This window comes from Eretmochelys imbricata, chromosome 1, assembly GCF_965152235.1.
Source record: "Eretmochelys imbricata isolate rEreImb1 chromosome 1, rEreImb1.hap1, whole genome shotgun sequence".
Classification (NCBI taxonomy): domain Eukaryota; kingdom Metazoa; phylum Chordata; order Testudines; family Cheloniidae; genus Eretmochelys; species Eretmochelys imbricata.
This window is the reverse complement of record NC_135572.1, coordinates 251,813,059-251,884,967: the sequence shown is the minus strand read 5'-3', so window position 1 is coordinate 251,884,967 and position 71,909 is coordinate 251,813,059. Positions and strand designations below refer to the sequence as shown.

The following is a 71,909-nucleotide window of genomic DNA, read 5'->3' as shown; positions in this document are numbered from 1 at the left end:
CTAGACATTGAGGCTGGGGTTTTCAAAGGAGTCTATGGGCATTAGGTGCCCAACTCCCCATAAAACCCTGCCCTAAATTTTCTCATACAAGCACAGTGGTCAACATGTCAGTTTTTCTTGAAATGCAAAATCTGACAAGTCTCTGGATGCTTCAACCAAATTCTATGAGCTATGACGGACTTTTACTTCATAATGTACAAGGACTCTGAACTAGAAGTCTAAAGACTTCCTCCCTTTGATGTGTCTGGTTGGGTGATGCATTGCACTCTCAAACTGTGCATTAAGTAGCTTATCCCAGCCTCCAACAACTTGTGGTGTCTAGTGAGCTCTCTTTATCGTAAGCACAAAGTGATGTGAGTTTATACGCTCTCTTCCCACCCTCCCGCCCCCTCAAAAAAACGCGAAGTACCAATTGGAAGGGAGTGTATCTCCATTTAGCTTCACGGGCAGGATACTGCCTTAGTCATGAATAGAAGTGACTCCTTAGTAGACATGCAGTTATTGGTTCATGTCCATTTCAAATGTACACAATTTGATCTTTGGGAAAGTCTGCTCTGGATGCACACTTTGTGGCTTGAGCTCATTTCTCCTATTCCATGGTTGACACTACTTATGTATTGGTATGTCCCTTATCCACGCCAGGGAATGCAATTTACTGAATGTTTTGCATTCGTGGTTCAGGTATTTGACAAGTCGGAGAGGAAAGATGGTTTTGTGGTGAAGACACTGAACTGGGACTCAGATGATCTAGGTTCAGCTCCTGAATCTGTTAGACTTTGTGTGTACCTGTGGGCACTTAGGCCCAGGTCCTTAGGTTCCTAAATCCCACTGAAATCAATAGGATTTAGGGACTTTAATACCTTTTAAGGATCTGGACCTTAATGTCTCTCTTCCCCATCATAAAAGTCTTCCTTTTCCCCACCCTGTGTGTGTCTTATCTATTTAGATGGTAAGCTCCTCAAACTGAGAGCTCTCTTACTGTGCATTTGTACAGACCCCTAGCACAATGGGGCCCCAGTCTTGGTTGGGCTTCTAGGTGCCACAGTGATACAAATAACCTCTAGGAAGCCTAGTACGTGGTTAATTTAGGTAAGTTGCTCAGTGCTCTGGTGACTAGCATTATGGACATGGCTATAAACAACACACACCTGGCTGCTGCTTTTGACATCATCTGAGCAGTGGGTGAGCATTACATCACATGGGCAACAAGACTGGGAGTAGAGAGAAAAAGAAGCCACCACTGGAGGCGGTTTAGGTAGCCCCCTGCTCCTCGGTTTTCTGGTTGCTGGCCAGGACTCTTCTAGGAGAGCAGGGGCTTTTCAAAGTCCAAGCATGAGACTATTGCTGCTGGGAGGGAGCCCCCATCATGGGGGTGTGGAGACAGGCTGATAAGACCTGATGTGCCTGGAGCACTTCCCCTGCTGGGGTAGAGATGATAGGGAGGGAGGCAGGCAAGCCCTCCCCACTGCCTTCCTCCCTGGCTGGTTGCCAAGGATGATGTAGGCACCTCCCTTGCTGCATGCGCCCATTTTAATTTGATCCTCCCTTCCCTTTGCCCCAAAACCTCTGCCCAGCTATAAAGCAAAATCTGTCATCAGTGTGCCAGGCATAGACTGTTGGTTGTGTGCTCCATGCAAAGCATAATCTCTCTACTAGTGGAGTATCTTCTGTAATACTCAGAACACCCACAAGATAAATGAGATTTTTTTCCTTGCAAGAAACTAAGACATTCCATTTAAAACACACTGCAGCAGCATCCCAAATTCTGATCATCCCACGATGACAGTGAGTGCTGGTCTAGCAGAAGTGCTGTGGTCTCAGTAGCAAGTCCCAGGGGCCCCACAGGACAGTCACATTTGGGATGTCCCCTGCCACTGTACCCACTGAGGAATGTTCTTACCTGGATGAACCTTGCCAGCTGTGCAAGATATGCAGCCTTTGAACTATCATTCTGCGTTGAAATACATGTGTTTATGTTCTTCTAAATCAGACCATATAACATAAAACTAGCAGCTTGGTGTTAGAGTTGTGATTATGGGTTTGCCTGAGATCCAGACATGCTGCAGATGGGCTGTGGTTCCTTACTGTATAAATAGCACCAAGTTGGCAGAGGGCAGGTGTGGTTTATAGGACAATTTCCCCCTCTAAGTAAAATGATTTTTAAATGGATTTCAAAGCTGCCTTTGGTGAACTGAAACAACCAAGGGATTCTCTTTGCAAATACAGTGGTTGCACTTAAACTATTTCTCTTCAGGTTTCAAGTTTTTAAAGGTGTGAGAGATGTTTTGTATGTGATGGGAGCATGGTCAAATTGGTAGAAACTCTCAGACTGCTAGAATCTGTTTTAGTACATCCACTCGATGCACATTTATAGAAGAGAATTTCAGCATATGTGCGAATTAGTGTTAAATGCTGTCAGTGAGTGACTTTGGGGTGAAAGGTGTGATAACAGCACCATGCTCAATTTATTTTTAATTGGGTGCAAAATTGCAGATGTGAGAGACGGATTTGCAATAGGTGAACCTTGGATGGTCTCTCCCATGATGTAAAGCCAGGACGAAGGTGAAGGCACATTTTGGATCCCAGAGGAGGGGTAGAATCCAGCACCTGTCCTACAAGCTGCAGGCATAGCCTAACCCACCCTGGGGGTGAAATCTTGGTGCCATTGAAGTCAGTGGGAGTTTTGCCCATTGATTTAAATGGGGCCAAGATTACACCCTAGAAATGTAAAAAGAGCTATATGCACACACAGAGCCATGTATAAATTAGCATGTTTGTACTTCTCTTATCCAACCTGACTGGGAATCTCTCTTGTTGCATAGCTATGATATGATTATTGTTGCAGTCTGCAATGTGTGACATTGATTAAGCCAATCCTACTCTTAGGGCACAAGAGTTTGCAAAGCTTATAGCCCGTTTCAGGATGTACTTCCTGAGCACTATTCTGCATCCTCCTTTTCTGTTCTCTCCTCCCACTCAATGGGATATTACTGTGTGGTATTAGTTGACAGGTTAGATTCATGGCACGTAACCTATAAAAGGCCTGAGATTCATTTTCCTTCGTTCCACCTGGAGAAAGAACTCGAGACTCACTTACTTAACTGCTTTTAAAGACCGCTTGGTAGCCACTTAATAGGGTGGTTGGAACTTACAAAATAGCGGTTAAAAGTGGAGTCTTCTAGATTCAAAGCATGGATTCTCAATCTGGGGGTCATAACCATCCTGTCCTTCCAGTATGGTTAAATGAGAGGGATCTCCTGGCTCGATGAGAAGGGGATCCCAGAAGGGTCCCGGTAGGGAGAATATTGAGACTCCCCTGTTGTAGAGGGTGGGGATTCAAACCCATCAGGGAAGGGGCTAGGAGTTAGTTTGGGTATGCTCTTCAACCCACCCCCCCCCCCCCCCAGTTGACTATGAGCTGCAGGAAGAGCCCTTAGTGTTGCTCGTTAGGCCCCACGTGCTACAAGTTTCATTTGCATTTGGGACTTTGATCAAAAGAAGCTTTCATTTTACATTAAAGACTAAATCAGGTTGTGGTGGTGGAACTAGCTATTGCATTTACCCAACGCGTTATTAACCTGGTATCGTAAACTGAGAGACTCCTGGCTATAAAAATGAGGAGTTGTCAAGGTTCCTCCCCCACTCTGAACTCTAGGGTACAGATGTGGGGACCTGCATGAAAAACCTCCTAAGCTTATCTTTACCAGCTTAGGTCAAAACTTCCCCAAGGTACAAAGTATTCCACCCGTGGTCCTTGGAATGGCCGCTACCACCACCAAACTAATACTGGTTACTGGGGAAGAGCTGTTTGGACGCGTCTTTCCCCCCAAAATACTTCCCAAAACCCTGCACCCCACTTCCTGGACAAGGTTTGGTAAAAAGCCTCACCAATTTGCCTAGGTGACTACAGACCCAGACCCTTGGATCTTAAGAACAATGAACAATCCTCCCAACACTTGCACCCCCCCTTTCCTGGGAAATGTTGGATAAAAAGCCTCACCAATTTGCATAGGTGATCACAGACCCAAACCCTTGGATCTGAGAACAATGAAAAAGCATTCAGTTTTTTACAAGAAAACTTTTAATAGAAAATAGAAGTAAATAGAAATAAAGAAATCCCCCCTGTAAAATCAGGATGGTAGATATCTTACAGGGTAATTAGATTAAAAAACATAGAGAACCCCTCTAGGCAAAACCTTAAGTTACAAAAAAGATACACAGACAGAAATAGTTATTCTATTCAGCACAATTCTTTTCTCAGCCATTTAAAGAAATCATAATCTAACACATACCTAGCTAGATTACTTACTAAAAGTTCTAAGACTCCATTCCTGGTCTATCCCTGACCAAGCACAGCATACAGACAGACACAGACCCTTTGTTTCTCTCCCTCCTCCCAGCTTTTGAAAGTATCTTGTCCCCTCATTGGTCATTTTGGTCAGGTGCCAGCGAGGTTACCTTTAGCTTCTTAACCCTTTACAGGTGAGAGGAGCTTTCCCCTGGCCAGGAGGGATTTCAAAGGGGTTTACCCTTCCCTTTATATTTATGACAGGAGTCATATGGGGCACTTTCACATTCTTCAATCTTACCCTCTTTGCTGACACAGTTCCGTGTTCTGATGACAGCTAATGCCTCTGTGCATTAGCAGGAAGGGTGTTGATGGATCATCTATTGTGGTCTTCTAATGGTAATAAAATAAAAAAATACTCTTGACCCCCTTTAGTTGCATCCCTAGTACTTGTCCACATTCCACCACAGAGCAAGGACCTATGTTAAGACTGGTTTCAGAGTAGCAGCCGTGTTAGTCTGTGTCCGCAAAAAGAAAAGGAGTACTTGTGGCACCTTAGAGACTAACCAATTTATTTGAGCATAAGCTTTCGTGCATCCAATGAAGTGAGCTGTAGCTCACGAAAGCTTATGCTCAAATAAATTGGTTAGTCTCTAAGGTGCCCCAGGTACTCCTTTTCTTTTTATGTTAAGACTGTAGCTGGAACACTAGATGTAAAGCTGGTTTCAGAGTAACAGCCGTGTTAGTCTGTATACGCAAAAAGAAAAGGAGTACTTGTGGCACCTTAGAGACTAACCAATTTATTTGAGCATGAGCTTTCGTGAGCTATAGCTCACTTCATCGGATGCATACCGTGGAAACTGCAGCAGACTTTATATATACACAGAGAATATGAAACAATACCTCCTCCCACCCCACTGTCCTGCTGGTAATAGCTTATCTAAAGTGATCAACAGGTTAGGCCATTTCCAGCACAAATCCAGGTTTTCTCACCCTCCACCCCCCCCCCACAAATTCACTCTCCTGCTGGTGATAGCCCATCCAAAGTGACAACTCTTTACACAATGTGCATGATAATCAAGTTAGGCCATTTCCTGCACAAATCCAGGTTCTCTCACTCCCTCACCCCCCTCCAAAAACCCACCCCCATACACACAGAAACTCACTCTCCTGCTGGTAATAGCTCATCCAAACTGACCACTCTCCAAGTTTAAATCCAAGTTAAACCAGAACATCTGGGGGGGGGGGGGGTAGGAAAAAACAAGGGGAAATAGGCTACCTTGCATAATGACTTAGCCACTCCCAGTCTCTATTTAAGCCTAAATTAATAGTATCCAATTTGCAAATGAATTCCAATTCAGCAGTTTCTCGCTGGAGTCTGGATTTGAAGTTTTTTTGTTTTAAGATAGCGACCTTCATGTCTGTGATTGCGTGACCAGAGAGATTGAAGTGTTCTCCGACTGGTTTATGAATGTTATAATTCTTGACATCTGATTTGTGTCCATTTATTCTTTTACGTAGAGACTGTCCAGTTTGACCAATGTACATGGCAGAGGGGCATTGCTGGCACATGATGGCATATATCACATTGGTGGATGTGCAGGTGAACGAGCCTCTGATAGTGTGGCTGATGTTATTAGGCCCTGTGATGGTGTCCCCTGAATAGATATGTGGGCACAATTGGCAACGGGCTTTGTTGCAAGGATAAGTTCCTGGGTTAGTGGTTCTGTTGTGTGGTATGTGGTTGTTGGTGAGTATTTGCTTCAGGTTGCGGGGCTGTCTGTAGGCAAGGACTGGCCTGTCTCCCAAGATTTGTGAGAGTGTTGGGTCATCCTTAAGGATAGGTTGTAGATCCCTAATAATGCGTTGGAGGGGTTTTAGTTGGGGGCTGAAGGTGACGGCTAGTGGCGTTCTGTTATTTTCTTTGTTAGGCCTGTCCTGTAGTAGGTAACTTCTGGGAACTCTTCTGGCTCTATCAATCTGTTTCTTTACTTCTGCAGGTGGGTATTGTAGTTGTAAGAAAGCTTGACAGAGATCTTGTAGGTGTTTGTCTCTGTCTGAGGGGTTGGAGCAAATGCGGTTGTATCGCAGAGTTTGGCTGTAGACGATGGATCGTGTGGTGTGGTCAGGGTGAAAGCTGGAGGCATGTAGGTAGGAATAGCGGTCAGTAGGTTTCCGGTATAGGGTGGTGTTTATGTGACCATTGTTTATTAGCACTGTAGTGTCCAGGAAGTGGATCTCTTGTGTGGACTGGACCAGGCTGAGGTTGGTGGTGGGATGGAAATTGTTGAAATCATGGTGGAATTCCTCAAGGGCTTCTTTTCCATGGGTCCAGATGATGAAGATGTCATCAGTATAGCGCAAGTAGAGTAGGGGCTTTAGGGGACGAGAGCTGAGGAAGCGTTGTTCTAAATCAGCCATAAAAATGTTGGCATACTGTGGGGCCATGCGGGTACCCATAGCAGTGCCGCTGATTGAAGGTATACATTGTCCCCAAATGTGAAATAGTTATGGGTAAGGACAAAGTCACAAAGTTCAGCCACCAGGTTAGCCGTGACATTATCGGGGATAGTGTTCTTGACGGCTTGTAGTCCATCTTTGTGTGGAATGTTGGTGTAGAGGGCTTCTACATCCATAGTGGCCAGGATGGTGTTATCAGGAAGATCACCGATGGATTGAAGTTTCCTCAGGAAGTCAGTGGTGTCTCGAAGATAGCTGGGAGTGCTGGTAGCGTAGGGCCTGAGGAGGGAGTCTCCATAGCCAGACAATCCTGCTGTCAGGGTGCCAATGCCTGAGATGATGGGGCGCCCAGGATTTCCAGGTTTATGTATCTTGGGTAGTAGATAGAATATCCCAGGTCGGGGTTCCAGGGGTGTGTCTGTGCGGATTTGATCTTGTGCTTTTTCAGGAAGTTTCTTGAGCAAATGCTGTAGTTGCTTTTGGTAACTCTCAGTGGGATCATAGGGTAATGGCTTGTAGAAACTCGTGTTGGAGAGCTGCCGAGCAGCTTCTTGTTCATATTCCGACCTATTCATGATGACAACAGCACCTCCTTTGTCAGCCTTTTTGATTATGATGTCAGAGTTGTTTCTGAGGCTGTGGATGGCATTGCGTTCCGCATGGCTGAGGTTATGGGGCAAGTGATGCTGCTTTTCCACAATTTCAGCCCGTGCACGTCGGCGGAAGCACTCTATGTAGAAGTCCAGTCTGCTGTTTCGACCTTCAGGAGGAGTCCACCTAGAATCCTTCTTTCTGTAGTGTTGGTAGGGAGACCTCTGTGGATTAGTATGTTGTTCAGAGGTATTTTGGAAATATTCCTTGAGTCGGAGACGTTGAAAATAGGATTCTAGGTCACCACAGAACTGTATCATGTTCGTGGGGGTGGAGGGGCAGAAGGAGAGGCCCCGAGATAGAACAGCTGCTTCTGCTGGGCTGAGAGTATAGTTGGATAGGTTAACAATATTGCTAGGTGGGTTGAGGGAACCATTGCAGTGGCCCCTTGTAGCATGTAGTAGTTTAGAAAGTTTAGTGTCCTTTTTCTTTTGTAGAGAAGCAAAGTGTGCGTTGTAAATGGCTTGTCTAGTTTTAGTAAAATCCAGCCACGAGGAAGTTTGTGTGGAAGGTTGTTTTTTATGAGAGTATCCATTTTTGAGAGCTCATTCTTAATCTTTCCCTGTTTGCTGTACAGGATGTTGATCAGGTGATTCCGCAGTTTCTTTGAGAGCGTGTGGCACAAGCTGTCAGCATAGTCTGTGTGGTATGTAGATTGTAATGGATTTTTTACCTTCAGTCCTTTTGGTACAATGTCCATCTGTTTGCATTTGGAAAGGAAGATGATGTCTGTCTGTATCTGTGCAAGTTTTTTCATGCAGTTGACTTGGCTGCCAGGTGGAATCTGTTCTGAGAGCCTCTTATAATATCTCACCATCTCTTGTATCAGAGTCACTGACCCTTGATGAAAAGGAGTTTTTGTTCATCCTCATAAGACAGGGCATTCAGACTGATTTGCATCTTCCTACTAAGAATGGGGCTTAAGAAGGTGGAATAGAGGAAAGCTGATGACACTCATGCCTAGGGTAGTGGAATGGTCGGACCTCTGAGCAGATATGTCCATTGAAACTGTGTTGTCAGAGGATGCTTTTTGCATACAAGGAACAATAGCACCCTGTTTAGCAGTCCTAGAAGAGTGTAGGCAAAGTACTTACTGCTCAGATTGATAGACACTAGCACCCCACCCACTAATATCCCCTCCTAAAAAGGGGGAGAGAGAGAAATCTCTCCTTAGGCTCTAGTTACTTCACCTGGTGAGAGATCAGGCATTCCACATGGATGGCTTGGTCAGAATCAATTCTTCCACATAATTTTTATTTTCCTGGGTTTCCCCCCTAACAAATAGTTAGCTTTCACAAATAAAGTGTTTTCCTAGAGGGGGTTGTAATATTTTCTCAGGGTTTTAGTTCCTTTAACAAATAGAAGCCTGATGAGGAAGTTCGTTGATAATGGTAGCTGGTCTGTTTGGGACTAGGCGCTCCCTGATGCCTCACTTGCCCTGTTTAATAAACAGGAATATTTCAATAAGCTATTGAGGTGTAAAGGTAAGCAGGTCAAAGCAGTGTTGTGAAACAGAATTTCACATTACAAAGGGGAGGAGGTATGTGAAGTATAGTGCAAGCAGGTGCTTCCTTCATGAAAGCGTTAACAAGCTGTGACAGAACAAAGGTGCATCTAATTAAAAATGCATACCACGGCACAAAGACAGAGGTCAAGGGTAAACAAACGGCAGAGACCACGTTTGTTTGTACTAAGTATGGAGGCAATCAACCTACAATGCCAGGGTGTTCAGCCCCAGGGATGTGGTACAAAAACAATCATTTTGCAAAAGTATGTTGCTCTCAGTAGCAATTGTAAAGAAATGCAGAGGTAAAAATGTATGCATGACCATAAAGCTTTGATTATGTCAAAACTGAAGTTCAGCCATCATATACAGAGATTAGACATTGCCCAATGTTAACATTGGAATCTAAGCATGTTTCAGATAGCAGGCACAAAACAAACCCATGTGGCAAAGCCAGCAAGTGGAGCCACTTCCTTTCTCCATACTCTGATAGAGATTTTCCCTAAGTGCTGTAATATAATTCTGTTTGCAGTGTTATTGTAGCTGTGGTCCCAGGATCATATTAGACAGTCCAGGTGGGTGAGGTAATATCTTTTACTGGCCCAATTTCTGTTGGTGAAAGAGAGAAGTTCTTGAGCTACACAGACCAGAAGAAAAAGCACTGTGTTTCAGCCTTCACAAGGTTGCATGAAAACTGATTACGGCCCATCTTAAAAGTTAAGCACACTGCCCATTTCTTCTCAGAGTCTCTCTCCCTGTGAGTGCTCCCCATACCGTATGTGCAGCCCAATGCGCTCTCAGCCGGAAATTGTAAATAGCAGTGTCTAGAGATCTGCACCTGCTCAGCGCCTCATGCTCCTAGGCATGGGCATATAAGGAGGCATGACCCTACCAGCACTCTGGTTCCTTCTCAACTGCCTGTTGCTCGAGCTGGAGCAACGATGCTGTCCCTGCTTCTGAGCTGCTTTCCTGCCGTCTCAGTCTCAACCTCTCAGGCTGCACCAGTGACTTCCAAAGTGGGTTCCAGAGCTGAGGTCCTCAGAAAGAAAGCTCCCCAACCCTGCATGCAGTTCTGGTTACCTCATCTCAAAAAAAAAATAAAATTAGCATTGGAATAAGTTCAGAGAAGGGCAACACAAATGATTAGGAGGACGAAAGAAAGATGAGAAAGATTTAAAATATTGGGAGCATTCTGCTAAGAAAAGAAAGTGAACAGGGATGTGTTATTTAACCCGTCACATAAAACAAGAACTGGAGCCACCCAATGAAATTCATAGGCAGCAGGTTGAAAACATACATAACGAAGTACTTCATCACACAGAGCACAATCAACCTGTGGAACTCATTGCCAGGGGATTTTGTGAAGGCCAAAGTATAACTGGAATTAGATAAGTATAAACAAGAATTAGATAAGTTCATGGAGAATAGGTCAAATCAGTGGCTATTAGCCAAGATGGTCAGGGCTACAACCCCATGCTCTGCATGTCCCTAAACCTGTGACTGCTAGAACTGCCTGGGACTGAGTAATGGGATGGATCACTCAGTAATTCCCCTGTTCTGTTCATTGCTTCTGAAACATGTGGCACTGGCCACTGTCAGAAGACAGGACACTGGGCTAGATAGACCACTGGACTTACCCAGTATGGCTGTTCTTATGAGATCTCACATCCCACAATGGGTACAACTAAGGCTCTGGCTGACACCAGAACCAAGACTTCCATAGCGCCTATGAAGACTGCTCAATCAGAGAAGTCTTCAACTAAGGGCAAGTCTAGACTATGGTGCTACATCGGCGCAGCTGCACCGCAGTAGCTTGTCTGGTGAAGATGCACTATGTGGCCGGGAGAGCGCTCTCCCGCCAGCATAATTACTCCACCTCTGCAAGAGGTGGAAGCTGTGTCGGTGGGAGATGCTCTCCCGTCGACATAGTGCTGGTGTGTACAGTGCACAGGTCACTGTAACTTGTGTTGCTCGGAGGGGGGGAATCTTTTTCACACTTCTGAGTAACATAAGTTGCATCGATTTTAAGCCTTAGTGTAGAGCAGCCCTAAGTAGCACCAAGAAGCACCTTCCTCAGTACCATCTGCCACCTCTAGGCACTGAGACGCATCTAGGACAAGGGACTCCAGAAGGGCACTTGTATACACATCCTCTCAGAGCTGCAGAGGCCATTCAGACTGATCCCTGGCTCCCTCCCTGGTACCACTCTCCTTCGCACATAAATCCTCTAAGCACAGAGATGTCATCTTGTCAGCCTTTTTGGTGCCACATGCATCTCCAGCCCTGCAACCATCCCCATTCTGGGCCTTGGTACCACCTTAGGCGTCTACCACTCACTATCATAGCACTCCAGATTCTTTCCTCCAAAGATCTCCTTATCTCAGAGAAACTGGGGTCTCTTCTCCTAAGGGGAATTGTGAGAATTTATTCCCTGGTCCAGATCACTAGTTGGTGACTGAACCCTTAGTCAAAAGAATAGGACTTGGTCTGCCACTTCTGGTACCACATTGATACTGATGCCCCAAACTCCTGGGCAGCTTGGGGAAAGAGGCATCCCCAGACTCTGTCTCAGCACTGTACCATCCCACACCTCTAGGGACGTACCTTGAGGAGGATTTTTGCAGAGTCCAGCAGATGTCCCAGGACGATTCCTGGGCACAAATACCCTGGGGACTGTGACAGAGTGCTGGGAACCAGCAGTTAAGCCAGCCCTCTGATTCCTTAAACACCTGTTAGTTCCTCCAGGGTGGACCTGATGGGGCCAGATTATTGGATTAGAATGATCTGGGGGAAGATTAATGAGCATATTGGCCCATTATCACAGGATGTATAAGAAAGCATGGAGAGGCAGCCTAGCAGGGCCAGAACCAGGAAGGCTCTCTGAGTAGAGATCACTTCCCTATCCTCTTCTTGGCACAGAGTTCTCACCCTACTCACTTAAGGACTCGAGGGCAACACTACAGTTGCTGGAAATATGTGTCCCAGCAAATTTCAAATAACACGTGCTCTCAATGGTTTCAGTACCACCTGCAATAGATCTACACTAGAACTACGATGCTCCCTAGAAGAAGATCCAGATCCCAGGAAAGGGGCCCAATCTCCTCCACAACCTCTCAACCTGCTCCCTCTCTAAGTGAACACTTTGACAACCTGGTTGAGGGCCTCAAACAACCTCTTCCTCCAGATGTTCTGCTGCACAATTGCAACACGTACCCTCCATTGGGAGACCACCTATCCCACTTGCTATCTGCCTGGGAGCTTATCACCACAGAGAAGTGGATCACCTGAGAGGTGTTCACTATGGGGATACTCCATTCATTTCTGTTCTATTTCCCCCCAACCTCACCATCCCTCTTCAGGGATTCTTCTCATGAAGATCTCTTAAAGCAGAAAGTCCAATTTCTCCTGCTCTTGGGGTCAATTGAGCTGGTTCCCCCAAATTTGTTGGAAGAGGGATGTTTCCACATATTTCCTGGTACCCAAAGTACATGGACAGTGGAGGACTATATTAGATCTCAGGAACCTGAACACCTACGTTCTATTGCAGTACTTCAGGATGGTGATGTTAGCTACCATAATCCCATCCCTAGCTCTATGGGACTGGTTTGTTGCCCTAGACCTCCAAGATTTCATGTGGTTATTCATCCCTCTCATAAGTATTTTCTACTTTTTGTCACAGGCTTAGAACATTACTAGTACCATGTCCTCCCATTTGGGCTATCCATGGCCCCTAGCATCTTTATGAAAGTCCTCTCAGCAGTAGAGGCTCACCTGCATTGGGCGGCATCACAGTCTTTCCATATCTGGATGATTGGCTGCTCAGGGGCTTCTCCACTCAAGAGGCCCAGTCAGCAACAACCGAGGCCCAAGACTGATTTCAGTCTTTGGACCTTTGGTCAAATTGAGGGAATGGCTATCCTGATAACATCCTCATGGCTGAGACAAATGTGAGACTCAGATCTGTTTCATCTCTCTGTGGCAATACCTCTCTGCCTTCCTGAAGGGGCTCTCCTGTCACCCTGAACCACCCCCACCTCTTTTCTCTGAGCCTGAAGTCATGGTTCCTCGTTGTCACTGAGTCCCTGGGTGATGCTCTGGAACTGCTTTCCATGAAGCCAGTCAGGACTCTGGGCGGTCGCCTTTCTGTGAGCAGCCTGTCTTCAGGACACAAAGCTCACACAGCTTCCACTTCCCTGGGTCTGACCTCGGAGCATTCAGCATCCTCTGCCCCTCCGTGCGCTTCCCACAGCGAGTCCGCTCAGGCGGGGCTCCTGGGGAAGCCAGAGGGTCCTGCACCCCAACTTCGCAGTCAGACGTGACTCTCAGCCAGCCAGTAAAACAGAGGTTTATTAAACGACAGGAACATGGTCTAAAACAGAGCTTGTAGGTGCAGAGAACGGAACCCCTCAGCTGGGTCCATTTTGGGGAGCAGTGAGCCAGACAACCACGTCTGCCCTTCACTCCATGTCCCAGCCAGCCCCAAACTGAAAAACTCCCTCCAACCCCTCCTCCCCTGGGCTTTGTTCCTTTCCTGGGTCAGGAGGTCACCTGATTCCTTTGTTCTCCAACCCTTTAGCTCTCACCTTGCAAGGGGGGAGGGCCCAGGCCATCAGTTGCCAGGAAACAGAGTGTTGGCCATTCTGTGTCCAGACCCCTGCACACACCTGCCCTCTAGGGCTCTGCAATGATCATACACCCTTACCCCACCACCTAGATATTTAAGGACTGCCTAGGGGAAACTGAGGCACCCCCACCCTATTCAGAGGAAACATTAAGAACAGTCCCACTTCGTCACACCACCCTCACCTCTTTTCTCTGAGCCTGAAGTCATGGTTCCTCAATGGTTCATGGCCATAGAGGTGAAATGCTTGGCTAACGTTCAGTCAGTCCTTTCATGTAGCAGGAAACCTGCTACTTGTCAGACTTACCTGCAAAATTGGAATTGCTTCCATTCCTGGCCTTCTCACCTCTCTTTGCAAGCCTCAAAAGCTCCATGCTCCATGATCCTAGATTACCTGTTGCATCTAAAGGCACAAGGTCTGTCAATGAGCTCAGTTAGAGTACACCTGACTGCCATTACAGCCTTCCACTTGCCTACCAAAGGAGCTTCAGTCTTTGCTCATCGAACCATAGCCAGAATCCTTAACGGTTTATACAATGTAGTCTTTCTTGTCTGGAACCCCACACCTCCATGGCACCTCAGTCTGGTCCTCAGTGCCTTGAGGATACACGTGCACCAGGGTCTCCCTCTCACCACAGGAAGGACAGTTGTTGGGGGACTCCGGGAACTACACTAACAACACACCCATTCCCACAGCTCCATATATGTAGCATGGTCGCATCTACATAGACAGTCAAGTCAAGCATGTTAGTCTATGGTTTAATCATCGAATGGCTGAGAGAAGGGCATTGGCAAGTCCATAAGGTAGCCAGTGGGTACAGCCTGAGTTTGTAGCCTATGTCTTCTAACTGACTACAGCTGAAAAGAAGGGAATCATGATGGCCCCACTAATAGTCATTAGCAGCACATGATCACTCCACATCTGAAGTGATTGTGTTTTAACCAAAGATGGCATGGACAGTAAAAACCAGGGGCCTGGGCTTTTGGATCTGTCACGAGATAGGCATTAGCTATGTTCAAAGCTTGTTCTTGCCACCTAGAACGCCACCTGGAGATGATATTAAGGTTCCTTAGGGGACCTGTCCAAACAGGATGCCTTGAGCAGATTCAGTGGATTAAACACATCTTTCAACAGGGGTGGATGTGACATATCTTGCACCTGTAGGAGCATATTCTGCAAGAATGTGATGCAGAGACCCATTGGTGGTTCACTACTCTACGTCAGCAACACTTGTCAGGCCTGACACACTCACTACCCCTAACACACTCTTGTCATGACATATACCCAAAAAGTGACATGTAATATGTCATTGGAAAACTAATAACTCACTGCTCATTAATATTCTTACGCGGTGTATGTACAGGGTGTGCACAAAGCATTTATAAATATGCACTGAAATTACATTCTTAAAATGTGTGCCAGGCAGGACATAAGGAACTGCACCCTAGACACAGGAATGTGGTTCCATCTGCTTGAATGTGCCTCCAAGGTAAATTGAGAGACATTGGGGTTCACTGTTTGTCACCTGCTAGGCAAGGTTCGGTCTGGAAGAGTCCCAAAGGGTTTTCTGGCAAAGCAGACAGGCTATTGCGTCAGAGAGTTGTCACACAGCTTAGCAGTAGCAAAGCTCTCGGTTGCTGATGCTGAGGCAGGTAACACAGCAACTCACAATTCTGGGAACCCCAGCGGACTGTCACACTGGCAGATAGTTTTGGGGAAATTCAAGTCTGGGAGCATGTCACTGCAAAATGTAACTGGGCAGCAGAAGTCAGGGTGTGGCCTGCCTGCTTGAGTGCAGGCTGTCAGTGTCAGGGCTGTGAGCAATTGCAGTATAGCATTTAAGGCACCCAGAGTTGCAGGGCAGGTGATAATACACCCCTTACTGGCCTGGGTTGAACCCAAAGGATCACAAAGGTGATTTGTCATCTGATGTCATAAGGGGCAATGTTGGATAGGACCAGCAGCCAGGCCAGATTGGTCAGTCTCATTATACCCATGGTTTCATTTAGCTGAGTACTAGTCCTGTGTGAGAAAGCTGTAACCACGCTGAGGAGCAATACTCTGGTTCAGAATAGCACAAGACAAGCCCACAGTTTCTTAGTATCTGAGCATTGGCTCCCCAGGTAGAACCAGCTAGTTTGCTGATCAGGTAGTTTCTTATCTTTATTTTCAGCAAGGTCTTGGTAAGGTGTTCTTGAAAGTCAAGGTATGGTCCAGTATCAGAGGGGTAGCCGTGTTCGTCTGGATTTGTAAAAGTGGCAAAGAGTCCTGTGGCACCTTATAGCTAACAGATGTACTGGAGCATAAGCTTTCGTGGGTGAATACCCACTTCGTCAGATGCATGTCGTGGAAATTTCCAGAGGCAGGTATAAATATGCAAGCAAGAATCAGGCTAGGGATAATGAGGTTAGTTCAATCAAGGGAGGGTGAGGCCCTCTTATAGCAGCTGAGGTATGAACACCAAGGGAGGAGAAACTGCTTTTGTAGTTGGCTAGCCATTCACAGTCTTTGTTTAATCCTGAGCTGATGGTGTCAAATTTGCAAATGAACTGAAGCTCAGCAGTTTCTCTTTGAAGTCTGGTCCTGAAGTATTTTTGCTGCAGGATGGCTACCTTTAAATCTGCTAATGTGTGTTCAGGGAGGTTGACGTGTTCTCCTACAGGTTTATGTATATTGCCATTCCTAATATCTGATTTGTGTCCATTTATCCTTTTACGTAGGGACTCTCCAGTTTGGTCGATGTACATAGCAGAGAGGCATTGCTGGCACATGATGGCATATACTACATTGGTGGACGTGCAGGTGAATGAACCGGTGATGGTGTGGCTGATCTGGTTAGGTCCTGTGATGGTGTCGCTGGTGTAGGTATGTGGGCAGAGTTGGCATCGAGGTTTGTTGCATGGATTGGTTCCTGAGTTCTTGCTTGCATATTTATACCTGCCTCTGGAAATTTCCACTACATGCATCTGACGAAGTGGGTATTCACCCACGAAAGCTTCTGCTCCAATACGTCTGTTAAGGTATGGTCCAGTGTACACCTAGATGCAAGGCTTTGGGTCATGGTCCAGCCTGTGTTTAGTTAGGAAAATAGCAGTACAGTTAGATGAGGTAGAGACAGAAGCAGCTTGAAACTGGGTTTAAGTCCCTATCTTGTGAAATAGTGGGTTACCTCTTTCATGTCAGAATTCAGGACTTCGAAATCCTGGTCCTATACTGCTGGACAGATGTCATCCATGAAGATAAGACAGCTGGCAGTGGTGAAGAGGTTAAAAAGTGTAAACACTAGAGCTGAGCCCTGAGGTAAATGGTTGTTTTGGGACCTCTAGGAGCTGGATTTTTGTCCAAATGAAACTTGGAACCAGCGGCCTCTCAGCAACAGTTCCACAGCCATGACAACCCACTTTGGTAGGACCAGTGAGCCTGTACAATAGGTCTGTAGGCCAGGTCATGTCATAGGCAGCAGTAAGATGTAAGAATTCTGCACCTGTCTTTTTCTAGGTCTGGAAGTTATTCTCAATGTGAGTGGTGAGTGCTAGCATTTGATCACAGGTACTGTGGTCTGGTCTGAAACCTGATTGATCTATACTCAGGCTGTCATCAATGGTGAGTGCAATTCTTTGCAGGATAAGCCTTTCAAATAATTTGTACATGCAGCTTAGCAAAGAGATGGGGCAGTAACTTGTTGTAAGTTGAAGGTCTTTCTCAGGTTTTGGCAAGTCTTTTACTTCTTCTCTGTTTCAGATCTTAGGTATTTTACTCTCCTGGATGACTCCAGACAGAAAGATAGCTAGTTTTTCTCAGGTTCTTCAGGAATTCAGGAGAGATGTTACTGAGCCTGCAGGCTTTACCTATTTTCAATGTGTTGATCATTCTATTTCATCCCTGGAAAAAGGCTGGAAGTCTTCTTCCATTTCAGATTTGCACTGTTTGTTTGCAAAACACCATGCGGGAGCTGCCAACTTACGTGCCTGGCAGGAAGTGAAACCAAAGTCAAATAAAGGCTGGCCCACCAGAAACCTGCAACCTCCACAAATGGTAAACAGTCATGGCAGTTAGTATAAGGGTGGGACATTAGAGTATGGCAGTGAATGGTATGGAGGCCAAGTGTGTACAGCTGTTCTTGAGGGGTGGCTCAGAGGCAGACTGGCTGGATCTCACAAAGGTGGCTCAGATGCTGTTTTGGAGGTAGCTCTGTGCGTGTGTGTGTGGTGGGGTTACTGATGGGCCCATCATCAGGAGACACAGACAGCTGTGGAGAGCCTACTCTCAGGGAAGTGTCAGAGGTAGAGGAAAGGGTGGCCTTCACCTCCTGGAGCACACAGTTGTTTGTGCCAAAGGATTGTCTTGCAGCAATTCAGGTGCCAGGATCAAGGGAGACTGGCCTATGTTTAAGGCACAACACTTGGATGTAGAGTTTCTGAAGAAAATATGGGAGAGTTCAGGGTAAAGGGGAATGGAAGTATTAGCTATTTTTCTAAGTGCCCCGGACATTAAAAAAGTGACAGCCCTCTTCAGGAACGGAGGATGGCTGAGGAACCATAGAATTATTCTAGCAAAGGGGTAAAGAACTATAGTCAGCTGGGAATCTGGATGGGGAAATACATTTTCCTGGTCAAACTGAGAAGAAGCATGATGCACAATAGCCTGGGACATTTGCCCGGTACAGTGGATCTGGCAGGAGACAGAGCTATCTCAGCTATGTGGGTCAGCATTGGGACTGCTGTAGGAACTGCCAGAGGGTACAGCAGCTCTGTGCCCCAGGAGGGCTCTACTTCGGTAAATCTAGTATTTGTAGGAAGTGCTGCCTTCACAGGCCTGTCAGCCTCAGTGTAGCTACAACACAGCTGAAGGGTGGCCTGTGGCAATGCCTGCTAATATGCCTCCACACAGACATGAAGAGATCACAGATCATTACATTCCTTATCTGCTGTTGTGGTCAGATGTCCAACACAGGTGCCAATTGCTGCAGTGGCTTCTGTGATGGGGAAACTTTCCACTAGGGACTGGACTGAGACCAATTGTCATAGGGTAGTTGGTCCTTTCTGGGGAGCTGATCTGCTGCCTACCAGCTAATGGCTTAGTCCTCATAACACCCAGTAAGGAGCTCAGCTGAGTAAAACACTGAGTAGGATGGCTTTGTAAGAGACCCTGGGACACAGGAAGTAACCCAGTTTGTGTGTGACTCTCAGGCAGACGGTCTACAGAGAGTTAGGCTAGAAAGGAGAAGGGAACAGAGATTCTCCTTGACTCCCAGGCAGATGGCCTGAGGAGTATAATCTGGTAGGTAGTAGATGGGCTCCTGCGGAAAATCCCAGGTTAGGGGAAAGGAGACAACAGTTATGTTGAACTTGCAATAAACAGCTCTATTTTGAAGAACTAAAACTGAAGTGTTGAAGAAAAGAGAACTGCAATCCTGTGGCTGGAGAGTGTTTTTTGGTGTCTGGGCTGGTGAGTCAGCACACTGGATTACATCAGCTATGCCACATTATTTACTGAACAGCAAACAGACCATGGGCAAAATGATCAAAAACACCAAAATGACTTAGGAGACAAGTTCTATTGTCAAAAGTGACTTCAGGCCTGATGATTTTCGAAGGTATTTAGGCACCTAATGATGTTGACAGTCACCTTGGCAGTTTTCAAAAGCAACTAAGCATCATAGGCCCTAACAAAGGGAGCTAAAGGCACTGCAATAGCTAACTTCCAGGTGCCTTGAAAATCATTGAGATCCACATAGCCTGAGTTAGGGGCTTTGGCACCCTATACCACAAATGCGGAGCAATAGGCGCCTGAGAACTAGAGCCACAAAAGCCAGCATACTAGGCAGGGAGCCGCCTAAACTTGCCAATGGGAGATGCTGACAAGAGGGGTGTGTCCCTGTCCCTCTCATGGAGTTCAGCACTGAAGTCTACCCTGCAGGGAGGCACCTAACCCTGCTTGCAGTCCAGCCAGAAACGCCTTTCCTGGAGACAGGCATGGAACTGTTTAGGTGCCTGCCTGCCTCCACACATCACCTGGGTGAGGAGGAGGAGGAGGGCTCTCCGATAACCTTTAGCCCAGTGGTTAGAGCATTCACCCAGGCTGTGGGAGATGCTGGTCCAATTCCTCCCTCTGCCTGCTGAGGAGAAGGCGTCTCCAAGCCCTTGCTGCCCTAGCCCCTGAACTACAGGGTATTCTGATGTGGGTCTCCCTCAATCTCTCCTGTTGTAGTAATCAATTAATTAAATAATTGAATATGAATTGGGCCAGACAGAATGAGAATCACTCTATAGTCCAGTCGTTAGAACACTCACTTGAGAGGTGGGAGATGTCTGTTCAAATCCCTTCTCATTGGGCAGAGTGGGGAATTGAGTGCAGATCTATCTCCCCCACTGAGCTAAAAGGGTATAAGGAGGACTTCCTCCCCCATTCGTGTGGAGCGGGGCATTCTCTGAGCACGCCTACTGGACTGGGCCCTGCAGGCAAGGTAGGTGTGGGGATGGCTATCTTCCCCCGGTTTGGGGATTGCACGGGGGTTAGGCATGAGATAGGTATCTGGCCACTTGGAGTGAAGCAGCACTGTACGTGTGCAGAGGCAGAAGCTTGGGTGCCTAAGGCAGTGGGTCTCAATCATGGGTATGCATACCCTTGGGGGTATGCAGAGATCTTCCAGGGGGTACATCAACTCATCTAGATGTTTGCCTAGTTTTACAACAGGCTACGTAAAAAGCACTAGTGAAGTCAGTACAAACTAAAATTTCATACAGACAATGATTTGTTTGTACTGCTCTACATACTATACACTGAAATGTCAGTACAGTATTTATATTCCAATTGATTTATAATTCTATGGTAAGAATGAGAAGGCAAGCCATTTTTCAGTCATGGCATGCTGTGACACTTGTGTATTTTTATGTCTGATTTTGTAAGCAAGTAGTTTTTAAGTGAGGTGAAACTTAGGGGTAGGCAAGACCAGTCAGACTCCTGAAAGGGGTACAGTGGTCTGGAAGGGTTGAGAGCCACTAGCCTAAGGGACTTGCACAGCAAAAATTGAGGTGCCTACAGGGTTAGGCGACAGCCAAGTGGCAGTAGTGGAATCTCAGTGGTGCCTAAAACTGAGGTTTAGGCACCTACATCCTTTTGTGGGTCTGGCCCCTAGTCCCTAAAGGATTTTGTTTTCAGTGCGGCATGACAGTGTGCGCAGACAAATTATCACAGAGTAAAGTGCACTTTGGGAGCCTATTAACCACAGCATATGAAAGAGGCTTTAAGGGGCTGCTGCCTTAAAGAACAGCACATATAAAATCCTTCCTGCTTCCTGTGAACGGTTACATATATTTCAATCTGCAGCAGGATGCATTTTATAAGAGTTTAAAGCTGGCCCACATTTACATGTGCGTGATATGTGTGAGCCTGGAATTTATGCAGACCCTTATCTCTGCATGAGCATCTGGCGTGGTGTGTGTGTGGATGTCAGGCAAGCACAGAAGTGTGTGCGTGTATTCGTGAAAATGTAAAACTTTCATGTTTTAAAACAACTTGAAATTTTAGAAATATAGGATCTGCCACATTGGATCAGACCCATGGTCAGTCTAGCCCAGTATACTGTCTCTAACAGTGGCCCGTACCAGCTGCTTCAGAGGAAGGTGTAGAAAACCTGCAAAGGACAGGTGAGAGATAGTCTGCTCCTCATGATGGTTAGAGAGTGGCTTAAGCCCTGAAGCAGGAGGTTTTTATCCCTTCCCGACATTTTATTAGCATTAACTATTATAGCTGGGTATTTTTATCATCCACATAGATATCCAATTCCTCTTTGAATTATGCTAAGTTCTTGGTCTCAACAACCCACATAGTGGACAGAGCTAGTTCAAGCAAATCTGGTGCTTTCTGTGAAGCCATTCAGTTTGCCCTCCTAACCCATTGTGACAATGGAACTTGAGCAGCAAACATGACACCAGCCCTTCAAGCTGGAAGTTGGAGAGCCGTCTGAACCAGCCCTAAGTATTGGTCTCCTGTCCTGGGAGGTCATTCAGTCTCACTCAGCTATTGCAGGGAATTGTTTTGACAGTGCACCTAAAATAGTTCTTCAATAACCACACTGTCAGCCGCATGTAAAAACTAAGTTTGAGAAATCTGTCTTTAAATGACCAGCTCGCTATTATGTAAATAGCAATTATTTTGGCTTCTTGTTGTTAAAAGAATTTAGTGGTCATAAAAAGGACTGGCTTGATCAATCTGGAGACTACTGTGCTCGACCTTCTACATGCCAACAATAAAATATTTGAGATTTTATTTCCTTGCAGTTGGGATACAAAAGTCTAAGTCATGTTAGGTGAAGAGCCCTTCACATAAATTCCTAGATTATCCATTAGATTATCCATTATCCCTGCATGGTTTTGTTTGGTTTGCCCACCTATTAGGTATGATCTTAATTTCACATAAGTTAAGCACATGGGTAAATGTTTGCAGAATCTGTGAGCTCTTTGACAGACATGATTCATCAGTTACCTCTTCAATGCATGTTCTCTCATAGGGCTTCATCTGAGGTCGAGTCTAATTTTTAAAATAACACTAGTTACATACAGCATGGGTAGCCTCCTGTGATGGTGTCAGGAACACAAGTACTGTATCTCCTCGGGGGTGGTGATAGCAGCGGCTGTTGTTCAGTAGCTAGTTGAAGGCATGTTATTTATTAGCAAGCTAGCCAAAAGTCAGAACCGAAAACTCAAACCACTGTCCGAGGAATTGGCTAGGAGTGCAATGTCCTCAGCAAATATCCCAGGGAAGATTGGGATGTTTTAAGAATCAGATTTTTCTTCAGTTTAACTTTAAATTTGATATTTGGACTTTTGTGAATAGGAATTGTTTTCCTTTGGAGGGGTAGGGAGGCCAGAGCTGCTGATTATACAATAGCCAAAATAATACAGAGGTTGAATGTTTGAATCCTCCCTAAGTAACTCCATTAATTTTTAAAGTACTTTCTTTTACATAAAGGCTTTAATTACTTTATTGTGTTTTGGGGTTTAATTACTTTTTAGCATTAGGTTTTTAAGTTTTGCAGTCATGTTTTGAGTTGAAGGGTTTGATTTGTATGATGAGGCTAACAGGACACAATCAAAGCTGTGAGGCTTAAAATTAGACAGCTGGGCTTTGCTTTGTAGGTGACTTGACCGTCCCACCATCTGATCAGCTTTGCTTGTTCTAGCCTTGGGAAAAGGCAAGTTGTTTGAAATGCAGAAGCATTTTGCTCTTGAGGATTTTGTGCATTTCATTCCCCTGCTGGCTTCTAGGGGACCTGAGCAAGACAAGCAGTGCCCTGAGTAGCACTGACAGGTACTGGAGGTAGCCAAGTCTGGGTGGTTGGTCAAAAGAAAAGTCATCATGGGGTCTTCTAGAGTCGGAGAGAGGAAAAGTAGGGAAATGCCAAAGAATCCCTCTCCCTCAAAACTAACTCACTAAAAAAATAATATAAAAATGGAGTAGGCATAGTGGAAAGATATAGTAACATGTATGTTACGCAAATACACCTTATTGCTCTGGCTTTATTGCTGATTGGTCACCCAGTTGAGAAGTTATTTTTAGCATGTTGCAATATGCATGGTAAAGGCTGGTAGATTTTCCAGCCCTTCTTCCCCTCAACCTGGTAGAAATTTAAATGTTTTGAAGATAAACTTGATGTTAGTCAAACTCGAGTGTCCCTTTTAAGTTCTAAAATTATTGTGTTGAATTAGTTTTGGAATTAAATGATTAGAATAAAAGGGCAGGGACATGGAATATTGGTCGTTTAGAAAATTCTTGCTTATTGATAAATAACCCCTTAGAAGCTTAAAACTGAAATCTCCTTACTAAAAATGGTCCCTTTCCTTGTGCACAAGCTGTTTTGTTATTTTAGGGTTGCATTTGTTTTTATGGGGGAAATGGCATCATAGAATTATCAGGACTTTGCAAATGGATGTAGAAAAACACACAGGGCATTGGACTGATGTAAAGAAAGCAAACACAAATAAGAAATATGTTAGGTCCTCCCAGTGTCCCTTTGGAGGTCTAATCCTGCTCTCATTTAAATCAGTTGAAGTTTTGCCATTGTCATCAACAGGAGCAGGGGTAAGCCCCAATTCAACAAAACACTTAAGTATATACTTAAAGTATGTGCTTACCTTATTTGCTGAATTGAGGCCTCAATTATAATTATATTTAAAATGTCACTGGCAGGTTAAAATATATTTGTTAAAAATCCTCATTTCCTTACTAGTGTTGTTAATAATACTAGATCATTAAAAGCCAAAGAATTTTAAAAATCCAAATTATTTTTCAGATATTTGAAGTTTGTGTATTTCATCTTGGACAACAAAAGCAGGCTAGTCACTTTCACTTTTGGATCTAGTTGCTCTTATTTTTTGGTTTCTGTGCACTGTAATTAACCCAATTCTGCCATGTTTGGGTTGAAAATATTGGAGGAGAGTATTTAAATCCAATCTAAAAATGGTTTTGAGTGAAATAAAAAATCATAAAGTCCACGTTAGGTTTTGTAATTTTAGTTTGAACAAAACCCAACTTTGGGGACTAAAATATATGCATATATTTTTTGTAATATTCATTATGTGTCAGGATGCCTATAGCTTGGTATAAATTTTTTCCCCATTATTTAAAAAAATAAAGTAAATAAATAAAATGTTCAGTATTAGGGTTTGATTCAAGGGTAAGATTTTAAGGGAGTAGTTTATAGTTGTATTTCTAATTTTATGTAATCATGATGCAAAGTGGTATATGACTGTCACACTCTGTATGGCATGTAGAGCTTTCTGACGTAATAGCTATTTTTAAAATGAAATTGATTTCAACATAACTCTGCAGATATAGTAATATGGGGCAGCTGCTCCTGAGCTGTGCTAACAATGTGAATGAGGAAGACTGCAAAAAAAGTGAGTTTTAAGTGTCTCATTTGAAAGGTAAAATTGTTTTAGCTATTTTATTTTTTAAAAAAATACATTAAAATGAATCGCACATGCAAAAGTCTTTCCTCCTCCTTCTGCCAAAGGGCATAAGCTTTCACTAATGAATTTGTGTGTTTTATCACTGGTGTCAAAGGTGCAGAATCAGTCAGAAATGAGTGAGAGACTCGAGGGAGAAAACCTGGGTTACATTTTGCAAAAGGCAAAATGAGGAATAATCATCAATGTTGCTTTTTTTTAAAAAAAAAAAATTCTGATGTGCATGTTTTGCCATTAAATCTTTAAAAAAGGAAAAAACAGAACACCAAAGGTACTGGAACTAGGGGTGCTAAGGATGCTGTGCTGCTATACCACCTGGATTGAAGTGGTTTCCATCATATACAGGGTTAACAGTTTGGTTCAATATCTCTCAGCACCTCCACTATACAAATTGTTCCAGCACCTCTGCATAGTACACACTATTTAAATGTAATATTAATACATTTGCCCTGAGAAATTATGATAAAAGTCATGCTCTAGCTATAGAAAAATGACAAAGGTCACAAATACATAAACGAAAAAGAGGAAGTAATTTAAAACTAAATATCTATTATTTTAGCAAAAAGGAGCTTTAAGCCATATAATAATTATTTACTAATAGTTTAAACCCATTAAAAACTCCACACTCCTGTGCTATGACTAGGGCTCTTCGGCACAATGATGCAAGTAATAATAATAACAACTGGACATATGTAGAGCCACATTTGTAGTAAAAGGAATGGAGTCCTTTTGTCAAATCTGGCTCAGTCATGGCTCACCTGTCTGACAAAGACAATAGCTTTTTATGGAAGCCAAACCTCTAAATTCACCAGAATGTTTATCACAGAAGTTGGGGCCAGAACAAACATACTGCCACACCTGACTAACCTCCAACTTTTGGACTGAGATTTTGGCATGTGGGGAATTTCTCAAAACTGTCTCCAAAATCTTGGACTTTTGGTAGTGGTGCTCAGGTTACAGGTGCAGTGCGAAGGAGGTATCCAGATCCAAATATGAAATAGATGAACGCAGAGCTTCCTAAAGTGTGGATCTGAGAAAACCAAGTGATTACAGAGTATTTACTTAACTTTCCTATGATTACTTTCTAATGTAAGCAATTGCTTGTAACAATCTCTATTAACATGCAGTCCATTTTGCACAAAAGTTTGGGAATCCTGGGCCAGAGGTGTGAGAAGGCAGCTGAGTTCCTGTTTAGCCAGGCCCAAAGGGGGCAGACCTCATTACTGTCCTTTGAAAGAAAAAAAGGGGGAGGGGAGAGGTATTATTTTAGACAGTTCAAAAAGTTCTGACACTGTCAGTTCTTTTTCAAATGAAAGTGAGTAAACTCAAAGTAGCCAGCCACGGCGTAGCAGTGGTGGCTGGTTCCTCAAGGGGAAAACCTCAGGCTTTTCCGTTTCCCGTTGTAGGCAGGTATCCACAGAGCCTCAGCAATCCCAAGTATTTCACTTGAAAGATAAGCAAAATCCTCCCGCACAGGCAGCCGTGAGATTCCTTTACCACACACACAAACGCCACAAACACAGAACCCCGCGCTGAAGTGAGTCGTGAGCGAGCGTGACATTTGGCAGAAGGTCTCCTAAGTAACTTGCACAGGAAAGATTTGCAGCACCTGGCCCCCCCCACGCCCCGGGCACAGCGCTGCCGCAGCAGCACCACTCATTCTTGTGATTCCATTTGCTACAATCTCCTCCTACTCCATTGCGAGGGGGCGGGGAGTGGGTTGTTTGCGTGAAGTCATCGCCACCGTCACAATGGGCCGCACCACCTCCGCCTCCCAGGCTTCCCGCGCGGGCCTTTCTCCCTTAAAAGGACAATGGGGCGCGCATGCAAAAGAACTCGATTGAGTAGAATTGAGCCGTGGGAACGACGCTTGCGCAGAGAGAGGGGGAGGAAAGCCAGCTATGCAAATGAGACTTGACTCTAGGAGCAGTTGCAAGCAGACCCGGGGAGCTGCACAACGAGGTTGCGGACTCCGCAGAGGAGGGGGGAGCTCATCGCACACAACACACCCCGCTATTGATTTGTTGGGGGCTGCAGTTCAGAGGTAAGTGATTTAATTTTTTTCTCTGTGATTTTTTTTTTCTCTGAATCGAAAAGTGAGAAACCTCTTTGGTTTCAGGTTTTTTTTTTTTTTTTTTTTTTTTTTTGCTTTTGCCAATCAGCCGTTCTATTCAGTAAAACAAGTTATTTTGGAGGCTGTCTTTTGCTGCGGGGAAAACACTTTCCTGTCCAAAACAGTTTTGACACCCACTGCCCTGTGTGCGGCATCGATTTTTCTTTCTTTTTTTAAAAAAAAATACCTTGAGAAGTATAATTTTAAAAACTAACAGTGTAGTAGTGAACATGCCGATTGCATTGTTCCAGATCCAGCTTCGCACGGGGACTTCCCTTAAAGTGAAATCAAAATGTTCCCTTCCAAAGAGGGACGGCGAGTTTATTCCTGAAGATATCACTGGAAAAGTGATCCCAAGCAGTGCTGTTGGTTAGAGAAACTGTGTACCCAGTTCAGGGTGTTACCGGGAAATATCAGTTTAAGGGACATTCTTCGAGGAGCCGTAGTAAGGGGGAGTGTATCAAACCGTCGCTTCGTGAATGTTTTGAGTGGCTCAAGAACCCTTTCTTAGTGCTCTTTGTAATGAGGTGGAAGCTGGAAGATGCAATGTTCTTTCCAGTTTGTAGGTTCAAGTTAAGTAATTTTGAAAGAAGAACATGGCCTTGTTTGGTTTATTGGGGGGATTGGGGCTGAGATTAGCTTGGCCTGGTGTTGGTGCTGCTTCCCAGGTCCGTTGCGGCCCTTTACCGTATGCACGCGGTTTGGTATTATTTGCTCAGCTTGGGCGAGGGATACGGATGTGATAATGAGCAAAAGAAGGAACCCGGACGGCTAAATCGCTCGGGATTCCAGAGCCCGTTTGGGCTTTGGAATGGTTACGAGAGAAACGTTCTATTTTCGAACGTTCTCCGGAACCTTGTGTATTTATGTTACTAATTATACACCTGTAGCTCTGTTTTTGAGCGCACAGAAGTTGTTGCGTCGTGAGTGGCAGGGGGCAATCATTGCAGTGTCAATGTACGTTTTCTCTCTCTTTTTTTTTTTGGGGGGGGGGAGAGGAATGGGGGAATTGTTCTCTTGTTTAGGCTAGTTTTCAGAAGGGATGTCGGATTTAGCACTCAAGTGACCTGAAATGGACCGAAATTGTGTGTGTGTAATCTGACATGACACGTGCTACTAGGTGCGCAAGTTGCAGGCTTGCTTTAGTTTTTAACCTTTTCTATTGTAAATACCTTGTTATCAATCAGAGTGGAGTCCTGTTAGCGTCAGGACAGTGTGACTTTATGGTGATGGCGTCTTGCCACTTTCAAAGCAGAGTGCGAGTGAAAGTAACTGCTTTTCTTGTCTCCTCTTTGTAGTTAAACTGTTTCCATGTCGAACGCAACGAAGTTTAACTTGTAGTTAAAGTCTCCGTTTCGTGGGGGCTTGTTTTTTCTGGTCGATCAGGAGTCTTACTCTTTAGCATGATCTTAAATATCTTAATGCATTCCGCAAAACAGTCGACATATCCTTGGTGCTGCACGTAGGCAAAACCAGGCTGAAGGGAAAACAAAGGGCTTGCATGCGCTGCAGGCAGTGCCTGCAATCCAGTCTGCTCGCCGAAACACGGACTGTTATTAAACCACGGGGAGAGGACGGCTGGCGGGCGAGTTAGGGGGCAATTGATGCGAGAGATTCGTGTCTTGGGGAAGTTTTGAGCTTGACTTTTTGCGTCTGGAAGACTTTTGGGGGAGTTAAAGTTTCTGTGCACGCACGCTCCTGTAGGTTACCACGCTGTGTGCAGGGAGGCGGCGGCGTGTTTGTGTCTCTAAAAGCATGCGGGAGAGGAAGCGCCTTTCACTTTTCGGCGTAAAAACTGCAGATTATTCAAAGCCTGCAATTGCCGCTGCGCCGGTACCGAGCGCTGCTTACTGCTGGGGCTTGGTGCGGACTCTTTAAAGGGCTCTTTGCACCGGTTCCTCTGCCGTGTGTGCGTCTGTTTATGGGAGGTCTGTGGGTTTCCCTTTGAAGTCGAACTGTTGCCATGTTTGAATTACGTCAGGGTGAAGCCATGAGGAACCAGCTCCAGCCTCCCCGCAGCAGGAGCAGCAAGCGGCGGCCGCTCAGCGTAGGATGAGGTGGGTGAAGGGCCCCGCTGGACACCACGCGCGCTGTGCCTGGGAGGGAGGGTGCACCATTCAGGAAGTGCTGCCGAGCGAGATGGTGGCGCGGGGGGGGGGGGGGCGTTTTCGCCCCTTTTGTTCGGGCAGAAAACGCTGTGGAGTAACTTTCACTCGGGGGGCTTGGCCGGCGGCTGCAATTTTCCCCGCTGCCGTCACGCGCCTTTTCCCTGCCAGGGGCGCAGCCGCTAATGCACCTTTACCACGCAGCCTGCGCCGTGGGAGACCGCGGCAAAGTAGCGTGAGAGAGGGAAGTGCGTGACTGCACGCTACGTGTCACTTTTCCATGCGTGTGAGTGTGAGTGTGTGTGTGTGGTCGGCTTCGGAAAAGCAGTGCCGGCGACTGTGACCCGATTTCTCTCCACCTAGATTATAGCCAGCACTCGGGAGCTGGCTCGTGGAAATGTTCCCTTTCCCCAAACCGCTTTGCCGGAGCAATCCTTCCCCCCGCTCCCTGCCTCCAAACGCTGCCAGTCCTGGGGGAGGGAAGACTTTTTTTTTTTTTTTTTTAAACGAGTGTATCGACCGACCCAAATTTGCAGATAAAGAGTTAAAAGGTTGGGGCTGCCTGTTTAAATGTCCTGCAAACGTTGCTGGGGTCTGATTCCAGTTTCCATGCTTGCCTGCTAGGGACTCGTCTGTGTTTCTAATGGCTCCTGTGTTAAATTTTGCCCCAGCCCTGAACAATTATGAACGGTGCCTTTCCCTTATTAAATGGCAAGCCTGGGCATTTTCGCTGAGTCCTCGTGACAGTGACTGTGTTTTGCAATGTGCTCTCAGGAACAGACGTCTGTCTTCCCTTAGCACGCTTCATTTTCTCCTTTTTAAAATCCTCTCGTTTACCTCTGAAAAGGACTTGGTCCTATGCCAGTGTGTGCCTGTGACCCTCATGCTTGTTGTCTACCTGATCATCATGGCCTCTTTGAAAAGTAGGTCGTCCTTGCTGAGGTGACTGGGGGTGGCTGGTCTTTGTTCCAGCAAGCTGTGCTTTTAGTGAGCCGCTGTACACTGGTGCTGAATGTCCCGCTGATAATTTTTTTCCCCCTCCCTCTTCACCTTAACTCTAGTTCCTCCCTGGTTGGGGCATGGCTGAAAGACAAAACTTTGTTTGGCTGTTCCTTTTGGTATTGGCACTGAGCAGGCTGCAGGTTAAACATCTGCAGTGAAATCCTGGCCTCACTGATATCCATGGGAGGTCTGTCATTGACTTCAGTGGGACTAGGATTGCAGTCCTGGGGAAAAATTTTGGTGTTCGGGTTTTTGTTTGGTCTAATTTTGACGGCAAAGTCATCTTCAAATTATGTGATTCAGTACTCTGCGTTAACTGGCAGTGTTGGTCCAATAACTACATAGTTTTCCATTTTGCCACCAGTGTGTTCTACGATCAGATTTGGAGTGTCTCTTTACTGCAAGGGTTTTTTTAGGCAGAAAAATAATCATAGAACTCCTCCTTTTTTGTGATACCCCACTCTATATTATCATGCCCATTACCAATATCTCTTCAGGGGGTTGCCAATTTAGTTGTGGGTTAAAAGCTGAAACAGAACTTCAAGTTAAACTGATTTGTTTAATACAAAAAAATTATGAAAAAGTGTGTTAATAATTTGGACAGGCAGTAGCATTTCCAGACAAACATATTTATGCCAAATGACATAAGTGTCTGTCTCTCTTTTTTTCTTAGTATGTTCATCCCAAGTTGTATTTCTGAAGGGATTTCTCTTATGGCTCTTCTTGTTTACTTCTTTGCTGTATTATTTAGTTCAGCACAGTACAGTGGTAGTAAGCAGTGATTAAATCCTGAATTCCTTCTGTATCCAAAGCTTCCCCTGACTGTCTCACTCTCTGTGGGGGAGTGTTTTGTTGTCATTGCCCCTACACATATTTCCACCCCAACACCTAGATTTTCCTCTATAGATTGGCAGTCCTCTGGGTCCAAATTACATGATATTTGTTAGGAATACAAATGAAGAAAACTCCGTAGTTTCACTTATTTAACATAGTTTGGCAAGCAGTTGGTCCATAACATGATCTAATTGCTTTGAGGATTTTAAACAGCGTAAACCAGGTGACGTATGAAGTGTTGGAAGATGGTTGTATATGCTTTATAGCATTTCATAAGCGAGTTTATTACATATGCAATATGAGTGGCCTGATCTCAGACTTGTATGTTTTTTTTCCATTTATAGAATGTGTCTTTCAAATAGTTTCTAGGTGCATTTACAGTAAATAACTGGGGAGTGGGGGGAAAAGAACCATTAAATGTTACAAGGCCAGACTTTCAAAATTGCTCAAGTGTTTAGCATCCACAGCAGGGGCCAAAGAGTATACTAAAAATGATACAGTCAGAAATGTTTTTTCTTTTCCTTTAATTGAATGCTGGTGAACGGTTATAGGATGACACCCATGGAGCTCACTGTTTATCCAGACAACAGCACTGCTACTGCTTGGGCTGTGCTTGGTACATATAGCACTCCCTTCGAAAGGTGAGAGGCTGTTTGTAGAGCATGTGCAGCGGTATTGTGGCTTGTGCATAGCTAGACCTACTGTACAAGGTCTTACGGGGGTTTTTTAAGTAGTTGGAACAGATTTCGTGAGATCCAGAGTCCAGTGGCTGCATGAGGTTTCTGACTGGCTTCAGTAATGTTGACAGGATTTGGGGCCTGATCCAAAGCCCATCCGAGTAAATGGGAGTCTTTTTTTCTCCCTCTGACTTCTGTGAGCACTGGTTTAAGTCCTTGGCTCATAGATAAGGCCCTATTGTCCTCTCATTAAAGCCGATGGCAAAACTGCTGTTGAAGTTAGTTGTGCAGGATCAGGCCTTAGGTGACAAGTGGTGGAATTTGAAAAGCACATAAAGACATTAGACCCCTAGCACCCACTGACAGTCTGTGGCACTTGTGCTTTGAAGTCCCTCTGTCACGTCTGAAAATCCCCCCCCACCCCCACCTCGGGCATGTTAGTTGGCAGATGACTGTCACTTGAGAGCCTAACGTTTGTGGGGTTTTACAGATAAGTCTGTTATTTACTAGACAACTGTGTGTGAAAATGTAACTAAAATTCACGTGAATTAAAACAAACTAACGGATAACAAAACCACCTTTAAAACCGTGACAGTCTGGAGCCTTTTATGGTACATGCTGATGCTGAGCAGTTCTCCCTCTGTCACCAAACTGTTAGCAGGCAGACAAGGGGTGGGTTCCCATGTGCTATGTAATCATTCATTTTTATCAGCACTTTGTGACTTAACACATTGTTACGCTGGATGAGATTAATAGTTACTAATATTGCCAGTTTCCTTTAAGTCTGAAGCAACGGTTGTTAGCGAGGCTTTTCACTGTTGGAAAGCAGGTGCCAGAAGAAGCAATAAGTATGTGGTTTGAAAATTGAGGGGATAACCGGAATGGAGGGGCGGAACTCCATTTCACAACTCTCAAGATGGGCTCTCCGATTACCAGATAATATGATAGTGTTGGATCTATCAGCTCAAAGTCCAAAGGGGTGTGTGTGTGTGGGGGGGGGGGGGGGAATTAGATTGCTCAACTAAAAAGGCGTTTGTTTCATAAGTAAAGCCCTTTAATTTTTTTAACACAATTAAAAAAAATCTTCACTGAGCTGCAGTCTCCTCTCAAGTGTACTACTCCTGCTGAAATAGCCACCAGATATGTAACAATCACAAGTGCTCATGACACTGATTTGTCAAATCTTAAGTAAAAGACTGCACCCATTGCTGCTGAGCCATTGGTTCGTTACTGACTCAGATGAGCGTCACTAACTCCACTCATGCTGTGCCTCATGGTTTTTCTTGGAGATCTCCAATGCAAGGGTTGACTGGAGGTTGACCCTGGTTAGGTTATAGGAGGTGATTAAAATCATGGCTCAAGTTGGAAGGCTGCAGATGGAAAACCCCACACACACACACATACACACACCACCACATTTTTTCCCTCTGAAATCCCTGTTTTTGTGCTTTGCACAGCCCTTGTCAGCTCTCCTGAGGCAGCAACTTCTTACAAAAGCACCAAAGTGACTTAGGCACTAAGTTGCATTTTCAGAATGGCCTAAATAATTTAAGTGCCTCTGTCCCACTGAAAATCAATGAGATGGAGACATCTAGGTAACTTTTGAAAATATTACCCATAATAGCTTTGACACAGCCAGTACACTACAGGTGACTCAACCACAGTAAAGAAATGTCAACCATTCTAATTTCATGACAGGGCCATGGGTTTTCCATTTGCATTTGGTATATGTTAAAGTTTCATTGAGTTCAGTGAAAGATCACAAGCACAGCATTGTTGCAGAGGACTAGCTGCACTGGAGTTAGCATACATGTTCTTGGAGGTAAAAACTTTCCAGGTGATCCAGTTTTAACCGTTCTAACTTTCCCTGGGCTTCATTGATCATAAAGTACAGCGTTCACAGGGTGAAGTTTCATTATAAAGTGCCGATACAGTACTGACTGCAGAGTACACTCGAAATGTTCTTCATCTTTTCATCAACACATGTAGTGGGTTTTTTTGTTTTTGTGTTTTCGGAGGTGTGGGGGGTAGGTGGGCAGATATTAAAAGAATTTATATTTTTATATAGAGTTTCAAGGTTACACACGTCAGATCCTAGTCTCCTCATTTTGTACTGGAACACTTTTACACTGGTATCTCTCCTTATGTGAAGATTAAAATAGCATTTTTTGTTGACACTAGTTTTCTTGTTTATTTCCTTGGAGCCTTTCCACTTCAGACACATTAAAATACAACTGGTTAAGGCCCAGTTCTAATTTTACAACTCTGTAGTGAAAGTCTCCTTTTGGACGACGCACCTTTTTGGGGTGCGTGATTTCTTTATCAAGATTCAAAGGCAGATCCTCAGCTGGTGGAAATTGACATAACGCCATGGATTTTAGTGGGACTATACCAGTTTATTCCAGCCAAGGGAGAGGCCTGAAGCATTTACTAGGTAGACTAGCACCTCGGCTCGTGGCATCATAGGCTGTTTTGGAAGAAGCCATTGTTAACATGTGCAGGTGTGCATTCCAGAGCTTATGATCTTTCCTTTATTTCAGTGTCTTTTAAGAAAATACTCTTGGATATTTCTCCGCTTTATCCATGTGCGGTAGAAATCAGCACTGTGAGATTTTGCTGACAGGAGCAGTCTGCATCAATATGTATGGGCCAGATCCTCCGCTGGTGTGTACCAGCGTGATTCCATGGACTTCAGGGCAACTGTGCTGCTTTACACCAGCCAAGAATCTAGACCATTGTTGTGGGTCAGAGGAAGAAATCCGGCTAACAGCATGGTTCCTTCTTCCTCCTCCTCTGCCCTTCCAAGTGAAGAATTTGGGCTGCGCAAAGGGTGAACGAGTGTAGGGCTGGAACAGGGAAGCAGGAATGGAGCAGGTGCCGAGTGTTTAGAATGCCATCCCTCTGCCTTTCAGATAAGCTGCTTTCTTTGTGAAACAGCCAAGGAATGTTTCTCTGCAAGTGTCACAAATTTCAGGTGTTTCTTTTTGTTTGGGTATAAAAATGGAATTATATACGTTTTTGAGTTCATTCGTTTCTATTTTGGAGGTGTCTTTCCCTTCAGCCTCAGTGGTCAGGAAGAATGCGGAAGAAATATGGAAAGGCAAAAGGAAATAGCTACCCTTTCCCTTAGAAAGCAACCAACCGAACAACAATAAATCCCTGAAAGTTAGCTTCTCCTTCCCTTGGGAAGATTAGAGTTCAGGATTCAGGGTTTATTTCCAAGTTGAGGATTTCATGCACATCTGACACAGCAAGCGTTTCTCCGTGTTCCTGCTTCTCTTGCAGATGTTCATGTCAGCATCAACTTTTACAGAGGGAACTCTGATCCCCAATTCTTGTCCTGAGCCATCCATAAAAGAGGCAATAACTTTGTGTGTGGTGTAGGCTAGCTTTGTGCCCAGCCATGCATAGATGTGCAAGAAGTCTTTGCTTCCCACTTTCCCCTATCTCATGGGCTGACCCCAGATCTGTTAGGCAGAAGGGGCTCTGCTTCCTGAAAGTGTTTCTGATGATGCTAGCCTTCTGCAAAGGGGTGGGGTGTTGGCCCTGTGCTGCTGCCCCCCTTTCCCCACCCCCCCACTCAGCTGGCAGAATTGCAGAGGAGAGGGCACCCTGCATCCTTTCAGATTGTGGCTGAGTTGCTGCTGAGCAAGAATTCAAGTAGATGAAGTAGGGGGAGTGCAGCTCCATCTTCTTTGCTAAAAGCAAAGGGGGAAACTCCCGCAGGTCCCCCTCCTGTGTGGCTAGTACAGTGAGCCCTCCCACACCTGCTTCGGTCTACTTCAACCACTGCTCCTGGAGTACAAGTGTGTTTTTCCCCCAGAGATCCAGGAGGAATCCTGCCTTGCCTCTGCCAGAATTTCTTGCTGCATAGCATCCCCTTCCAACTCCCACATGGCTGGTAGGTTAAAAGACGCAATCTGATGATATATAAGTGGATTTAATAGAGCAGGCCAAATCCTCAGCTGGTGAAAACTGATGTAGCTTCTTTAACTTCAGGGGAGTTATACCCGTTTACAGTCATTCAGAATGGATACATTTCAGTCTGCATGTTCAAGGCCAGATCCTCAGCCAGTGTAGATGCCATGCCGATTTGCACTAGCTGAAGATCTAACCCAAGGTTTCTCATTTGGGATCCTAAGATACAAAACTTTACAAGATAAATCTCTTTTAAGGTCCTAGTTATGCAGTCTTTAAGCATGCCTCACTCCCATAGAAACTAGGTGTCAGCAATGACTGGGCACATAATTTATGGCTTAGAATGGAAATGAAGACATTGCTTTAAGTATAGCAATGCTGGTCAGTGCCCTTAGACTCCAATGTGATCTGTATTAGCTTTAAATTCATCAGCTGACAGTATGTTTAGTGTATAGTGTTCAGATGGCAACTGTGTGGATTAAATGTGACTCTGCCCTGACGCCTTCCATTTATAACACTGCATTTGGACACAGTTGTCAAAGAGAAATCTGTTTTACTTGTGGTTTCTCTAGTAACTTTTTCTCAATCCAAGAATGACGTATGGTGATACTGTTGCTGTCCATTCATCAGCTGGGAAACAGATGGCACTAGTTTTCCTTCTATTGAAATTTGGTGCTGAAAGGCTGTGCCTGTGAGAATGGAAGCAACAATCCCACAACAGAATATTTACTATAAATATCTGACGCCAATCCTTGTTCAAGTGTTAATTGTAAAATGGTGATTCTTGTCCCACTACAGTATAAATACTTGGTATTAGCGAAGACATTCCCCATTTGCTAGAGACTCAAGCTTACAAATGTTCCCCAAGTGAACAATCGAGACAAATTTCCAAGACCAGTTCCATGCCTCTCCTGTAAAGATAAAGGTGTTTGCTACATGGGTTATTAGGTTCACCAGTGGGACAGAAGTACCAGCAGCTAGTGCCAGACTTTGTAAAGTAAAGCACCATGCTGGAGGCTAAATGTTGAGTTGCCATAAACGAAACCTAAAATAACTGTTACAAACTCCCAGATGAAGATAATCGCTGACCATCTCAAAAGGCTTGTTAAATACTGTACTGTCAAGAGACTGTCCCTTTTTGAAGGGGCACATTGAATGGTAACAAAATATATATTCTGCATGTCTGCTTATATAACTCCTTAGTGCCTGGAGTCGTGTGTGTGTGTGTGTGTTTGTTTGTTCCCCCCCACCCCACGCCCATTAAAAAAAATGCATCTTGTTAATCAAGGGAGACTAACTGGACCATACTTGGCCATGTATAATGCCCATTGTCTCTACATTGTCATAATGGGAAGACAGACTAAATCTTTATTTGTGTTTTGTCTTGCTGCCCTTCTTATCTTCACAACTCACATTTCATGGAACCAAATTTTCCTCTTTTGCCAGAAATTACCCAGTACTTCAACTGGCTAAATGCCACTGGAGACTTATTTGTGCAAGAGCTGAGCAGTAGTTTTTGAGTTTATCCAACCCTTGACAAGCCATTCAGGTCACTGGCCAGAACACTCGCCCAGTTTTCGTCAGGTCTTCATCCTGCAGAGGGCCCTCTTGCAGTGAACCTGGGTGGCTCAGACATGGTGGGGCAGGATTTTGGGAGCCTTTGCTGGAGATGTGCACATCTGTGAATGGCAGAGCCCAGCTCATGGGAGCTCCTGTGTCAGGTTAGCACACCAGAATTTGAGAGAAAGGCTGGTGGATCAGTGGCTTCTATTCTTCCTTCACAGAAGTGAGTGAATGGCTCAAAGCCAAATGCAGCCCTGAGGCTAGAGTGATGGCTATGCAATGGGCTTGGTTGGGTGGAGAGAGCAGTGGAGACTACTTTTGTTGTAACCCTGGAGGAATTCCTCAGCGTGCCTGCTTGGGCTGTGAGCAGGAAGCAAGATTTGGGCCTTAGGCAATTTCAGGCTGTCTTCCTGCAGAGTCAAGAAGGCAACGCTTTGTAAGTCGCATTTGAGGACTTTCCTCCTGGAGCGTAGTGGCTTGAAACCTCATCTTTGTTGAAAATGAATGCTTGGATTCTATAGGATCGAATGGTGAAGTCCCTGAGACCTGGCAGGGAGTTTCCCCTTGCCACTGATGAATGGGCAAGTGGTTTTGTCAAACCCAGCTCTTTGGAGCCTAGATTCTGTATTTCTATGTGTTTGTACAGCATCTAGCACAGAGGAAACCTGAGTCTGATTGGTGGCGTTGGGTGCTACTGCAGCAGAAGTAATTAATCTGGTTTAATGAACTACACCAAAATATAAGCCATTTTGTTTAGTTTTAAGCTGTTAAAAAAACAGTTACTGTTTAGGTGGTTTGTGTGAGAGTGTTTTGTTTTATACAAGACTCCAAATCCTGGACTTCTCCATTGGGGTCTAGAAGTGCTGTTGGTTAGCTTAAACCCTACTGCGATGTCTTCCTCCAGATCCTTTAAAGAGAGGCATAAGAGCTGATGTGGGGCTGGAACTACTTACAGTGGGGTGAAAGCCCTCTATACACAGATCAATAACACCAGGCCTAGGCTGTCAGTTTGCAGCTCTTTCGCAGCAGCTGCTAATTCGCCTGATTTTCCTCCAAATAATCTTCTGGTTTATGATGGAGTCTCTGACAGTGTAATCACCTGGTATCTTGGTTTGATGATGATGCAAAAGAAAAAAAAAAATTTCTCAGACATTATCTTGTTTGTCACTTTTTTTTTTTTTCCTGGTTCTATAAATTGACTCTGTTGCAGCTGAGAGATCCTGCCTGTAGAACCTTCCTGCTACTAAGTAGCTATTCCTTTTCCGTGTATTTTGGCTGCTTGTTGTCCTTGATGATAAGCAGCAGAGGGCAAACCATGCTCTCTAAACAGGGTTGTATAAGGCACAGTTACAACACTGTTTAAAAGAGAACTCCTTTTTGGAATGGTACCTCTGTGTTTATGACAGACTAATTACAATTTTTGGATGGCCTGTAAAAATGTTTGTTTTGCATTAAGGCCCTGAGCCAGCTAATCGCTTAAGCATGTGTGTAACTTTGAGCACTGGAATGGAGCTACTCAAATGTTTAAAATCATCATGCATGTTGCTAGATCAGGGCCTATGTACAGTTCCACTCTGGAAAGTAACTGGGGCGGAGGGCAACAATGTCTTGGGGCTCCCCTTTTATTGTTTTGAGGGACTCCAAAAATTGAGCTTAGACATAAAAAGTTGTTTTCTAACCGGAAGCCAACAAATACCTCCAACTGCACATTACCTGCATCCATAATGTACTTCAGTTTTACTGGTTGTGGTATGCAAGCTAGAGAGCCACAGCTTAGTTTGAAGAGCTGGGCAGTTAGGAAAAACTTGTAAATTGAATGCATTTGCTGTGGAGTCACTGAGCATCAGTAAACAGGAAACCCCCACCGTGTCCTTTCTAGAGTGGCTCTTAAGAGTTGAAGAATTTTTTTATGTGACCTTGTTACATGTCTGGGTTTGCTGAATACCCTCTGCTTTGGGGTGCAAGAGACATCTATTTGTGCTTGACAAAGGTAAGCATATTCTGAACACCTGTCCTCCTAAGAGGCACTGCAAAATAGTGACACTGCATACCTGAGCAATTCCCCCTGGACGTTGCCTGTTCTGGACTGTGATGTAACATCCGTTTTCAAAGTTGCACATGAAGCCGCTCCTCCCTTTAAATTATCCTTGAGCTGTATCTTGAAGTGATAACACTGACAGTTTCCGCTTGTTCTACAGGCTCCAGCAGAGAAGAAAAGATGTTTGGTTTCCATAAACCAAAGATGTACCGGAGTATAGAGGGTTGCTGTATCTGCAGAGCAAAGTCTTCCAGCTCTCGTTTCACTGACAGTAAACGATATGAAAAAGACTTCCAGAATTGCTTTGGGTAAGATCCCCTCTATTCAAAATTGGCTTTACATTTTAGTTGGTCAGGATTTCAGTCTCTAAGCGTGAAAAGTTATCAGCCTCACCCAAAGCGAGGTACTGAAGGCTCTGACCAGAATCAGGCCTAGTGTAGTCTTCAGCTTCCTTATACTTCTACCATGAGGGGCAGGTAAAATTGGGCCAGATCCTCAGTTGATGGTGCTGTGCTGATTTACACCAACTTCAGTCGACCTCAGCTGAGGACCTGGCCTATGCCATCTGGTTCTCCACTTTAAAGTGCTATCAAATCAGAGTGGAAACACTTTGCACTCGCTTTTCACAGGTGTAAATTGCTGCACAAGGTGTAAAAGAATGCAGAGGTCAGGCCCATGGAGTTTTTCTGAGTTGTAAAACCTTAGATAGCTAAATAAATACTTTTATTTCTTCCCTAGTAAATATCTTTAAAAGTCCAAACAGGTTTTGTGAGTAGCTGTCATTGTTCTGGATAATCCTATCAATCTGTGGGAATGTTGCCTCTCTCAGTGGGGAGGGGAGGGGTCTACTATCTTAATGGTAGTTTTCCAGCCCAGTGCTGTGTAAAGTAAGCCTGAAGAATTTGCTTTCCTATTAAAAAGCCATTGGAAATTAGGAAGTTTCAAAACCCTGGTGAGGGACATTGTATTACTTAAAAATAATTAATTGAACAGTAGGTTTAACAACTCTCTTTAGCATTTTGGAACTACCTTACAAGAACCGTGAAACTTTCTATCTTACTTTGCCTCCCCAAATTGTCAAAGAAGCAAGTTCCTGCTTGACAGCTCCTAATTATTTCTTTTATTATATTTAACACTTTTTTTTTTAGTGATTTACTTTGTAATTAGCCATAGCAATTAGAATCTCTCTCTCTTGTTGCACTAACTCGTCATGAGTATTTATTTGTCATATTTCTCCAGCTTCCCCTTCTCCACCCAGTTTGCTTAGCTATCATGAGATTTTTAGGCCACAATCCTGGGAAGACTTATGCCTGTGATTAATTTTACACACGATTAGTCTCATTGGCAACACTGGCACTACTCACATGTTAACAATTATTCACTTGAGTGATTCTCTGTAGGACCAGGCCTCTCTTTGCTTTTCTTATATTTCTCTTTGTCTAGAAATGATTTTTCCCATGAGTCTTTATAGTGACTTCTACTGACTGCTGTCGTGTGTGTTTTTTTTTTTTTATGTAAAGCTGCTGCATATCGGCATGCATGATTGCTTGCTGCTGTCTTTGGCTAAAGGGAGGCTGTGCCACCGTCCACTGCATTTTTATTTAAACTGGAGTTTTGAAGCTTGCAGTACGCTCTATGCTTTTATTTTTATGCTTTACTCAGTATGTTTGGCAAGGTAGAACCTGCAGTCTTGCACTGGGCCATCAAAGAACGGCTTATCTAACCCAGACACGTCATTCACTTCTGTAGTATTTCAAAGTCCTTTATTAACTATCAGATTATGGAAATTTTTTTTTTTTTCAATCTCCTTCTTTAAATCTTTTTGGAATGATTCAACTGTAGGGGAAACATTTTTTTTAATAAGCTTATTGAAAGCAAACAAGGGCAGTCTTCATGCCAATGCTTACAAGTTGTTGGGCTGTGCGCAGAGCATCTATAGAGTTCAGCAGGAGTGCAGCGCATGGAATTCTTACAGGGTCAGAGCTTTTATTTGAAATTATATGAAACGTTCAAGAGCTGAGTGGAGCGTTCATCAGATCAGTTAGGATTACTTCAAAATGAACTTTTAAAGGGATGAGGTTTGTTCTAATACACTTGAGCCAAGGTTCTCCAAAGTGTTGAGCGCTTTTCTATAGGGTAAGCACTTTTTAAGGTGTCTCAAGTTGGACATTCAAAAAAAGTGAGGTACCAAAAATCACTAGTCACTTTGGAAAATCTTGGTCTCAAAATCTGTTGTCTCTGTCTTTATGCTAATTGGGTTGATTACAAGAGGCTAAATAATAAACAGGGTCTTCTCTTGTCAGGCTCCATGAAGTCCGCTCAGGAGACATCTGCAATGCGTGTGTCCTTTTGGTGAAAAGATGGAAAAAACTGCCAGCAGGATCAAAGAAAAACTGGAATCACGTTAGTTGGCTATTTTTTTCCCCCCTCTCTGTAATTCATATTTCCCTTCTATCCACTCCACTAGAGAGATGCTGTCAAGTGTTCTTTCTTTCACTCCTCAGCACCTGTAAAAGCTGCTCTGAACTTTCTGAAGTGTGGCTATTCCCTGCCTTCAGCTGGCTTACTTGTGCAAGATACAAGTGATTGTTGGAGACAGTTCTCTTCTTACCCCCTCATTTTCTCACGCTCATAAATTTCTCCAGAATCCTCCCTTGAGACTAAACATTCCAGACTTGGCCTCAGACTAAAGATGATTTTGTTTTGGAAAGTTTGAACAAGCAAGGTGACTTGCTTAAGTAACAGATAAATCAGCTTGGCTTAGTGAAATATTTAAAATGACTGTGTCACACAGTCATTCCCACTCTCTGATTTGATAGATTAATCTGCTCTGGCCCTGCAGTTGAAAAGAGAGACAGGTTTTTTTTTGTGTGGAGGGTTTGGTCATGAATCTTTCCAGGAGAGATTTTGACAGTAACAAGGGAGCTAAACCTGCCGTTCATGGCTTGGGGCTTGCCTAAGCACAGAAATGAATGTAAACTGATTTTAAAACCTGTGGAGGCACTCTTCTGTTAATTTAAATTACCTTAATTTAAAGGCGCGAGCTGAACTGAAGCCTTTTATACACAAGAAAGTTGCAATTGTTTAACTAAAGCTGTTGTTTAAACCCGTTTTACTTTCTCATGTAGACTAGGCCTGATATAAGCCAACTTGAAATGAGTGTCAACACACAAAGCTGTACAAGTGAACTAAATTGGTTTAAAATAACAACTTTAATTAGACCAGAGCAGCTTTATCTGTAGGTCAGGCCACAACTCTGCTAGAGAATTGTGGGCAGAGGGAATTAAATGTATCCATGCTGTCTTTCAGGTGGTGGATGCAAGGGCTGGACCCAGTCTTAAAACAACACTGAAACCAAAGAAAATGAAAACTCTCTCTGGAAGCAGAATAAAGAGCAATCAAATCAGCAAACTGCAAAAGGAATTCAAACGGCACAGTAAGTGGACATAGAGTTTTAGGAAGGCAGTTTATTGCCAAAGTAGCTAATTGTTAATTGGCCTAATTGGATACTGTCCAATGTATCCAGGTTTTTTTAATGAGAAAATATATGGTGTTTATAACCCTTTCATCCTTGAATTTTTTGAGGGTGGAGTTAGGAGGAGTTTGTGGGGGGAAATGTGATGTACATCTGAGCTGGGTGGCTCAGGCTGCGGAAATTGCAGATGCCAGGAGATGAGTTGGATTGAGGGAGAAAGCACTTTTATTCTAAGCCCCTGATTTCAGTGATTTGGAACTGTCCCAGAAAATAACTTCTTGGGCAGAAGTTTCATAGATGCTAGATACTGAAAAGACCTTGTAAAGTTATCACTTTTATGTAGTGTAATTTTAAGTGTCTCAAAGGATGGATTTTAGCCACTCCTAGGCAACAACCGTGATGTCAGCCCCATTGTGCTATTCACTGTACACACCCGCAGTCGGAAACAACCCTTGCAGTCCAAGGCCCAGATTGTGCAAAAACTTACCTGCACACTTAACTTTGCACATTGTGAGTAGTCTCACTGATGAGCGTAAGTCTTTGTAGGATCAGAGTCCAAATGGATAAGAGAAATGCAGGGTGATGGGAAGGAAGTATTATCCCCATTTTACAGATGGGGGGGGAGGGAAAATGAGTCACAGAGGGCAAAATCCTGGCCCCATGAGAAGTCAGTAGTTTTGCCACTCTGTGGTTTTTGTTTTGCAGTGGGGCCTGGATTTCACCCAGGAGATTGAAGTGACTTGCCCAGGGTCGCACCAGAAATGTGTGGTGGATCTAGGAACTGAATCCAGAGCCTTCTGAGTGCCACTCCATGTCTTACCCCAAGATCATCCTCCTCCTTCATGAAACATTTCCATAATGTTGACATATGATCATCTCTGAAACTTTGAAAGTGCCAACTGAGAGAAGCAATTGTCAGCTTTTTTTTTTTTTAATATTCTCACTGGCCATAATAGTGCTGCTTGTATCAGACTTTTCCCCAGTCTGGGGGGAGGAAAGAAGCTAGTTGCATCCAATGGATTCTTCTGTTTTTTTTTTTTTCTCTGTAGACTCTGATGCCCACAGCACCACCTCAAGTGCCTCCCCAGCTCAGTCTCCCTGTTACAGTAACCAGTCTGATGATGGCTCTGACACCGAGATGAGCCCTGGGTCCAGCAGAACACCAGTCTTCTCCTTTTTAGATCTCACCTACTGGAAAAGGTAAAAAGCAACAAAACACACATCTGTGCAGCCAGCAATTCATCTTAATTACAAGGCTTTCTGTTCTGTTTCCTCAGCAATTAAACAGCATTCGCAAACAGCTGGTGACAAACATGGCATTTTAAGGATGTGGCATAAGTAATTTAACAGTACAGAAAATATGAATTTGGATTTGGAGAGAAATAATGGTTTTGCCTTTTATTTGACATTTGGTCTCTGCATACCTAATGTCAGATGCAGTTAGTTCAGAATGTCTTGTTGACAGTTAGACATTTTATAACTGACCATGATTATGGTCAGAAGAAACTTGAGGGCTGGAGAAGCTGTAAGATTTTTCCCCAGTGTTGCAGAGATTTTTATGGTTTTGCTTCACACTGTAAATGCAGCAATCCTTTGTTCAACTACTTTTCAAATTGAAATGGCTGTGATTTCATTGCCTACCTAAATTCATGGAGGATAGGTCCATCAATGGCAATTAGCCAGGATGGTGTCCCTAGCCTCTGTTTCCAGAAGCTGGGGGTGGGCGACAGGGCATGGATCACTTGATTACCTGTTCTGTTCATTCTTCTGGGGCACCTGGCATTGGTCACTGTTGCAAGACAGGATACTGGGGTAGATGGACCTTGGGTCTGACCCAGAATGGCCATTCTTATGTTCTTTAAGTTGGCCTCTTACAGGTACACTTTGTCAAATACAGTTCGGCAAAGAAGCAGCTGTGCGTGTGTTTGTGTTGCTACTTGAGGTAGCAAAGTGGTAGACCTACACTTAGGCTGAGATGATTTTTAAAGCTGTCTAGTGGATTTCGCACACACGATTTTGTTTATTTTTCTTATTGGCCTTTTTTTTCTTTGTGCTTGTGGTTTTATTTTGTGGGGGGTGGTGGTGGTGGTGTTTTATGATGGAAGGAAACTTCTCCCAGAACTGAAATGGGTCTGAATCTCTTAGGCCCCATAAAAATGCTTATCACTATGATATCCAAGTGGCCCTGGAGGTTGTAAACTGTAGTGTCCTGGTCCTATTAAAATAACTTTTTGTGTTTCTGTAACTAAACTTCTGGGTGTACATGAATGTTTATATATAAAATTGTCTGCATTTCTCTTCCTACCCCAACCTTTCCCTCCCCCAGGCAAAAAGTTTGCTGTGGAATAATTTACAAAGGGCGTTTCGGGGAAGTCCTCATAGACACTCATCTCTTCAAACCTTGCTGTAGCAATAAGAAGTCAACAACTGAGAAGCCTGAACAACAGGGACCCCAATCTCCAGCCATCTCCAACCAGGAAGAATGGTGACTTCCTTGGCTAATTGTAGGAAGGTGTATACAGAGCCTCTTATTGTCCGGAAAATGCTAGAAAGTGACCCTTTGTTCACTATGGACACCTGCTATGCTGCCAAAAGACTACTCCTTTAGAACTGTTTTGGTGTTTTTACTGCTACGATTCCACAAACTCTCAAGCCAGTTTTTATCTTTTCAGGAAGACTACATAATATTTAACATACCATGGAACACTTAGCAAAGCTGAATGCTGCTGTGAGGTTGTCTTTAGGGGCTTTTTGTTTGTTTTTCTTTCCCCTACCCATCCCTTCCATGAACGAACTTTTGAGGGTGGGCTTTGTTGTATAATAAAGTGTATGTAGTTAATATTTCTGTACTGAGAGAAGCAGTGGTTGTGTCAGGCATTTTTTAAGTTGATAAACACCCTCCCCAACCAGAGAGAATATTTCATTTGATATGTGTGCTTCAGTGACATGGACTTATACATAGACGTTTTTAACTCTTTACAATATTTTCTTTTGTGTGTATTTTAAAAGGTGTGGAGAGCTAAACCTGTACTACTGACATTTTAACTAAGACAAATAGTTTCATCATTCCCATATGGCAAGGCCAGGTAATGGCAGACACCAATAATGTGAGCAATGCTAGTGCAAGACGACCTAAATGTTAAATATTCAAGAAGAGTGGAGAGGGAAGGCACACTGTCTACACATCTGCATAGAACCTCCCGGTTCCTCCTTAGCTAAGAACTGAATGCAGTAAACCAATAAATGACAACCCAAAAGCAAGCACTGGGGCTTGTGCAGTACTGGCGTGTGATTAGATTGAGAGATGGACCATGGAGGCCGCCCAGGGTCCAGATTAGGTGTAGATTTGGGGTTGGAATTGTTAAATTCTCACGGGATGCTCTCATACATTTTCTGCCATTTCTAGGCCCTTTCCTGGTTTTGAACATGACACAGAACCAAAACCATTGTGGGGGGGCCAGCTTTCTGTCCCAGGAATTGAAACAAAACAATCCAAGCATAAAATTCAGTGGGGTTCAGATTCCTGTTTTGGACCCTTCCGGTCTTGTGAACTTTATGCTTGTTTATACTGCAATCCCAGGGTGTGATTTAATCCAGCTAGCTCCGGTACCAGAGCAGTGAAGCTGTAGCAGCATGACTCCACAGGGCTGTCCAACTGAGTGGCTGCCCAGGATGCTGGGCAGCCTTGTACAGCCCTCACTGAAGCCCATGCTGCCATAGCTACACTGCTATTGGTACCCGAGTTAGGTAGAGCAAAGCTAGCTGGGTACGTCCATGAACTGCAGTCACACCCTGTCATTGCAGTATAGACATGCCCTGTGTATTTTACACTCACACTCACGCTCCCACTCCCCAAAGCAACGCTTCCGTGCACACTGGACCTATTGTAAATTCTGTAAGTGCTGTTAAAAATTACTCCATTCTAAATAGAGGCAGCTCTGTGTGCATGTGATTGGCTAAACAAATCCTATGCACATTCCTGTAAAACTTATGTGCAAATGACTGTGGCATTGCTTTATGCTCCGACTTTGTCTTTAGGGTAAAAAAAGTTTCCTCAATGAGTATGCTGCAGTTTTAGCTCCTAGTTGTTTCATGTTACCTTTTATGAAGAAGTAACTTAAACAATGTGGGAAGTGGACTTTTTTGATCTTTGGGGATATTCTGCAATGGGCTGCTACAAACTTGAGTTTTCTCTGTTTGTCTTTACTATTAAATTTTGGTGGGAAGGCTGAGGGTTGGTTTGTAAGCAAATTTCAATGCAAGCTCACTTGCTGAAAGGCAAACATTCAGGGGATGAAAATAGAGCTACAGAAAGTTATTCCCCAATCCTCCCCACCCTCAAAGCAGAAAGTTAGTGTTGGGTTTTTTTTGTTTTGTTTTTTTCCCTTCTATTATATAAATAAAATTTCTTAGTGGGATGTCAGGGAAAATGGAGATTTGTTTTAGTCTCCCCTCTTTGTTTTTTTGTTTTTTCCCCCGTAAATACATTGACTGAAATCTAAAGGGAGGATAAAATTACGTAGTGTACCTTCACCTGCAATCAAATGGACAGTTAAAATGGCTGCTTTGCTCAGTCTGTCTCCAAAGACTCATGCAAGAGTCTCAGCCAGCTGTATCTACACACCAACTTACAATTGAGTTAGTCTCAATGATTTTATATACTTATCACTGCAGTACTGGTGGTAGGATGTGCTATAATGTGGATCATCTCTACTTCTGTATTTATTTATTTATTGCTAGACTTCAACCATAGACTGCTTCCCCTCCTCCCATCTCTTCCTTTCCCTGTAGTAATGCAAGATGAACTGTCTGTAGTCATGCACTTTGTATTAATGTATTAGAAATCTATGGAACCTGTTTTGTACTTTTTTATACTGTCCATACACTTGTAATCCAAACTTTTTTTTACTAGGGTAATGAATAAATTTAGACTTATTTAGAAAAATAATGCATTTTTCTTCTGGATTTGTTTGAACTCTGCCCTGTAATGAGATTTCCTGACACAGCACAGCCAGTGCATGGTTCATTTTAAGCAAGCTTACTAGAGAAGAGACTGAAAGATAATTCTCTGCTCTGAAACAAGGAAACTCTTACTGAACTTTGGAAGAAAAAAGTGGGTCAGGGAAAGGATGCAGTGTCTAGACAGATAGGGTTGGCTCAGTGCTTGACTGGCAGAACTTCGCTTCAGGGTTGGGTTTGTACTTAGTAGGAATCCCTGTGCTGGAAACTGGTGGAGTTGATAATGCTTTTGAGTTCCTAATATGCTTGCAATCTGTATTGCTCACCAGGACTCAGAGGCCAGCTGAAACAGCATTAAGGGTTTGAAGCTAAGGCCCAGGTCCTCAAAGGTATTTAGGCACCTAACTCACATAAGTTTCAATGGGCGTTAAGCATCTAAGTATGCTTGAGGACCTTGGCCTATTTGATGGCAAAACTGTTGAAACCTGGAATGTGGTGATCTCCTGTTTTGTGGGAGGAGAATTGGGAGGAGACTCTCAGTTGGTATGAATCAGCATGGCCCCATTTTCTTTAATGGATTTACACTGAGGGTCTGGCCATTTTGTGTTGTATTAAAAAGAGAATGATGAAAGTGAAACATTTTGAGTGAAAGTTCTTTTGGACTTGCTTGGTATCCCTAAGTAATCCCAAGGAGATGAAGACCCTTGAGGCATATACATGTGAATTTTTGAAAGGAATAAATTGACTAATTCTTACTATATTGTCAAATTAAAATTGGTAGACAAAGGGCCCAGATGCTCTCCACTCACTGCCACCCCATAGGAATTAACACATGCTAATTCCTTTCATTTTGTTTTATAAGGTGCTCCTGCTGCATCATTGTAACAAATTCTATATAATCCCAAGATCCTGAGAACATCACTCTAATGAATGTTGTGTATTACTAAGAATCTAATCCCCTAGTGGAGGTGTGTCTGGGCAAAAGTAGAAGTCATTTCAGTGAGAAAACAGTGGAGACAAGGCCGCAATGAAGACAAAATGCCAAAACAGGCCTTTGGAATGAAAGGTGAAGGAGTGCAACTGCATGCAAGACTAGATTTCTTGTTAAATGCCCTGGGGAAAGGGCTTTGAGACCTGAACTGTTAAAGCTATCACAATGCAAAGGGAAAGTCTATTCAAACACTATCCAATACAATAATTATACAAAACAAAAAGCCCCCACACCCCAAAAAACACACTTTCAGGAAGTGTTTTCAAGCCTTTTTTTAAAGGCACAACTCAGCCAATCACTATGTCCCAGGGGAGAGAGTTCCAGACCTAAGAATCAAGGGCTCTGACAAAATAAGGCCCTGCCCGCTGACAGGTATATGTTATGGGGTTATTAATGCTATTACTGATTTACAGTTCAGTACAACTTAACCCCCTGCTTTTACATAGCACTTTTCTAAATAGATCTCAAAGTGCTTTTTCAAAGGAACTCTGTATCTTTATCCCCATTTTACAGAGGGGCAAGCTGAGACAGTGAGAGGTGACGTGACTTGGTCTGATGCCGCCCAGCGACAGAACTGGGAATAGAACCCAAGTCTCATGAGTCTCAGTCCGCCCACTGGGCTGCACTGCCAATGGAGAAAAGGAGAAAAAAAAAAACATTTTTGTATAATGATGCACACAGAGCTAGTTCTGATTTGTATGCTGCAAAGATTTTTAGATGCTAGTTACAGTACTGAGCATTTCAGGTTAGAATGCATTTATGGTGATGTGATCCCATCCACATTGGTGGGATCGCCATGTTAAAACCATTCTATTTATTTCAGTATGTGTTAGGAAATGGGTTGAGGGCTCAATATAAATGTGTCCCATGGTGAGTAAATTGATCACTGTATTAAGCGTATCTAAAACGTGCCACTGATCGGTAAATATCTTACCCAGTGTAGTGCAATGCCTCTCAGAGTAGCTTTTATTTTGTATTACAGTTGATACCCTTGAGTTCTGCTGATGCTATAAAGGTAGATATACTGGGTAAATCTAATATTTGCACGATGTATAAAGAGTAGATGTTAACAGGGGAAATATCCTGATATATAAAGCAGCTGCATTTTTATGAATTTAAAATATATGTACAGCGTGACAATAACATGATACAATTTATAGTGAGTTTTTTAACCCAATATATTTAATTCTGGGGTTTACTTTGGGGATTTTTTTTTTAAAGGTATTAACTGGTTGCCATTAATAACAAATTACTAAGAAAATCACCACTCATTAGCACTGGGTGAACTTTGTTGGCTGAAACTTTTATTCCCCACAAAATGCAGGTTTGGGTCAACCGAAACGTTTCACAAATTCATGTTGAATTAACTAGATGTTTAAAGTGGAAAACGAAAAAACCCCAAAATAAATCTGAAAAAAATCAATGCTTTGTTTTCACATTTTTGAAACAAATGTTTTGGTTTTACAAACAACTTTTTATTTTGAAATTTACTTCAATTTTATTTATTTTTAAAGTTAAAGTTTAAAGCATGAGAAATGTTTGACTCAGAGCAATTTTTTTTTTTTTTTTTTATGTTTCAGTTTGCTGAAAGTTTTGAAAAGCATTGTTTCAGGTCAACCCAAATTATTTTTTTTGGAACAGCCAGCAACCATAAAAATCAGTTATTCTCACAGCTCTGCTTTTTACTCCCTTTCTCTTATTCTCCTGTGCAATAATAGCAGGGTTGAGATGTAGTGGCGATACCTGGATATATTTAACTGTGAATTTTGAATAAAATAAGGCCCAGCAGCTAATACTCATTTACACTGAGGCCCCTTTACTCTATCCTAGCAGTACATTTACACCCAGTTTAAGGCCCCCCTACACTATTAGAGCAGTGTAAATGAGAATCCATTCCTGTCATCACCTCTGCGTCAAAACTGAGTAGAGAAATGGCAGAGCCTACCACTGAAATCTCATCCATAGGCTTGGCAAGTTAAAAAGGTTTTTTTTAAAAACAGAGCACTCTCTCTTGGCAGGCTTTTCATTGGGCATCAGACATTTTGGATGTTGTTAAGAAGTGTTTTCAAAATGAATGCAATTATTACTGATTTTCAAGTCATTGGAAGTACCCATATACTGGAGAAATCTATAACATGGATGGAGAAGATTTTGTGTATCAGAGAGTATTTCAGAATATAAGCAAAGTGCAGGTTGCCAAATAATTGACACATAAGGTAAGAGCAATAACCTCCCAGTGTGAATAGGTGCTCTTTGTGCCATCAATAACTTTTTCCCTGCAAAAAGTAATTACAAACCTGTCCTGGCCTAATATTGTCACCCATTTTCATAGCTTTTAAGTCCAGAAGGGGCATTATGATGATCCAGCCTCATCTGTTGCATAACACAGACCACAGAACTTCATCCAGTGGTTTCTGCAGCAAGCCTAGAATTTCTGGGAACTTTTACTGGAATGGATAAATCAATTCATCCTTTACTGTGTAATTCTCTGAAGCCAGTGTGTAGATGATCTCAATAGTCATGGAAAATTAACTGGGTTCATAAAACTGCTTGGTTGGGAGGTAAATTGATAACTCTTCATTGTATGAACAGTAAATTGGGTGGCTGAGGAACAGAAGTTGGGGGGGGGGGGGAAGAGGTGTGAAGAAGAGGGCTTTAACTACTATGTACATATCACTATTATGTATTTTCACTGTTTGAAAACCCACCCGTGAACATTAGACACCGTAAACTGTTAAGGGTGCAGTTCTGCTAATGACCACAAAGTGATGCTGTTCTCATAGGATCTCCAAAGTGCACCAGGGCTTTTTTATTTTTCTCTTCTAATTTCAGCAAATTCTCCCAAGTGATTTGCCACAAGGTTGTTTTTCCCCTAAAAGAGAATGATGTGAAAAGTTGAAATCAGGGTTTCTCAAACTATTAATTCCTGCATGGAGCTTTAGAAAAAATACATAGGCTCCCTCTGATGCAACATGTCTATACAGGAAAGTGTAGGATAAGGGGAGGGGTTTTACACACACACTGATATACCCTGACTGCCCAAAAGACAAGGCATATTTTGGAAGTATATTTTAAACATGTGGACAGGACAGCCAGCCTGTTAATTGTTCTTTCTGGGTCATGACTCATTTGCATCCAGGACTTTGCAAAAGTTGTGAGTCATCTGTTGAATATTCAGTACTATATACTCTGCTTTCAATAAACAGTTCTGCTTCTGAACGAGTGAGAAATAAAACCTTCCCTTTTTCTGCCTGTCTTTTTCCTGGACTTGCCTCCCAAGGAAGCAGACTGAGCAACATTGTGTTAGAGAGCAGATATTGCAAGTGACCCATATTTCAAAGTCAGAACCGCCTATTCCTTCTGATTTCAGAGTAACAGCCGTGTTAGTCTGTATTCGCAAAAAGAAAAGGAGTACTTGTGGCACCTTAGAGACTAACCAATTTATTTGAGCATAAGCTTTCGTGAGCTACAGCTCACTTCATCGGATGCATACTGTGGAAAGTACAGAAGATCTTTTTATACACACAAACCATGAAAAAATGGGTGTTTACCACTACAAAAGGTTTTCTCTCCTCCCACCCCACTCTCCTGCTGGTAATAGCTTATCTAAAGTGATCACTCTCCTTACAATGTGTATGATAATCAAAGTGGGCCATTTCCAGCACAAATCCAGGTTTTCTCCCCCCCCCTTTTCTTTCCCACACACACAAACCCACTCTCCTGTTGGTTAAAAAAAAAAAAAAAAAAAAAAGGGCGGGGGGGAGAAAACCTGGATTTGTGCTGGAAATGGCCCACTTTGATTATCATACACATTGTAAGGAGAGTGATCACTTTAGATAAGCTATTACCAGCAGGAGAGTGGGGTGGGAGGAGAGAAAACCTTTTGTAGTGGTAAACACCCATTTTTTCATGGTTTGTGTGTGTAAAAAGATCTTCTGTACTTTCCACAGTATGTATCCGATGAAGTGAGCTCTAGCTCACGAAAGCTTATGCTCAAATAAATTGGTTAGTCTCTTAAGGTGCCGCAAGTGCTCCTTTTCTATTCCTTCTGAATAGCCAGCCAGCTCAGATGGTCAGTGTATATGGAGGCAGAGCTATGGCCCTGCCTGCTCCTCTGCCCTCTCTGTCATCTTTCCAGATCTGCTTCCCAAAGGCCCCAATTCCAGATAGCATTCCTATGCAAGAATGAATTTAAGCACGTGCTTCAATCCCATTGAAGTCAAGTGCTTTTCAGAATAGGGATGGACATAAGCATGTGCTTTGAGTGTCTTCCTGAATCAGTGCCAAAGGGATTCACCAGCTGGAAAACGGAAATACAGCTCCAAGCCTCACTCCTTTTAAAGTCCTTTCCTCAGGGCTTGCTTGTTATCCACCAAACAATCATTTAAAAAAAAACAAAAAACAAATCAACAGACAATTACTGGTCAATAATTCCCAAAAGCCTTCCCTCCACTTTAGCCACTTCACAAAAGGGGGACACACACTTCCTTCTCCTTTGAGCTAGCTTCCCCTTACTTTCATACTCCCACCAGTCAGCCAGGTGACCAGCCTGGACCTGTTAACCCTTTCTAGGCTGCAGTGCCTTTCTACTGTTACAGGGAGCAACTTGAGCATGGCCTTCCTCACTCCCCTGAACCCAGGAGCTATGATTGTGATCAGCCCTGATGCAGGCTGCTCAAGAGGCTAGGGGAGTTGTTACTCTCTTTCACCCCACCTCCTGCGTGGCCATGTAAGGGCTAACTACAGTCTATCCCTTCAAGTGTGTGAGATCCAGAGATGAACGATGCTGCAAAAATACAAAGGACTGTTTTCTTTTCCTGAAGATGGAAGGGCTAGGGGCATTAGTATAGAATAGTAATAATATGTTTTTAGAGCATGTTATCATATAAAACTCCATGTACAGCATCAAGCCATCTCCCCCAGGTCCTGTACATCTCATTAGTAGAGCAGGTCAAAAGTGAGACTGCTGAAGCAGTGTTATTACAGCAGTGCCTCATAGCACCACATTAATTAAAGGGCCTTTTGGTGTTTCTATATAAATGCCTACATTCAGATTTTATAACCGCTGTAAAATTCACCTCTTTGCTGACACTGGGCACTTAAGGTCTCAAACGAACAGCACTTATGTCACTCAGCTTTGTGGTTCAAGTAGAATTTTAAAAATCTCCCCATATTTTCTGTTTTAAAAACACTGTTTTAAAGCTTTCAATGCACACATTATACCCAAGTATGGCTTTACACACACACACACACACACACACACACGAGTTCTATTGCAGTCAATACCAATTTGCACCCGCTGAGGATCTGGCCCACTGAGAATATTTGGAGACATTGAAAGAGACGTTAATTCCAGTAGGAACTTTTAGAAGGGAAAGAAGCTTAGTGGTTGATGCTCATGCGTGTTTTCTAATTCCTGTTAGAGAGTGATAGTGCTGTATGTATGATGATGATACCAGAGACCCATGTCATCTTTTGTTCTCAGTTATGACTCTGGTGCAACTTTGCAAAACCAGCAGTCCATCTGACAGCCTCTATTGTACGTACAGTAAAATAGCAAACCATCTGTGACACAGAGGACCATTGGTGATTCAATACTCTGTTAGCAGCTCTTGTGAGGCCTGACATGCTCATTACACCTAACACACTGTTGTCATGATATATAAGTTGGCATGTAATATATCACTGGAAAGTGAATAATTCACTGATCATTAATGTACTTGCACGATGTATGTATGGGATATGTACAAAGAGGTATTGATATGTGTTAAAATTTTGTTCTTAAAATCTATGTCAGCAATGCATAAGCACAGTCTGCCTTAGACAAAAGAATGTGTATTTGTTTGTAGGATTAGCCCAGTCATCACGCAGAGACAATGAAGGCACACGTGCATAAAAGGGAAATGAAATCATCAACCTAGCAAATGCAAGAGAAAATCCTCTTAACTATAAAGAAGGACTGAACCTTAAATGATAAGTAATTGAATCGATTGTATTCAATATTACTGTATTATAAAAGTGTATCAAGTAAGGTCTTTTCTTAATATAATTAAGATTAAAATAATTGTAAAATGTATGTATTAATAACACTATCAGAGAAAATATAGATAATTATATTTATGCTTTAAGGTCTGTGATGAAACACAGGGAGAAACAGGTTTTCTTTCAGATAGGAGGGAAGGCAGCTATTTACTTGTCTCCAGTGAAATTAAGCAAGGTGTGACCAAAAACAATGGAAGCCCCATTTATTTACAAATCCACGGGCAGGGAAGAACTATGTGAGGTCATCCTGAGTTTGGGAAGATATAAGGAGAAAGAAGAAGCAATCTTGGGATCCGTGGACAGGCTGAAGGGGACAGATCTCTTGCAAACTGAAAAGGATGGGGTTGTGGTTGCCCTGGACCCCAAAAATCTCTGTGCAGCCCTGCATAAAAATGTTACATATGTCAGCCAGCTTTCTTAGTATTTGGCAAAGAGATGTCGGATACATTCCTGCTGCCAGGTCTGTCCTCAGATGTTTCATTTATGAAACAATGCCTGATATTCACACCCAGTTGGGGACTGTGATTTAATAAACTAGAACGTGTGCAGTGTTCTCTATGGGCTCAGTCATGAGATCCTTACTCACATTGCTGAGTTCTTACTCTTGCAAGGAGTCCCACTGACTTCATCTGTGTAAATGCTCACTGAAATTAGTTAAGGTGGCACAACTGGGCACTAAGCCTCGACTTACACTGGAAAAATGACCCGTTGCTGACAGTGGTCTCCTCTGGGCCCCCCCAACTAGTGTGGCACATGGACCATGGTCTCCACTGTGCCTTCAGTAACAGTGACAACAACTGTTTTTTGCCCTGTTTTTATTTATAGCCATTTTCAGTTCCACTTTTGGGAGATGTTAGCGGTTACCAGATGCTGACAATCAAATAGAACAATGGGTCAGTAGATGCGGGGGGCCTTGTTGCTAGATGAAAGTATTGCGTTGAGAATATTCTGGCCTCTCCCTAATCTGATCAGAGCCAGTAGTTTATTTCCTGATTTTTACCGGTGGTCGTGTGCTTCACATCAACACATTTGGATCTGGAGACAGCTGTGGGAGCCTGTAGGAATTGTGCTTGCTGGGATCAGCAGGAGCCTGGCAGCAAAGCGAAGGCAAAAGACATTTATGTGGTTGTCCCCTGCCTCCTGCAAACCCCTCAAAGATTCAGACCCTGCCCAAACATGCAGGCCATCCTGTTAACTTCAAAAAGAGTCCCCATACTTGCATCTAAACAGATATTGTGCATGGAATATAGAAGTAGGTTTATCTGGCAGCTTCTTAATGTTCTATAGCTGTTTTTCATGCACTCCGAACTTTGCTCAATGGTATAAATGAATTAAGTTTATTCCACTCTCACTCGATGATATAGCTATCTGATGAAGGTGGGTTTTTTTATATCTTCTCTAAATAAATAGGGGGACACAGCTATATTTTGTATAGAATTGGTAATCGCTCTATATGCCTAATAAAACATATTAGTGTCTGAGTTGTAGAATTAGCAAAGGTGAGTAGTTTCACCTGGGCTCAATCCAATCTGTTACTCATGCCTTCTAGTGAGGTTTGCTTTTAACTGCAGGATCAATTTGGGAGGATTTGAAGAGCTATGAGAAAAGCCAGGCAAACTCACTAAAAGCATACATTCAAAAGATCTATTTACTAAAAATGGGAAAGGATAACTTTTCATCAGTGATGTTTTTAAAACCCCCCGCAGATGACTGGTTTTGAATGTACTTCCCTTCTCATTTCCAACTCCTCAGGCACTAAGGGCTGGATACCTGGATGCACTTTACTGCTCTGGTAGCACAGGTGTCATAAGACCCATCTGGAAGGAATCAGTGGTTTTTCTCTTAAACCTTTTATTTTATATCCTAAAGGGCCATTGTATTTGATCATCTTCTCTTATTTTGGAGTAAGATAAATTCAGAGGCGTAGGAACCTACATTGTTGCTAATGCTTGTTGTTTCCAAAATTAGGAAGTAATAGAGGTTTCAGTGCTTAGAAACAAGCATGAGAAGAGGTCTAGATACTTTAGGGAAAAAACTGAATCAGTATTGTGTTTGAAGGATTAAACTTGTCAAACAGCACTAAAAATATACATAAGATCATCTTTACAGACACCTGAATGTGCAATAACTAAAATGAACAGTTAATCAATAAGGGCTGTGGGTGGGGGTGAAGAATTATGTAGCACTGGGGAACTGGCTGAATCCCTGACTTTTTAATTTCACAATATTTTATCCTTTGTGCTTCTTCTTCTTTTTTTTTTTTAAGGATTGGAATTTTTTGTAAAGAAAATTTAACATTTGTTTGCTGACGCCCCTGCAAAAAAACTTCCAATCCTAGCTTTTTTTTTTAATCAAGTTGTTTGTGGGTATAAAGTATCATTTTTGTGTATTAAGCCACTTTTGAAGATTGTTAGCTAATGATCATACAGAAGTAAAATTTTGATTTTCTGCATTGTTGTTCTGACACTTTTTTCATGAGCCCGAAATCCACTTAATTTAAAATGCTGTTTTTAGACTACTTGCCCTAACATAATTTATTTCCTAAACAAGATTTTCATTTTCACTTTAACTGGTCTGAGTATTTAGATAACAATAGGAATTTTAAAACTATTCAATGTGCAACATATTCATACAGTAATTATAGACATCCATTGGTCTAAAGGTACTTAAAATAAATTAAATGTACCACTGATAGCCTAGTGACTGTGCAACCAAATAAGCAATTTGGCTACAACTTATGCAATTTCTAAGCAGGCACGTTAGTACAATGTTCTCTATCTAGTTAGAAATCACTGTCATAACTCTTATTAATGTATGATTTAGAAAATAAGATTACAATAATTTCAATCAACCCCATAATTTTCAGAAACATTGCTTTTAAGCTCTCTGTTATGTGCAAATTGATAAATGACTCCTCTGCTTAAAAATGGTTTTATGTGTTACCATCAGCATCATAAATAGTTCATTGTTAAAAAGCTCTAAGAATAATGAGTTTGACACCCTTTCCCCATCTCTCTATCCTATCTGCACACTACACATTTCAGACTGTGCAGTAATTTGATAAAAGAAGTAAGTAGATACTCCTTGTTCACAGACAAGACTAGCATAGATGGGAAACTGTTTGATCTAGTTATCTTCCCATATGGACAATGGGATATAATGATGGTGAATAGAAAGGTAGACAACACAAAATTAATCAGCAAATGATAACCTATATTTTCTTAACATCGCTCTTTAATCCATGTGATACATTTTGCTTTCCCTACATGTGGGAAACTTCTGTTGACAAGCAGGGAAATTCCATGCAGTTAGGGAGAGAAAAATAACAAAGTAAAGATCCACCATATGGATTTTGCTCTTAGAGGCCCCAATTCAGCAAGATCATTAAGCATGTTTGTCTTCTGGCATGTGAGTAGTCAGTGCCACTACTCATGCACGTAAAGTTAGGAACATGTTTAGCAGCTTGCTGAACTGGGGTCATAATAGCTATATGAAATGTGATCTGCCAAGCAACCTACTCATATTTGTTCTTGGTCTACCAATGAAGAGAGTATATGCAATGAGAAAAACAACACAACCTTAGTCTCAGATTTCCTCTCCCCTAGAAATTTACGCCCTGTACTGTCCAGCCCTCTCCTGGACAATACAAATCTTTTGAGTCAATTATTCCTCTCGGGGAATAATATGCACTAACTTATCACCCCAAATGGAGTTACCCAGACACTTGAACATAGTGGATTAGATAAAACAAGTTTATTAACTACAGAGAGATTTTAAGTAAGTACAAGTAATGGGGCATAAAAGTTAGAAATGGTTACAAGAAAAATAAAGCTAAGATGTTTACTAATACCTAACTTAAAAACTATATCAGATTCAAGCAAAGTTTCTCACCACATGCTTTCAGCAGTCTTACTAACCAAACCCTGTAGGTCAGGATCCCTTCTCCCAGAGTCCAACAAATGCTTCCTTTGTCACTTCAGGTGCAGTGAATGAGAGAGGCAGAGATAGAGAGTTGGAATTCTTTGGGGGTGTTTGCCCCTCCTTTTTATAGTTTCAGTCCCTCTTTTGAGAAACATTTCCAACTGGGCACGAGAAGACAAACAGTCTATGTGGAAGGATGTTCCCTGATGCTTTTTTTCTCACCTATTTGAGCTTCCTTTGTTTCCCTCCCTGCTTGATGAGTCTGTTTAGTGCTTAAATGTAAATTAAGCAGAGCACAAATTCCTTTGTTTAGGACAGACCTGTTTCCCAACCTCTGTTTGGGCAGGGCTGTGGGGTTTGGCATGTGTGTTAATAATATCATACAGTGGAATCTTATAACTTCACATACAGTGTTGTCACACATCTTTTTCAGGACTATACTGACCAGAAAATCATGAGTTTTCAAATGAGACCTTACAAGACATGCCTGGTACAAAATGTATTACAATAGTATATAGGGTGTGAACACGGGTATATTTCTGTCACAGGGGGTGGGCCCAGGTTCCCCTACCAGCCATTGAAAAAATGGCACAGGCCCTGGAGATATGGAATGGAAGACTGTCTGAGAGTGTCCGGACAGCTTTTCCAGTGTGACTTTGTTACCCCAGAAGGTGGAACTATATAACAACCTGAGGGCCAAGTCACAAAGAGGGCATCATGGAGAGAGAAAGGGGCCATAGCACGAGCAACCAATGGAAGGGAACGGCAGATGGGTTAAGAGCTAGTTCTCAGATCCAGCCACAAGAAGGCGCACCTGCCGTGAGAAGACCCCTTAACAAAGTGCTTTACATCTTCATAGTGCTACAAAAACACCAATTAATCTTTGATCAGGATCTGTAGCTTGAGCTCTGTTTATAACTTTAAAAAATCTATATAATATCAATAGAACAGTACAAAAAATTATTCAAAAATCTTAATGGAAGTGTTCTACTGCCCTTGTCCCATTAGCGTACAGCCGCTACAGTTGGAAGCTGTCAAGGCCCTTGACCCAGCAAAACATTTAAGCATGTGCTTAACTTTCTGCACATGAGTGGTCCCCTTGAAGCCATAATTCCTGTGAGGGGGAAAAATCATCATTTTTTTTAAGCCCAGTTTTCCAAAGAAAACCAGTATTAACTCACAATAAAAACAAAAATGGTGTAAGGCAGTATCTTAATGAAGTCAATGGAATCACTCAACTGCTTCAAGTTAAACAAATAATTAAATACTTTGCTGGATCAGGGCCTGGAACAGCAGCCTATGGGACCAAATGCCATCCACACCTATTGTGGCTTCTGAATGCAATGAAATTCCAGCCCTTGTACTCCTCAGAAAACCATCAGTTTAAAACTCAAAGTTCTTAACCAAAATATTGCATTTCAAGATTGCATACTGTGGCAAAACCAATTAATATGCTAAGAAAAACATCAGATTAGTTTCTACTCAAAGAGAGATTGTAAGAGAGCCTTTGAATTTCTACTCCCAATAGATGCTGCCAGGAAATGAAAATGGGGGGGAGGGGAGGAAGACAATTAAATTAATATCCATTTCATTTATTTTAATAGCTCAGAAAAATGTTAAGAACCAAGTTCTGCTTTCACGTGCTGCAGTTACTCAGATCCCATTCACCCCACTGGGAGTTGTGTGTACTGAGGGGCTGAATGCAGCCCTAATAATTTAGAAGTGTATTAGTATTATTTTTATTGGTGATTATCTATTTAAATGATCTTTTTAAAGGACATCATTAGACTAAGTAACAGCTTCATTACAGCTGTGATTTTCTTAGACCAAACATTAACGGATATTCCTAGACTAAAAATAAAGCCCTTCATACTTTGATTTCTACAATGAGTCTTTGGTGGTCTCAAGAAACATAGGCCCTGATCCTACAAACACATGCATATGCTTAATTTCATGCATATGAGTAGTACCATTGAACTTCATGGGACTACACTCATGCATAAAGTTAAGCCAAAATGTTTTTAGGATCAAGACCATAGACATCTGTGATCCCATTAAGTAGCTTAATTTGATGTGCATCACATCTGACCTCTTCTCTACTCCTGCTATACCAAACCCAGAACCTTTGGGAACTTCTTGCTAATTTATTCCAAAATCTTACTTCCAGTGACATTGATTCAACTAGATAAAGAGGATGGATTGACAGGGGGAGGGGAGGGATTGGTTTGGGGGCTTTTAAAAATCTTTCTGTACAGATATTGGGAAATAAAAATGAGAGGAGGGGACAAATAAAATATTTTTTCAGTGCAATGATAAAATAAAGCTCAGAATATGGCCTCATATTATTTTAAAAGCTTAAATAGTTGAAAGCAAGCAGGTAGGTGAATGATAATTCTAAGGCTCTGGTTATGTTCAGGAGGGGAGTATTGTCCTTTCAGTAAAAATTACAACCTTGAAGGACTCACAACTGTGCAATAGTCAGATATGCCCAATTCCATAAATTTCATTGCCTTTGTCAAAGGACTGCAGAAGACTCTGCTTTATTGTTTTGCCTATGACCAATAGCTTACTCACTGGTCCTTTATTTTAGATTCACATTTAGCTCTGTCCCACATAAATATAGTGCTATTTCACGTGTATTGTTATAAATTATTTACATGATAAAGATAGAGTCATGAAACAGATTGTAGAAGATGCTCTTTATAATAAAAACCCTGCATTGTTCAAGCTTTCTGCACTAATAATTTTGCTTTTCTCCCTCCCAGATTAACTCCCTCATTAGGACTTTGTGAGGTCGCAAGGTCTGACAATGTATACACTCAAATACCTACTGTATAAAGGAAACCTGTTTAAGACAGTGGTTTATCACATGTTGCACCTGGAATCGCTTGGATATTCATTAACGCAATGACCTTGCACACACCTTTGTGTGTGAATTAGTTTAGATGCATGCATAGTTCCATGTGCATAAAATTACTCAGGTGTGCAACAGTTTGCAGGATTGCGGGTATCTGGAATTCTGGTAACACAGCATTTCAACTAACTCTGTGTCAAGTTTGTGTTTATCATCTTATGGAGATGGTGGTGGGGGAAACACTGAGTGGGTTCTCAACCTGGGAGTCACAAGCAGGTCCAGGCACGGCAGCCGCCCTCCCTTTCTTTGTGGTTAGATGGGAAAAGAGGGTTCTGGATTTTTTTCAATTGTAGCATCGGGTGATAGTATGGAAAAAGGTTCATGGACTGCAGAGATGACTGAGGTATGGTCTGAAAGAATCATTCTTAAAATGAATCAGAACTGAGTCTGAGAGGGTAGCTGGGATCTCACTTAGATTGAAGGGGGGGACACAAGCAAGGATGTTTTCTCCAGGTCCATATGAAGGTCCCAGAAGATCAAAGCTGAGTGGGTATCAATAAAAAGGAAAATGGATGTGACATTACTATTTTCCCTGTGAGTAATAAAAATCCTATCAGCTTCTTTGGAGGAGAGAGAATAGTCCCTGGTCCTAGGAGCACGTCGTGGCAGCGTCTAGGTCCTAATCCTTACAGACAGTATCTAAGATAGCCAAGTGCAGAGGGAAAGCGACCTCAGTTGTCATAGTGGAAGGTTTCTTTTGACTTTCACATTCTTTGGGCTGTGCTTTAGGAGTTTCCATACCCATGGCCATGAGGATATGGAGAGTCCAGACTGGGAGATACTGGAAGATCATCTATAGGGGTCAATTCCACAGGGCGGTCAGGATTGTGAATCTGGTCATATAGAAGAGCATTTGAACCCTGGATATCCTCCTCAAATCAGACTCTCAGAGGGAAAAGACATGTATAGGTGGGGGCTGCACTGGGGAAGACAGGTAAAATGGGGCCCAGCCAGGGCCACCCTTCATCTGCCCTCAGTCTTTTCATTTCAGCTTTACTCCACACCTGCCCCATCCCTCTCACTTTCTTCCCTTTTTCTTTCCATCTAGCTGATGCCTTCCTAGCTGAACCCACCCTCCTAACTAAACCAACCCCAAAATAAATATATATGAAAATAAATCATGGTTCTAATATGCCATTTGCTGCCATAATATTGTTCACTCTGCTTGTGTGTTCTACCCCTTCCCCCATCCTGTGTTGTCTTATCGATTTAGACTGGAAGCTGCTTGGGGCAAGGACCATTTATTATTCTGTGTTTGTACAGTGCCTTGCACAATGGAGCCCCATTCTTGGCTGGCCTTTAGGCAGTGCCATAATAAACATGATTAATAATAATGAGGCCCAAAGGGAAGGAACTCAAAGCTTACGGATATAGTAGCTAGTACTGCTTTAATGGAGGCCTCCAGAGAGCCCTGAGAGAGAAAGGGGGAAGCATCAGGATCCCCATGGCAGGGGAGAAGGAAGGAGGGTCCACATGTGCAGTGGTTGCAGGAGCCTGCCAGGGAGCCAGGGAAGCTGGAAATAGTGAAGGACAAATCAGAGAGGAAAGAGGGGCTGCCAGAGTGGGTCTTTCCACAGTCAGAAGAGGAGCTGCGGAGCAAACTAAATCTCAGGCACTCTTGCGTCTGGTGATACTGCTATAAAGCATTGGAAGGGGAGGCAGGGAAATGCTGGCTGGGCATTGAGACAGACATTTTCATCTTCTCTTGTTCTTTATCTTTTTGTTTCATCCTTGTACTTTGTACTTATTTATCTTCTTTCTTTTCCCTAGATTTTTTTAAAGCTGTGAGCAAGGTGAGCCTCCCAACCTAGTAGTCAGAGTTTGTGGCAGCGGCACCACCTAGCGGTCTGGGAACCTGAGTGTTCCCACTCCACCGGGTTCTGACCCAGCGGCCCCCATGAGCATCATAATGCAGGTGTCTGCTACCTGGGGGCCCAGCTAATGTTTTTCCTAGGTCTCCTCCTACTGTTCTGTCTCGCCCTCCCCGGACATATCATGTCTTGCAGTTGTCCTTAGCAAACTGCTCCATGGGTCTCAGCAAGTTAGGGGGTCCTGGATCTGTGCTGCAGACCCCACTCCCTTGGTAGTCCCTTTGCAGCAATGAGTGCAGGTGTGTCTCTCTCCACCCACCACCCTGCTGTGCTGAAGAGACTCCCTTTTAAGTCCCTCCTCCAACTGGTGCATGCCCAGCAGGCTTGGGCGGTCAGGGCTTCCCAGGCCCAGAGTTGTTCCTGCACCCTTAATTCCTCAATGTGGGGTTTGTCCACCCTTTCACACAGGGACAGCAGAGGGGCTGAAGCAAAGGTTCCATGCTTCTGAGAAAAAAAACAAAACTGGAGAAGGACAGGGGATGGACGCAAGCCTACACAAATAGGGCCAGGGTCTCACAATTCTTTTGCCTCCTTGCTTCTCAACAGGTGGCAGTATAATGCTGACTGTCCTGCCTCCGCTGCGAGATGATGGAAGAGGAGGGATGAATGACAATACTTACCATGCCTGCCTCGCTGCAGCGTTGTGAGAAAAATTTAGCTCACGGCTGTATGGAATTTTGAACACGTGAAGCACTAACATTGTTGTTAGTACTAAACTCTTCAGGGTAGGGACAGTGCCTTCTTTTATATTTTGGAAGAACTGAGCCCATTTGGGGCACTACCAAAAATTAATTATTATTAATAATAAATAATAATAACATAATAAAGATTTGATGTGGAAAGAATCAGTTGGTTTATATTGTTTCATTAAATAAACTGGGCAGTTCATTATTGAACTACACACAAAAGCTATGTTAAAAGAACAATAAGGATGCAAAGTCAAGCACTCAGAAATTAGGAAACACCAGAATTAAGGTTGCAAGCATAATTTGTCCCCAATACAGTCTTTAATTATGTCATCACATTCCATTTTTCCACTGGAGTTCTGCTTTATTCATTGCACAGGATCTATGGTGCTCACTGAATAAGCAGTTAGTCAATATTTTGGTTTCTCCTTACTGTTCAGTGGGGGACCCCAGGCCTTATTTACTACACACTTGTAAATCCTACTCTAAATATAAAACTATTAATTGCTGGATGGACTTTTCTATGGTGTTCATCACTATAGTAACTGAATACTTCACAAACATTAATGAATTTATCTTCACAACACCCCTGTGAGGTGAGAAGGGGGTGCTATTCTCCCGATTTTATAGATGGGGAACTGAGGCACAGAGAGGTCAAGAGGCCACTGATTTTAGTTGTCTAATTTGAGATGCTTAGGTCCTGATTTTTCAGATATGTTAAATTGCATACCAATTTATATGTTCAAAGCACAGGTCCCGTAGACTTCAGTTGCAACTACGAGCGCTCAGCACTTGTGCAAATCAGACCCCAGGGTCTCAGGGTGGGCACCTTGAAAATGAGGAACACACAATTAATCACCTGTGACAAGGGACTTACCAAACATCACACAGGAATTCTGTGGTATAGATAGGGATAAATCCAGTCCCCCAGGGCAGCATTCAACTGCCTTAAACATGAGACTGCCTTTTGTCTTCCTGAAGTGCCCTGTCTCATTCACTACAACCTTCCAACTTTTGCAAGGATCGTACAGTCAACAGCCTTCTTCACTGCACAACCCTGGGGCAGGTCTCTCCTGTGCACTGAATGAGGCAGGGATCCTGTGGAAAAATAACATAAGATCATGTAGTTAAAAACTGTATAGTAATCCATGTGCATCAGAGAGCCAAATAAGGTAGGTTGCACAAGCAATCTTAATTCTGGCATTTCCTAATTTTTGAGTGTTTTGACAAATTTCAGCCAAAATATGTTGTTTAGCCCATGTTAAAATTTTCAGAAGTTTTCTTTGAAATGTTCTAGCACCCCTATACTTGGGAGCAAGGACTTGAAATTTGGCAGGCGGTTGGCCCTTGTATCAAGGATGTACCTTTTTCTGTCACCATGAAATCTGCCTAAATTTGGCCAAGTTATAAGCCTTTGGAAAAAAATCACAGTTTGCACAAGTAGACATAGACACTTTGATTTCAGCAGCTAAAATCTCAGAAGAGTGCATCGGGTGAGAATATTGCTCCATCCCTGCACTGCCATTTGACCAAACTGCATGTGCCCGCCCTGCAGAGTGACTGAGCATGCTTCCTCCAGCCCAGGGCTACAGGGGTGAAGGTGGATGTGACCAGAGTCCCAGGGGAGCCAACTGAGGTCACTCAATTAGGATGAACTGCAAAGAATGGGGCAGACAATCCCCAAAGCTGGTGGATATTTGAATACTTAGATTTACCAAGCCAGCATAAAACAGCTTGTTTAATACCTCTCCGGTTACCCAGAAGCCAACCACACAGTTCCCTTAAAGCAACCCAGCCTTAGGCCTCCAGCCAGACACCCAAGTAAAATATGATGAGGATTACTGAAAATCTTATTCATCATATAAAAAAGTTCTACCAATCCCTAGGATCAGACACATTACCTCCCAGGTTAATGAATATTCCAGCTCTTACTCAAATACAAGTTTACTGTCAATTCTTATTAACTAAAGTAACATTTATTAAAAAAGAAAAGAGAGAGAGTATTGGTTAAAAGATCACTATACATATAGGCATGAGTACAGTTCTTAGTAAAGATGGTAAGCTTTGTAGTTGCAAAGAGTTCTTCCAGAATTAGTTCATAGGTTATAGTCCAACGTTCATATTCAGGGTGATTCCAGATTAGGACTGGAGATCTCAATTTTGGCCTGAAGCTTCCCCTGCATGAAGCATCAAGCAGATCTGAGCTAAAAAGGATCAGGACCCCAGACATTCTTATACCGTTTCACATCTTCTTTGACAGCTCAGAATCGTCAGGTGAACAATAGGCAATTATGAAGTCTTTGAAATAGATCTATTTCCTAAGCCTCGCCATTACCGGTAATTATCTATACATATTAACATAAGACAATTGCCCGGTTTCCATCTTTTTCTGGTAATTTGCTATCTATTTCAAAGAGAGACAAACACAGCGATATCCTATGTTTACAGTTCATCTAAATGTTAATATGTCCTTTTGATCTCTGAATCAATAGCTAGTGACAGACAGGAACTGTCTGTTTACATGGCTAACATTTAACAAGATATAAGTACACACATACAATTAGCATCACCTCCAATTCTCTAACAATACAGCAATACAATACAATTCTAGCACGGAGTGGCCCTAATTACCATTCATGTACTTTTCTAACGTCTCTAATGGTTGACTTTGGGTCATTTATCCTGCAGGATGCTTAACCCTTTCTGGCCACGTGTCACACTTGTACAGGATTTGTTGCAATTATATAACAGTGGTATCCACAATGATTTGCATGGTCATATTTTAATCAGATAACATCACAATGGACTTTCCCTATAACGACTGGTCTCAACTATTCTCGGCTGGGGTGGGGCTGGGTATTGGAATTGAGAGGAGGAAGTCTATCCTGTGCACCCTATGACCTCTCTGCTGGCACCCAGGAAACATGGAGAAGGAAGCTGTCTGGTTTGGATGTAGAAGGGAGAAAAGCAGGTCTGGGGGAAGGGAAAGGAATAGGTTGGAAGTCTGGTGAGATGGGGACTGGAAGGGTGGGGGGAGAGAACTGTGACTGAGAGATGGAGGGGAGGGACTGGAACAGGCTGCAGAAGGAGATTGGGAGCCAAGGGGAAGGCAGGCTTGGACTGTGAGCTGGAGAGGGGAGAGACTGTGAATAGGAAACAAGACACTGGAAGGCAATTATCGGGGGGCGGGGCATTGATATTGGATGAGTAGGTGAGGGGCCAGGGAAGACTGGGACTAGGAACCAATAGGGAGAGGGGTGCAGTAGATCAGATGGGAGGGGGACTGTGACTGGCTGAATATGGAGACTAGGACTAGGTCTGGGGAGGGGGACAAACTGACAGTCAGAGGTGGAGTGAGACTCAGACAATGAGCCCAGAGGAGGAGGTTAGGGCCAGGTCTACACTACAGACCTACATCGCTATAACTATGTAGCTCAGGGGTATGAAAAATCCACAACCCTGAGCATCTCCCGTCGACATACCTACTACCGCTCAGGGAAGTGGATTAATTATGTCAACGGGAGTAGCGTCTTCACTAAAGTGCTACAGTGGTGCTGCTGTAGCCAGTGGCGGATTAGCCACTGGCCAACAGGGCCCATGCCCAGGGACTCCGGCCAATTGGGGGCCCCCAGGAAAATGGGCACCCCCACACCCCAACCCTCTCTGCCCACCTGGCGCTCCTGTTGGGAAGCGGGATTGGGGTGCGGGGGCTTGCCCAACCCAGGAGCAGGGTCAGTAGCACTGGGGAGGGAGTGGGGGGACTGCAGGTGGAAGGGATGGGGAGAAGCCCGCAACTTGCTCTGGCCCAGGGGCCCCACAAAACCCTAATCTGCTCCTGGCTGTAGTGCTGTACGTGAAGACAAGCCCTAAGACAGGCTTGGGAAGGAGATTGGAATGAGAAGCCTGAGAAGGGAAGACTAGGGATGGGTAGGCAAGGAGAATAGGACTGGGAAAAGAAGTCGGGGCAGGGAAGAGACAGGACTGGGACAGGCAGGTTGGAAGGGATAGGTTAGATGGCATCAAGCTTGAAAGGAAATGGGTAGAACAGCCTGTGTCCAATGGAGCACACTCCGCTCCAGAGCCTGGAATGGAATCCAAGACTCCCGAGTCTTGTGCACTGAATGAGGTGGGAGTCTTATGAAACAAATAGCATGCAATTAAAGGCTGTATCATAATATATACATACCTAGGGTCACAATTAAGGTTGCATAGGCAATTCTGATGTTTCCTAACATTTGAGTTCTTGACTTAGCAACCTTAATAATGTTCTTGTAAAACAATTTTTTTTGTGCTCAATATTATAAAGACTAACTATAAACACTTTAACTTCACAAAGAGTCTCAATCTCAAATAACTCGCTTGCTCTCCATTCATTTCAGAATGAAGTTCAAAACATATAATTGTTTTTAAAATCCAGCATGGACTTATACCAGTCTTCTTCACAGATCTTTTTTCTCTTTTGTACAATTTCCCAACTTCAAAGGTTCATTCGAGTATTTTTTCCACCATCCTTACAATTTCTAGGCTCACCCCAGCTGCCTTCCTCTGTATTAATTATTATTGTTATTGTATTATTTGAGAATTAATTTTATAATTAGATTGTGCTAGATTCTGTACAAACATATGCAAAGAGTAGTCTTTGCCCTAAAGAGCTTGCAATCTAAGGCCTCTCTTATATTTAAAACTTACTTTGACATAACCTATGGTACTCAGGGAGGGTGGAAAATCTGCACCCCTTGAGTTCTGTGGGAATGCTGCCCTAACGTCTGGTGTAGATGCAGCTAGCTTGATGGAAGAATGCTCAGGGACGTGGTATTCCTACAGCAACAGAAAACCTCCTTCCGTCACTGTAGGCTGCATCAGATTATGTCAGCATAGCTAGGACATCATAGCTTTGCCACTATAGCCCCCATAGTGTAGACATGGCGTAAGTCTCTGAGCCTAGAAAGATGTGCCAGCTCATTTTTGTTTATTCACCCTACATGAAATCCTGGCCCCATTGAAGTCAACAGCTAAACTCCTATTGACTGCAGTGGGGCCAGATTTCACCCTGTGCGTAGTTAAGACTACTCATGGTGTAAAAACGTAAGCATGTCTGCTTGGAAGACCAAGAAAATATTATAGTGCTCACTGCCAGAGGGAACAAGACTGAACATTGGTCTTATCCAGAAAGGAAAATCTTAAGGCATGGATCCAGTATTGCCAACCCCAAACATTCAGAAATCTTGACTCAGGTTCCCCAAAATAATGAGACTGGCTTAAAAATCATGAGATTTCTAAAAATGAAAAAAAGGGGATCTTTTTATGGGTCGGGTCATATTTTCAAGCTTTTCTCCACAACCATGAAGGATAGATATTTGCTTTTTATTTAAATGATCGCTGAGATTCTCGTGAAATCACTTGACTCCAGGAGCTTGGGCTCTAAGAAAAAACACTAAGTATACAAGATGTGTGATAAAATTGTAAGAGCTGGCAGCTCTGCAGATCCTGCCGTTCGATCTGTGTGAGCGGACCTCTTTCCAGGATTGGGGTCTGTTTTCTATTCTCCTATTCCCTCTCTGATCATCCAGCACCAACCTCCTCTCTACTTCTCTACACAATCTCTCAGTTGTGTGATAGCCTCCTTTTCTGCAGTTCCTCTACATTAGAGAGACAAAGTGGCACCTGTCCAAAATAATATCTGAAAGACCAGTCTGGAAAATCCTTCTTGTATCCTTATTGACCCTCCATCTTTTTAAAACAAATCTCTTGTTAATATCTCTTTATTTCACTCGCTCTCTGTACTATTCATTACTTCTTCAGGTGGTGCCCACAAGAAGTGAACCACAGAGAATGTAACTCCTACTTATCCCTCTGGGCTTCCCAGAGTGTGCTGTCTTCTTCATTTTTCCTTGTCTAATCCCTTGCAAGATTGCAAACTATATGAGGTGGAGGTTGGATTTTTATCCATTGCACAGTCCTGATCACATTGTCAGAGATTAACAAATGAATGTTATTTAACTTTGTGACTTTTATTATTTATTTTCAATTTTAATTGACTTGGTGGGGCTACTCACAATAATAAGCACTGCTCCAGCTAATTAGTGCTGGTATGATTGCGTCCTACATATATGACACATCTATCCTTCCCATAGAGATGATCATCAGCAGTAAAAGTTTCACCATGAGGCTCCATTCTGACCTGGTTGAATCGCTCCTTGATAGGAAAGCAATTTAGCTGCCATTAGAAATGGGCATGAAGCAAAATCCCAAATTCAAAGGCCCTCAGAGAGGAACTTTGTGCCTGGTCTCATCACTGTAATTGGCTAAACTTGTATAGAAAGGACACCTCTATGTCATATTTGAGCCTTTATAGAATAGAATTGGAGTCTATGTCATAATCTCCTGACATAACTTGCTCATGCACATGGACTGTGCTCTCGGGAAGGAGCCACTTGGACTCACACAAGAGTCATGAGTCCTATTCATTGCAGGACATTCAGTTGTCACTTTTCTTCCCGGTGGAGGAAGTCATGGAGCTAAGGCCCTTTTCTGCACTGCACAGTCCCTCTGTCCTTGGCGCTCTGCTCAGGCTGCTGCCAGCTAAGGGGTGAAGCGTGCTGATTTGTGCAAGACAGGGCAGCAGGCTGAGACCCACCCAACTCATTACACCCAGCTCCCACGAGCGGGCAGGGAGCCGGGAGTTGTAGCCCCGCCCCCTCAGCCACCTCTCAGGCGAGGCAGGGGAATGAAAGAGATGGTGGGGGCCGTTCCCCTCCCGCCCGCTCCCAATAACGGTCCTCTCCGGTCACGTGGGGGGTGGGGATGGCGCGCGGTGGGGGCCGGAGGGACGGGCGAGAAGAGCCGGCGATTGGAAGGAGGGCGGTGACCTCACATGAAGGCTCCGCCCCTTCTCTCTTTTCTCCCGGCCGGCGGGGCGGGAGGAGGGTATATAAGGGGGGAGGCGGGCGGCAGGGCGGGCCGGAGCCTGCTCGGCTAGTGAGGTGAGGGGGGGTGGGGAGCGAGGGGGTTTTTATAGCGTCGGCTCCGGCGGCGTCGCCGCAGCGTCCTCCTTAGCCCCGCGGTGGCAGCAGCGGACTCAGGCGGCGGCGCTGCTGAATCCCCGAGCCAGCTGCAGCGGCCGGCGCTTGGCGCTATGGGTGGGGATGGCGGCGGCGGCTGCAGCATCTTCTTCTCCCTTCCCTTCCCCTCCCCAGGCGGTGCTGGGAGGCGATCCCGGGGCTCCTCTCTCCGGCCCCCGCTGCGCGCTGCTTTGCAGCCAGCCGGGCGTTGGGTGCCGCCAGCCCCGCGCGCGCAGGGGGCTGCTGGAGCTCGGCGCTGCCCGCCCCGCCCCGGGCATGCGGCGGGGCGTCCTGCAGCTGCTCCTTGCGCTCAAGTGTCCCGTCCCAGGGGAAGGGCTCCGTGGGAGTGGAGGGGGATGCCGGCGGTCGAGGCTGCCCCTCTCCTCCCCCTCTAGTGCTGTGGGGTGGGCGGGGGGACAGAGCAGGCCCCCCTTAAAACTGCCCCACCCCCCTTAACATGCTTTCGTGGCAGGCGCTGACAACAAGCGCGTGTACGGCTGCAAGTTTCCCTCTTAGCTCATCATGAAGGGGAGCGGTGGTGCTTGATATCAGCTGGTACTTTGCACACACACCCGACTCTGTTGCAGGTGGCTTGAGAAGGGAGTCAAAAGGGGAGAGGAATCTGCTGCTTTCCCTTTACATTCAGTTTGGGGTTCCTGTGTGAGCCCCTCCCCTAAGCAGGGCTTGGCCTGGTGGTTAACGGGCAAAGTTAAGAATGAGCGTGATCAGTCATTACTAAAGACCGGTAGTTTGCGAATCGTGTCTAGAAATGCCTACTGCTTTCAAGGTTAAATTCCTTTCCCTCCCCCAAAACTTGTTTTCTTGTCGCAGCCTAAAGATATTCTTGGGCTGTGGATGTAGGCTGATGCTTTCTCAAGCCAAATCAGTTGCTGCTGATTTGGCTTTAGGGCTAGAGCTTTCTTTACTTGACAACTCTTCTGCCTCTAATCAGTTGGGTTTTAAAATGTGCATTGTTCTATCCAAATGTTTTCTTGGGTTGCTCATAAGGTCATGAAGGTAAGGAGAGAGCTGCATCAAAACACTTCAATAGGAGTTGGGAGGGAGAAGACTGAATCTGCAGTTACACTAGTTAAATGCATGTTGGGTCTGGTAGGTGGGAGTGGAATCTGCAGTTGCTTACTTGCAGTTTTTTCCCCTGTGAGTGCAGGGAACTGGCCTAGTTTTATATGGACACTTGTGTTTCTGGAATCATCCCCCTGCACTGCCTAATACTGCCTGTGTGA

At 43.6% G+C, this 71,909-nt stretch overlaps 1 protein-coding gene across 2 annotated transcripts; it reads left to right on the top strand.

Annotated features, from left to right (window-relative positions):
• Positions 1-26,369: 26,369 nt before the first annotated feature.
• On the top strand, positions 26,370-47,168 carry SINHCAF (SIN3-HDAC complex associated factor). Of its 2 annotated transcripts, none has more exons than XM_077827688.1 (6): positions 26,370-26,539; positions 38,906-39,053; positions 41,049-41,148; positions 42,055-42,181; positions 43,270-43,420; positions 44,547-47,168. In XM_077827688.1, exons 2-6 carry the CDS (start codon positions 38,926-38,928, stop codon positions 44,707-44,709), a joined length of 669 nt encoding a protein of 222 aa, XP_077683814.1. In that variant the 5' UTR covers positions 26,370-26,539; positions 38,906-38,925; the 3' UTR covers positions 44,710-47,168. The 2 variants fall into 2 exon arrangements, with proteins under 2 accessions (XP_077683814.1, XP_077683822.1); XM_077827696.1 differs by lacking the exon at positions 26,370-26,539 and adding an exon at positions 28,365-28,665.
• The last annotated feature ends 24,741 nt before the right edge of the window (positions 47,169-71,909 follow it).

What these genes read in the sequence shown, in the direction of transcription:
- SINHCAF (XM_077827688.1), top strand. Translation starts at nt 38,926, where the DNA reads ATGTTTGGTTTCCATAAACCAAAGATGTACCGGAGTATAGAGGGTTGC. An exon ending in GACTTCCAGAATTGCTTTGG is followed by an intron (nt 39,054 to 41,048) that starts GTAAGATCCCCT and finishes TTCTCTTGTCAG; the next exon opens with GCTCCATGAAGTCCGCTCAG. An exon ending in CAAAGAAAAACTGGAATCAC is followed by an intron (nt 41,149 to 42,054) that starts GTTAGTTGGCTA and finishes GCTGTCTTTCAG; the next exon opens with GTGGTGGATGCAAGGGCTGG.